The 72,089-nt window shown below is 42.4% G+C and overlaps 1 long non-coding RNA gene across 1 annotated transcript; it reads left to right on the top strand.

Moving 5' to 3' along the window:
• Positions 1 to 48,932: 48,932 nt before the first annotated feature.
• On the top strand, positions 48,933 to 67,753 carry LOC309658279. The gene is made up of 2 exons (XR_014262170.1): positions 48,933 to 60,453; positions 60,760 to 67,753. It is a non-coding gene; the product is annotated as an uncharacterized lncRNA (long non-coding RNA).
• Positions 67,754 to 72,089: the final 4,336 nt, after the last annotated feature.

Genomic DNA, 72,089 nt, shown 5'->3' with positions numbered 1-72,089 from the left:
TGCTATGAAGAAAATCAAATGGGGTAATAAGACATAAAGGGACAGGGAGCTATTTAGATGTGATGGTCGGGGATGGGTTCCCTCGGGAGGTGATATTTGAGCAATGTAGATGAGTGTGAATGTGTAGAACTAGTGATACTACCAAGAGTTTGGCTAGAGGATTGGATATGGGAAAGGAATCCACCCTTTTAAACCACCTACTGTGTGCCAGGGACTGTGCTGTGTTAATAAATTTCCACTTATTTAATCTTCACAAGCAGACACTATACTGACTTTGGTCCCCAGTACCAAGAACAATGCATGGCAGGAGTACTCTAATAAAAATAGAATGAATGCAAACATGGATAAATGAGTTAGAATTTATCAATTCTGTTTTTTGAATAAGGAAAGGGAGGCTCTGAGAATTTAAGTTTCCCAAGGCCACACAGCTATAAGTGGCAGAGCTAGAGTAGTCTTGTCTTTAAAATGTTGTTTGATTTTTTTAATTTTATTTTATAAAATTAGAATTCATTTACAAATATTTTGTTTGAAATTATTTATATTTATGAAAATAAAGTGAGACCAGCAAGCCTATAATTTTCTTATCTCAAACTACTCTTTTCAGATTGACATCAAGGTCATATCAAGCTCATGAAATATATTGATTTGCTTTTCCTATATTGCTACACTCTAGAAGTTGTTGTACAAAATAGGGATTGTCTGTTAGTTGAATATTTGGTACATCTTACCTATAGAACCATTCCAAACAGTTGTTTATTAAAGGAGCAAGGGTAGTTTTAATTATTACTATTGTTAGTGCATGAGTGTGTGGCCCCTCTGGATCAATTCTGTGCTTTGAGTTGGGGACATGCAAATGAAAAATCAAGTTCCTTTCTGGATCCAATTTTGAAACAGTGATCTATTTATTCAATGAATATTTACTAAGCATCTCTTACAAGTCAGGCATTCTTCTAGGCACCATGAGTACAGCAATAAAACAGAAAAAAAGAATCCCTGCCCTGGTGGAATTTATATTCTAATGAAGGGAGACAGATAGTAAACAGAAAAGTAAATAATACAGAATATTACAAGGTGATAATACTCCACAGAAATAAGTCAGAGAAGGGAGATAAGAAATGCAGGGCCTCTCTAAAATGTTTACATGTTAGGCAAAGACTTGAAGGAGGTAAGTATTGCAGAGAAGGAGGAAAAGGCATATGCAAAGCTTAGAGTGGGAAAGGCACATGCAAAGCCTAGCGGTGTGTGTCACATAGGAAGAAGAGCAAGGAGGTCAGCATGGCTGGAAAGAGTCCAACAACAGAGACAGAGAATCAGATAGGGTCAGAAAGGCAATGGGACGCAGCTTGTGTACAGCCTTTGGAAGAACTTGAAAGAAATTTGACTTTTACTCTGACCGAGATGGAAAGTAATAGGAGGTTATTAAACAGAGACATGATGATATCTGATACGTTTTAATAGGATTACTCTGGCTTCCATGTTGAATCAAGAAAGAGAATAACAGTCAAGGGACCAGTGAAGAGGCCACTGCAGCCAACCAGGTAATGACAATGATGGCTTGGACCATGACAACTAAAGTGGAAATAGACAGAAGTGGTCAGATTCTAGATATATTTGAAGATTAAGCAGTAGGGTTTGCTGATACATGTAAAATAGGTTACATACTGGTGACAAAAAGACACCAATGTTTTTAGCTCAAGCAATCTAAAAATCAAATTGTCATTAATTTAGGTAGAAACTCACTTCAATTAATTGACTAAGAGTTCCATTTTGCACATGTTAAGTTTAAGTTTGATAGACAAGTGGAGATGTCGAGTATGAAAATGGATATGGGAGTTTGAAGTTTAGGAAAGAGGCCTAGGCTAGAGATATCAATTTAGGCTTCATCATCTTCAGATGGTATTTAAAGCCATGATATTAAATCATATAGCCAAGGGAATGATAGAGAAGATGGAGGGTCCAAGGACTGAATCTTGGAGCACTCTTCATTAAGAAGCAGGACATATGAAAAGGAATCAGCAGAGAAGACTGAGGAAGAGTGGCCAGTGAGAAAGGAGAAAATCAATGCACTGTGATCCACTGGAAGTAAATGAACAAAGTATATCAAAGCATAGGAAGTGATCAACTGTGTGAAATGCTGCTGATAGATCAAGAAGGTCTGTGGATCTGGACTGGGAGACTGGAAGACGGAGAATTAACCACTGGATTTAGCAATGAAGAGATCATCTGGACAGGACCAAGGGAAGTTTTATTATAATTATGGGAGCAAAAATCTGATTAAAGTAACTTCAAGACATAATGGATGCATTATCCTGCTATGGCTGCTATAACGAAATACCCCACACCAGGTGACTTAAACAGTAGAAGTTTATTTTCTCAGTTTTAGAGGTTAGAAATCCAAGATCAAGGTGCCTGCAGGTTTGCTTTCTCCAGTGGCCTCTCTCCTTGGCTTGTAGATGGCCACCTTCTTGTTGTGTCTTCATATTTCCTTTGCGTGTATACACTACTGGTGTCTCTCCCTCTTCTTATAAGGACACCAGTCTTATCAGATTAAGGGCCCATCTTATAACCTCATTTAACCTTAATTATACCTTTAAATGCCCCATCTCCAAATATAGTCACATTGGAGGTTAGGGTTTCAACATATGAATGGGATGGGGGGGAGAGGAAGGAGACACAATTCAGTCCATTACAATGGAAGAGAAGGAACTTCCTCTTATGGTGGTGTGAAGCGATACATAATTCCTCTCAACAAGAAAACAAGTATAAAATTGGACAAGATAGTCAAAAGCAAGCATTTGGGGGCACTGTAAATTGGCCAAGGGCAGACAACAAATTTAGAACTGTCTATTGTTGAAAAACTGCAAGAGTTTCAGGTAAGAACAGCAGGAGTCTGTCTTCTTACCTGGAACTGCACCTATCCTCCACCTACCAACTCAGAGAGTAAAAGAGTGGTTTTAATCAGCATGGAGTTGGCCTTGAAAATCAACTGCTGTGCTGGCAAAAGGAAGACATCATCTAGGGTAGAGCAAGGACAAAAGCCCTGTGTTCTTGCCAGGTAAACGTGGTAAAATTGGCTGGGAATGAAGAGAGAACACCTTTAACTTCGCTAACGCAGAGCTGTGATCTCAGATGGGGTGAGAGCTGGACCAGCCTGAAATCCTGGAACTGAGGAAGCTATAGAAAGGTTGAGATAGGCTTTACACACATTGCTGGCTGACTGGAAAAACTACACATATGTTCAAGAGAAACCAGAAGAGCATAGAAGAAAGTAAAAGACAAGGCAAACTTGAGAACTGCCTGCAACTTTGAGTGCATTCCCCAACCCACACACATATCAATCAGCATATACTGGGGGCTTGGGTTTCAGGGTGTTTGAGCACAATCTGTACCCAAATCATTGACCACTCAGTTATGTAGACACAGGGGTCCCCCTGGGAAGCAGGGCTAATAAATAAAAACAAGAAGAGAAAATTGAGGAGAGACATCAGTGGATGCCCATTGCAGAAGAGATGGATTCCACAGCTTAGGTCCAAGGAAGTTACTTTTAAAAATAAAAAGAAATCCGATAAAGAGGTAAGACTCAGAGAACTAAGAAATGAAAGAGGTGACATTATAACAGACTTTATAGAAATAAAAAGAATTAGAAAAAATATGAATAATTGTACACCAACATATTTGGCAACCTAGTGAAATGAATAAATTCCTGAAAACATACAACCTACCAAGACTGAATCAAGAAGAAAGAAAAAATCTGAACAGACCTATCACTAGACCACTATCTAACTAGTAGAATCAGTAACCAAAAATCTACCAACAAAGAAAAGCCCAGGACCAGGTGGCTTCACTGGCAAATTCTACCAAACATTTAAAGAATTAACAATCCTCCTCAAACTCTTCCAAAAAATTGAAAGGGAAGGGACACTTCCAAACTCATTCTAAGAGGTTAGCATTACTCTGATCCATAAGCTAGACAAAGACACTGCAAGAAAAGAAAACTGCAAACCAATATCCACTGATGAATATTGATGCAAAAATCCACAACAAAATACTAACAAACAGAATTCAACAGCACATTAAAAGCATTGTACAGCACTACCACGTGGGTTTTATTCATGGAATACAAGGATGGTTCAACATACAGGAATTAATCAATGTAATACACATAAGAGGATGAAGGAAAAAAACGCATGATCATTTCAACTGATGCAGAAAAAAAGTATTTGACACAACCCAATACTCTTTCATGATAAAAATACTTAAAACAAGGATAGAAGGAAACTACCGCAACATAATAAAAGCCATATATGAATGACCCACAGCTAACATCATATGCAATGGTGAAAGACTGAAAGCTTTTCCTCTAAGATTAGGAGCAAGACAAGGATGCCTACTTTTGCCACTTCTTTTTTACATAGTACTGGAAGTCCTAGCCAGATTAATTAGGCAAGAGAAATAAATTAAAAGCTTACACATTTGAAAGGAAGGAGTAAAATAATCTTGTTTCATAGATAACATAATCCTACATGTAAAATACTCTAAATAGTCCATACAATATCAGTTGGAGCTAATAAACTAATTCTGCAAATTTACAGGATATCAACACCCCCAAATTTGTTACATTTCTATACATCAATAATGAACAATCCAAACAGAAAATTAGATAAATAATTCCATTTGCAATAACACCAAAAAGAATAAAATACTTAGGAATAAACTTAGTCGATGAGACTAAAGATTTGTACATTGAAAATTACAAAAGCTTGTGTATGGAAATTAAAGAAGACACAAATAAGTGGAAAGACATCCTGTGTTCATGGATTGGAAGACTTAATATCATTAAGATGTCAATAATATTCAAAGTAATCTACACATTTAATACAATCCGAAAAGATCTCAAAGGCATTTTTTTAAGAATTGGAGAAATCCATACTAAAATTCATGCAATCTCAAGAGACCCCAGATAGTTAAAACAATCTTGAAAAAGAAGAACAAAGCTGGAGATCTCATACTTCCTAACTTCAAAACTTATTGCAAATCTACAATAATCATGACAGTGTGGTACTGACATAAAAAAAGACACAGATACCCAATGGAACAAAATACAGAACCCAGAAAAAACATGTAGGTGTGGTCAAATGGTTTCTGATATTCAATGGGAAAAGGACAATCTCTTCAACAAATGGTGTTGGGAAAACCAGATATCAACATAGAAGAGTGAAGCTGGATTTTTGCCTAACACCATATAAAAAAATTAACTCAAAATGGATCAAACACCTAAATCTAAGACCTGAAACTATAAAACTGCTAGAAGAAGACACAGAAAAAAACTTCATAACATTGGATTTGACGAGGATTTCCTGGATAGGACACCAAAAGCACAGGCAACAAAAGTAAAAGACAAATTGGACTACATCACAATTAAAAACTTCTGTGCACCAAAGAATACAATCAATAGAGTGAAATGACAACCTATGGAATAGAAGAAAATGTTTGCATATCATAGAGTTGATAATGGGTTAATATCCAGAATGTATAAATAACTCCTACAGCTCAACAACAACAAAATCTGATTCAAAAATGGGCAAAGGACTTAAATAGACATTTCTCCAAAGATGATATACAAATGGCCAACATGCATATGAAAAGATGCTCAACATTACTAATCATTAGGGAAATACAAATCAAAGCCACAATAAGATACCACCTCACACCCATTAAGATGGCTACTATGAAAAAAATATAAAATAAAATAACAAGCATTGATGAGGATGTGGAGAAATTGGAACCCTTTTGTACTGTTGGTGGGAATGAAAAATGCAGATGCTGTGGAAAATAACACGTTGGTTTCTCAAAAAGTTAAAAGTGGAATTACTATGTGATGCAGCAATTCCATTTATCAGTATATACACAGAAGAATTGAAAGTAGGATCTTAAGAAATATTTTCATGTTTATGTTCATAGCAACAATTTACAACAGCCAAGAGGTGGAAGCAAATCTGGTCTCTATCAATGAATGAATGAATAAACAATGTGTAGTATATACATACAATGCAATGTTATTCCATTTTAAGAAGAAGAAAATTCTGTTCATGCTACAACATGGATTAAGCTTAAGGACATGATGGTAAGTGAAATAAGCCAGTCACAAAAAGACAAATATGATATGATTTTACTTACATGAAGTATCTAAAGTAATCAAACTCAGAAACAAGAAGTAGAATGCTGGTTATCCCAGGGCTGAGGGAGAGAAACATGGGGAGTTATTTTGAATGGGTACAGACCTTCAGTTTTGCAAGAAGAAAAATTCTGGAGATCTGTTGCACAACCATGTGAATATACTTAACACTACTGAACTGTACACTTAGAAATGGTTAAGATGGTAAAGTTCATGTTATGTGTTTTTTATCACAATAATTTTTTTCAAAAAACTAAATCTAAAGAAGAGGAAGCACTTCCTCACAGCCACTTGCATAATGAATGGCAGAGACAGGGTTCAAATCCAGGTTTGTCTAACCCCTCAGTTAAGGGTTTTCTTCTACTGTACTACAGAGTTTTTGTTTTATAAAAAAAAAAGGAAAAGAAAAACTCTTAGAGTGTTGGAGTGGCTATATTAATAGCAGGCACAATAGACTTTAAGTTCAGGAATACTACTAGAGACAAAAATATTTCACAATGATAAAAGGGTCTATTCATCAGAAAGATGTAACAATGATAAATGTGTATCTATCTACCTAAAACAACGACACAAAATACAAAAGCAAAAACTGACAGAATTAAAAAAAGAAATAGATAATTGAATAATTTTACTTGGAAATTTCATGCTTCTCTCTCAGTGACTGATAGAACAACGAGATAAACTTGACCTAATGACACATCTAGAACACTCCACCCAACAACAAAAGAGTATAGTTCTTTCAGCTTCACAGGGAAGATTCTTCTGCAGCATAGATTATATGCTGGGCTATAAAACAGACTTCGATAAAATTTAAAATTTGAAATCATACAAAGTATATTTTCTGGCCATATGAAATTAAACTAGAAATCAGCAACAGAAAGAATCTAGGAAATTCTGGAATATTTGCAAATTAAACAACACATTTCCAAACAACCCATGAGGCTAAGAAGTTACAAGGAAAATAAATAAAATAAAACACAGAATAAAAATATGTAGGGTACAGTTACAGCCATGATTAGAGGGAAACTTATAGTTTTAAATACAGAAAAAAATATCAAAAATCAAAAATCTAAAGTTCTACCTCAAAAACCTAGAAAAGGAAGAACAAATCAAAAACAGCATAAATAGAAGGTCAATAGTAACTTTAAGAGCATAAATCAATAAACTAGAAAAACAGAAAAATAAAATGGAGGGAATCAATGAAATCAAACATTAGTTCTTTATAAAGATCAACAAAATTAATGTACCTTTGCCGAGAATGACTTTTAGAAAAAAAATAAAGAGCACACAATTACGAAAGTCAACAATAAAGAAAGGGAAATCACTACAAACTTACAGAAAATAAAAAGAATGTAATGGAACATTATAAACAAGTTTATGTCAACAAAACAGACTTAGATGAAATGGTCAAATGCCTAGATAGATACAAATTACCAAAAGTGACTCAAGAAGGAATAGAAAATCTGAATAGACATATACCAAGTAAATAAATTGAATTAGTAATTTAAAATCTTCCCACACAGAAAAGCCCAGGTCCCGATAGCTTCACTGTTGAATTCTATCAAACATTTAAGGAAAAAAATACTACGCAAACTCTTTCTGAAAATAGACAAGAAGGGAAAACTTCTTAATCCATTTAATGAGGCAGGTGTTACCTTGATATGACAGCAAGATAAAGATATCACAAGAAAGGAAAATTACGGATCAATGTCTCTCATAAGCACAGATACAAAAAAAAAAAATCTTAATAAAATATTACGAGATCTGGTGATAGATATGCCTGCTTTCTTGCCCTTTGATTGAGATGACTCTGGGGTATGTTTTACAGTTCCTCGGGGCCACCAGTGGGATTGCACCTCAGTTACAGACACGGTAACCAGCTCATAAATGCACCCTGTATGAGCTTCTTTCCCTTCCCTGTATCACTTCCCCACTCCTGCACTGAGGCTCCCTGGGGTGACCTCCCAAAAACTATGTGTACTCAAATCCTTGTCTCTGGTTCCACTTCCAAGGCACCCTTCCTTGCCAACTCCTTTCTTTCTGCAATGGCACAAGCTAAGAACAGTGCAGGAAAGTCTTCCCCCAATTTTTAATGTAGTTGTTTGGCTTGAAGCCAGAAAGACAGATGGCACCTCAGATTATAACTGATTTTTCCAGAAACAGCTTGAAAAAAAATTAATTTGGGCAGAGAGAGGAAAATTCAGCAACAGAAGGAACCGGGTCGCCCTTGGCATTTGGGTTTTCATATCTCAATAGGCAGAGATGATGTGGTAATTGCGGAACTCCAATCCAATCATCGTCTTCATTATAATAACGGTGCTGACTTCACACAGCAGGCGCAGTGAGATTAGGAGACTTTCCCCCATTACCTTGGCACTTACCTAAGTGAGACAATATTCACTTTACAAGGCAATCTACACCCCTTATCCCCACCCCAAGGCCTGGCTGCCCAATTCTGTACATGATCATCCTATATGCAGGGAGAAATGCAGGATGAGAATTAGGATCCAAGAATGTGAGTCCAATCTATTACCTCTCTTTTAAACAAACTCACATGTCCATGTGAATGAAAGCTGCCAAGGTATGGAAACAAAAGTCCCATCTGGGATTTTCGTGGACCTCCTTTCACCAGATTCACTTTTTGTCATTCACTTCTTCAACAAATATTTATTTTGCATCTACTGTGTCCCATCTCTGTGACAGAGTATGGTGGCTAAGTCTTGAAGTGACCACCCCTACTGAGTCACACCCTTGTATAATCCCTTCCCCTCAAGTACAGAAGAACCTATGACTTGCTTCCAAGCAAAAGGACATGGCAAAGGCAACAGGATGTCACTCTGTAATTATATAAGACCTCACCTTAACAAACAGGAGTGGGAGAGACTCTCCCTTAATGACTTGAAGAAGTAGGCTGCCATGTTGTGAAAGTGATCCAAGTGGCAGACACCAAAGTGCAGCCTCAAGGAACTGTGGTGGCCTCTAGAAGCTGGCCAACGAGAAAACAGGGACCTCAGTCCTTAGCCATAAGGACACTGATTCTGCCAACAACCTGAGGGAGTATGGAAGTAGACTTTTTCCCAGTTAAGCCTGCAGATAAGAATGCATTCCAGCCAACCTCATGATTACAGCCTTGCAAGATCCTGAGCAGAGGACCGAGCTAAGCCATACTTGGATTTCTGATGAATCTAAACTCTAAGATAACAAATGCGTGTTCTTCAAAGCTGTTAAGTTTGTGGTAATCTGTTATGCAACATATAAAACTAATACACAGAGCTAGGGATACTTCTTTGTTCTCTCACACCCTTTGTATTTAAACCTAGTTTCCCCATATTTAACCTCAGTCATCTTCCTTGACACTCTTAATTGGATGCATCACTCAGGCTCCAGTTCTGCAAGATTTGAGTATGTGACAGACAACTGGCAAAGCGAATACTACTCGTGGTCTGGAATGACCAAGCCGACTTGCAGCTGAACTGCACTAAGGGAAAGGGCACTTGCAACTTCTCAGGGGTCAAGATTGCTAATGCTCTCCAGTATCTGAATTCTCATCTTCTTCCGGAGTGCAGATCTCATTTCCCAAACCCCTTGGTAGTCATGACAGTGGGTCTCACCAGAGGAATATCAACTTCCCAACGTGCTTTAGTCACCTCTAGGACAAGAGAGTTAAGAATGAGTGTGCCTTCTGTGTTCTTTATTGCTCTTCTCTCAGCTACCAACTGAAAAAATTCCAGTGGAAAATCTTGAGGCCCTAAGAAATGGCAGAAACATGATAGAAGGCACTTGGATCCCTGAAGGACTGCATGGAGCTAAGCCCCAACCCCCTCCCTGACCATTATTGGACAAGGTCTATTACTTAGGGCTCAAATAGAGAAAGAGAACTCATGTCCGCAGACAACCCTATTGTCAGGAAACAGCAATTCCCTGGGTAACAAGCAGAGTGGACTAGGACACTTACAGGGTCTCCATCTTATACCTGCAGTTTGTGGCCATAATCATAATGCACATAAGGCTTTACCAAGAGAGTAGTTACTAATTAAATATTATTCAAAATGTCTCACTCTTGTGCAGCCTTCTATATGTGAAGTATAGTGTACCAAAAAACAAATCTCACATCAAATGATTTTTACCTGTCTGCTTTAATTTCAGTAAGACCCCTTAAGAGAATGGTAGATGTTGATTGCCTGTCAAAAACAGCAGGCAGGGAGATGCATATTAAGATATGTATTGCAAGAAATTGGCTTACATGACTGTGGGGACTACCTATGCAAGTCCTAAATCCTTAGAGCAGGGTGTCAGGAAAGGCAGGATGGAACTTTCCAGCACAAGCTGAAGCATCAATCCACAGGTGGAATTTCTTCTTCTACATGGAAGTCTTAGAGACTCGTAAGGCTTTTCGATTGATCAAATCAGGCTCACCCAGAATATCCAGGATAATCTCCCTTACTTCAAGTCATTTTAGATGTTAATTACATCTACAAAATACCTTCATAGCAATACATGGATTACTGTCTGATTGAATAACTAAACACAGTAGCTTTGTTAGACTGACACATAAAACTGACTGTCACAACAGTGATAATAATTAGTGAACACAACTGTGATAAGCCACTGATGTTTGGGGTGTGTCTGTTACAACAGTTAGAGTCTGCCTTGACTAATATGAGTGAGTTGTCATTCTTCAAAGCCTCAGTTTTTACATCTGAAGAATGGGGATAAGAATATCTAATTCCTGGGGCTGTCTATACCCCTAATTACTAGAGATTAGGGCCCCTCAAAGACCTCTGGGACCCCTCATCAGAACACAGGTGGGTTTCCTTCTAATCAGCCTTTGATTTCACAACAAATTACTCTGAATCTCTAGTGTGTCAGCATCCCCATGGCTATGACCCTGCCCCAGATCAAGCCACTTCATCCCTCACCTGGGCCACGATACTAGTCATAACTTGCTCCCCCCTTCCTGTTTATCATTTGTACTGCTACAGAATGAGATTTTTATGCCCAAATTTGACCTTGCTGTATCTTTTGTTAGTTATTTCCATCACTCTTTTTTGCTTGTATGTAAAACCCAAAACTTTATCTCAAAAGACACTTGAGATTTTACAGCTTACATGTTTAGCTTCATCTTTTATCACCTGCCTCCCCAGCTCTGGGGTATCATGTCTTACATTAATTCTATCCACACACAAATCTACTGCCTTTTCCTGGTAACACTGTATTATATTTATATGCTTTTATTAAAAGTGATGTTGGTCATTTATTTTGATGTTCCTAATAAAAAATAATATGCATTATTTCTTATAATTTTCACAATACCACTTTGAGGTTGAAATATTATAACTACCAGCTAGAAATTATTAGATCTGGCACTCAAACCCAAACCAGTCTAACTCTAAAGCCTAAATTCTTAACCACCATACTAAACTACTCTCAAGCGTTCATACTTATTGTTGTCTGCTTGGAATTCCCAGTCTCACCTCCCTAGCTCTTACTTCTTCCATCTGGGTAAGAGCTCCTTCTCATCTTTTGGGGCTCAGTTCAAACATCACAGAGTCAACAGAGCTTTTCCTGTTCACTACCAGGCATCTGTATTCCATCCTCCCACAAACAGCTGTATTTCCCATTCTAAGAGCACATATCACACTAGTGTGGCTTCTCCTTTCCTGACTGGACCTTGACTAATATAAATTCCATCATCATAACAATGCAGAAAGCAGTTAGAGCCCTGATATGGGCCCATGAAAAGCTGATAAATAGAGCTGCCAACTAGGCTGTAGATACTGCAAAACCCACCAAGATCTCTGACGTTTGTCACCCAGGTCCTCTTCTTATTCAAAAATAATAGGTCAAATGAATTTTTTAAATTATGTTAAGTCCTACACATAAACCAAAGAGACACAAAAATAAACATTGCAAGGCAGTAAGAGTGAAGATCATCACTGAGAGCATCCTGTTATGTGGTTATAGAAGTTAGGGGGTTTAACAGTGCCTAAGTCCTCCTGGGGAAAAAAAAATGTTGAGAAAGGCTAGTCAAATAGACGATTCTACCACCTCCTTTAAGAGGGATCTCAGTCCTGCTTCCCAAATTCCAAAAGCATATTTCTCCACAGAGACACTGGAGGGAGGGAGACCAAGTCGTAGGCTACAACTCCAGTCCTGAAGAGAGAGAGAAATGTCTTTTCATAGAGCAATGAGAGTATTGAAGATGTGGCTGACCCAGGATAAAAATGTTGCAAGAGCAAGTAATAAAACTTTCTCATGGAAAGTCACTGAGATTTTTAGGTCATCTCTTATACTGCAGAATACTAAGGCTGTTCTGCTAATAAAGAAATTGGTTCCAAGGCTGGTATTTCTTCAACAGAGTCTAAAATATGCAGCTTTTGAAACTGGAAGGATGGCAGTGTAATGCATTGGTGAAACATTTGGTTAAACTTTCACCTGCCATAATTTAGAAAACATGTAATCCCCTTATGAGCTTGTGACTTTAGTCTAAAACAGAATTTTAGCAGTGTGCTTTGATTTCCCTTTATAGCAAGTGACAAAATAATACAAGAAAGAGATCAGAAAGAATTGGTCAATTTTTGTCAAGACCAAAACCTGATAGGGAATCCAGAAACTCAAGACCTTGTATATTTTGAAGAGCTATTCATTCTTAAGCCCAAACAGGAAAAGATAAAACTGAGGTCTTTGAGTGGCTAAGGCTGATTAAAACTTAGCCTCCTAGAAAGGGCCAACTCAAGAATGTAGCCATCAGACATCACGTTAGGCCCTCTGATTTAAGTGGGCATCTGTGTCTTTTTATTAAGTTGGCATGTGTGTATGCACATTTTACTCCCCTTCAGTGTGAGCAGAAACTATGAATATGATGGGCTATCACTCCCATGATTTTCTTAAACCATATGGCAAAAGAGATTTTACAAATGTAATTAAGGTTCCTAATCAGAAGACTTTGAGTTCATCAAAAAGGAGATTTTCCTGAGTGAGCCTGATAATCAGGTTTGAGAGATTTGAAGAAAAAGAGAAATTCTATTTCTGGCTTTGAAGAAGTAAGCTTCCATGTAAGGATCTGAGTACAGACTCTGGGGGTTGAAAGTAATCCCTGGATAACAGCCAGCGAGAAAATGGGAACCTCACTCCTACAACCACATGGAACTAGATTCTTCCAAAAACCACATGAGCTTGGAAGAGGACTCCAAGCTCCAGAAAGGTACACAGCCCTGCTGAAACCTTGATTTCAGCCTTGTGTGACTCTAGGCAGAAAATCCAGTCACACCATGCCCAGACTTCTGACCTATAGAATTATGAGATAATTACGTGTTTTGTTTTAAGCCAATGAGATTCTGGTAATTTGTTAGGCAGCAATAGAAAACTAATACAGCACCTAATAAATCTTTTCAAAGATTTATTAGGACCAAATAGCTCAGGGGAAAGATCCTAAGGGTGTGGCTCTTGCTCAGAAAACTAATAAACTCAAGATACCCACAACTAAATATTAAGAGAAAGTCACGTCTCAAAAAGAATTGTGGGAGCTACTGACACATGTTGACTGAAAGATACCAGCTAAGTTTTTGAGAGAGTTTTAAGTCAAAAGAACCATCATTCTCAGCAAAAAGGATTGTGACAGTGCAAGACTTAAAATGACCTGTGGGTCCTCAAACTTTTATAGGAGAAAGCAGGTGAGAAAGCTATTCAGCCTCCAATTAGGATATATTCTTCAAAGTCCTCTTCAGTTGCATCTAAAAAAAGATAATGGAAAAAGAAAGACACCCCAGGGGGATGAGACAGGCAAACACTGTCTCATCATCAGCTAGAACTCTCATAATGCCTGGCATACAGAATTACAGAATTGCTATGGACCAGTGACTGCTGTGTGCATCCCATTCTTTCCCTTTCCAAATAAGAGTATTTACTGATATTATCCTATCCCTGTTCCAGCACAGAATTTTGGGTAGGAATAAACAAATGACTTGTATTTTTGGTTCACTGATATATGATGTTGTTGGTGTCCCATCCCTGTCCCCTCACCCTTAAATCTTTAGTACACACCTACTGAATTTAAACTTTTTATATAGTCTGAAATTTTTGCCTGAGGGCTTTCTCTGCCCAAGTGGCAATCCAGAAGTGCTGAGGAATCAACCCCCACCCAAGGAGCAGCCCTCAAACAATAACTAATGAGAGTCAATGTATAAGTACCCAAGGTTCCTTGTCCTTCAAGTGGCATAATCCTGAGGTGTGTACCTTCACTGACTCTCACAATTTCTCCAATGGGATTTAGCTCTAGCTGCCCATGCCTTTTACTGGCTACCTTCTGTTCTTTATCTCATTTCCCCTATCCTCTATTAGCTTTTCCTTTGCTTCCTGGAAAAATCATTTGCACTTGAATCCCTGTTTCAGGGTCTCATTCTAAGGAAACCCAACTACGACAATTGCTCTCTAGATCCAGAGGTTACATATCTGGTAGAGACCATGCAGAAATTACTGCACATCCTGCAGAGATCTTGAACTTTGAGTTTGAAGCAGTGACTAGGTCAGGGCTGGGGGCACTCTTGAATTGTCTCCCTTAGGGAAGAGATGAGTGTTTCTGCTTGAGGTAGAGTAAAGGAACTGAATACCCAGTAACTAGAAGAGTGAACTTTCTCGTTCTGTGTTTCCCTTTCCTGTGGGAAGATAATACATCCCCATTCTACTGAACTTAGAAGTAAACCATGTGACATTTTTGGCTCATGATGGTGGGAAGAAAGTAATGAGTCATTTCCTGGGGAAAGTTTTTAGAGTCAGCATATGGTTGGCTATATCTCTTTTCTTTCTGCTATACAACTGGCAATGTTCCAGACAGAGGTTTTTCTGTCAGCTGGATCTCAGAGTAAAACTTAAGAGTAGAACCTGGCTGACTCAGGATAGACAGTAATAAACCTTTGTTCTTATAAGACACTGAGACTTCAGGATTGCTTGTTACTGTGATATAATCTAGATTCTCTTGATGGATACAGCGTTCCCAAACAAGGATTTTAGAAAAACAAACAAGACACAAATATCTAATGAAAGAGCAGACTGAACCTATGCAACAATTCACATTCTCTGAAAATGAGGAGATTTCAAAGAAGAGACTTCAGCTCTTGTGGTTTGGAAAAAAAGACAATCAATACTCCATGGCTATTTAGAGGAGCAGCAATCATAGAAATAAGAGGGCAAAGCAAAATTATGCAAAGGTCATCACTCAAGGAATTCAGGAGAATTTTTTTTCTCCCCACAGATGGAGGTGTAAATAGCCAGAATATATTATCACGGGCAATCAGAAAACTGTTGTCAGTAATTTTAAATGGCACTTTGGCAAATGAAGTGTTGAAAGAAGAAAAATCATTGTGAAAAGCTCCCGGTAATCGCTTGTATGTTTTCTAGGATCCCAGCATCAGGCACCTGTATGGGTCACTGGCTCTAATTTAAGCAAAAAAAAAAAGATTTGTTGTAGGGATATTGAATACCTCTTGCATCCCAAAGATGGCTGAAGATGCTATGGCTGGGTACAGTTGCTATGTAGCCAAGGACAATTTCTCCAAGTCACTGTACATTGTTGACCCAGTAAATACACCAGCTCATAGCTACCACTACTAGGGACAGACTGCAGCTTACACTGGCAATATTATGTGTCATGATGGTAGAACTGGAACTTGGATGAGGCTGGCACCATCGTTACAACCCATCACCACAAAAGATTTGGCATGATCTTGCCTTTTTTTGTCTCTAGCTTGTCATTCAAAGTCTAGAGTGTGGACCACTTGAAAGATAAATCCAGTACTGTGTAGAGCTTAGAAAAAGATCTGGCACTTTCATTTTTTTTATAGTGAAAGATGGATTCTGCCCCAAAAGGAGGGAATCTTCAAACAGAGGAAGGGGGTTTAGAAGTTAGGTGAAAAGGAATAACAAACATCTACTGTATGACCACAGCCTTCAGCAAGGAGGGGCACTGAGATGAAAGTATGTGAAAAGGACATGAACTTGGGTTAAGTCCCTGCTCCTCCTACCCTAGCTGTGTGAAACTTCTCTCTGGGCCTCAGCTTTTCATCCATAAAATAGGTGATCACTATCTGTATGATTCCTATCTCTATCTATCTATCTATCTATCTATCTATCTATCTATCTATTGATCTGTAACAGACCTATCCTGTGGGCATTACTGTATCATGTCTTCAAAAGTCACAAAAAGTTACCATGGGCAGGTGGTAAACCACAAACATGTTTGGATTGGACCACCATGCTTCTTAAATGTTTGAATTAGTTATCAACACTTCAAATATTTATAAAAGACCTGGATTTATTTTTTATAAGTTGAAATCAGATATTCTGATTGCTATTTTTTCTTATGCATATAAATGGTATCAACTTTCACCATACACTCCTCATCCAGCTTCCCTAAAACCATTTCCTTACTTTTCCTATCTGCCAATGTAACTTTCAAATCTATGACACAAAAGGAAGCATCAGGGGGACTCGAGTTTGATTCCCACTTCTGCCACTTTCCAGGTCTGTGAACTTGGGACAATAATTTTTTAAGTTTCACCCCATCTTTCAGAATGACCATGACTACCCTTTGTAACTGAGCATAATACCAAGGAAAGGACACCACAAGCCCTTTGTTTTCAAGCCCTCTGTTGTCCCCCTAAGACTCACATCCTGCCACTACTTTCCTTCTTACAATTTAAGTTTTAGCAACAGTGAATTACATTCTCTCTTACATGGCCATACATTTGCATATACTGTTACTGCCTTCTGGGTTGTCTCTTCTCTTCTTTCCTCAACCTGGTTCAAGTGGCACCTCCTCCATGAAGCTCTCCATGATCTCCCTAAGCTGGGTTGGTTGCTTTCAGTATTATCAGGGCTCTGATTACTTATGCCTTACTACCATTTATCTCACACTTCTATAAGTTACCTTCCTATGTCCCCACTAGCCTGAGCACCTTTGAAGGTGAGGTCTTCATGGGGAAAATAGATGAGTTTATTCTCATTTATCAATGAGCTACTTGGGACAATCTCAAAATCATATTAGTGAATAGATGTCACAGAAGAATACATACAGAACAAATAATATTAAATTTTTAAACATGCAAGAATATTATATATATTTTAGAAATATGTGCATATGTGGTAGGAGTAAAAAGATATGTATGAGAAAAATAAATGCAAAAGATATATAATAAATGTTTCCTGGAGAAGCTAAATGGGACATGCAATGGAAGGAGTGTATGTCTTGTCTATCCAAAAGGCTACATCTTTACTGTGATATTTTGTTTCTTAAAGCTGGATGGTATATTATTACTTATACCTTTGTATGCATGTTAAATATCTTTAAATGAATTCTAAAAGGAAAATAAAGAGCATGGGATTTGGAGTTGAAAAGTTCCTATCTCTGCAACTGTCTGGGAGATCCTAGACACGTTACTTTTTAAGCCTCAGATTCCCCATGCACAAAATGGGAATAAAGAATTATTTCAAGGGTTTTGTAGAAATTATAAGAAATTACATCTATGAGTATACAGCACAGGGTCTGGCACAGATCAAGTGCTCAGGAAATGTGTGTTGAATAAATGAACAAATATTAAGAACTATATAAGATATCTGTAAATGCTTCCAGAGGAGCTCACTTACTTAGCACCTTGGCATCTTTAAAGTAAAACATCCTATCTGTCTCATTTGTAAATACCTGAGTGTGGAGAGTGGAACAAATGTCAAGACCCTGAAATGTTTTCTTCCCCTTCAGAGATCGTCTTGAATGTTTAAATATCCATCATGAAGATAAAACATGAGCCCTTCAGCAGAAGGATCGCAGTGTAAAGAAGAGGAACTTCAAACAGAACGTACTGCCTCCCTGGAGTCCACTCCTGCTGCCAGTCACTTTCCTTCCGCCCTTGATCCAAACTTGGGAAACTCACAGAGCTGCAGGCAGTCAGCATTCACCTTTTTTACATACAGTCCCCACTGCAGCATCTTCCATCCCATCCTCACTAAACTGCCAAATCTCAGGACCAAGGACAGCTCCCTGGCACGATGAACCTGTGCTACCAAAACTGATCTCGGCAGGCTCCCAAAGCTCTCGAGGAATGTTTGGTCATGAAAGCAAGCTGAGGCAGCCAGGACCCACCTCTGCAGTTCTCTGCTAACTTCGGTAACAGGGTCTTCTTAGTGAAACTGCGAGAAGCTGGTGGCCATTTCTTGACAGTTCTTGGGAAAATCTTGGAATCTTGAATTTCAATCATATTGAACAGTTCATTTAAAATAGTTTTCAACCAGATTGTGTGCTAGACGATGTTCTACTGGGGAAGAAAGATTTTAAATGTAAACATCTAAATGTATAAATACATATTTTTCTAGATAAATCAAAGAAACAACCCTGAGATAGAGGTTGACAGAGGAGCAATTTAAAATTGGCTGACCAAAGGTAATCTGAGAAACTAATATTGAATCTGGACTAAAAGGAACTGGCCATACAAAGAACAGAGGGATACACCCACTGAAGATAAACAGTGTGTGCAAAGGTCTGGGGAAGGGAAAGAAATGGTCTCGGGAGGCAAAATATTTCCATAAGATGGAACAGAAAGGGCAACAGCTCTGAAGGCAAAATGAGGCTGCCCTGTTTGTGGAATAGAAAGAAAGCAACGTGGCCTCAGGGCTCTCAGCAAATGAAGAAGTTATGCGATGAGGTCAACCAGGGTACCTGGGACCACAACAACCAAGGCTACCAAGGTCATGGTTAAGAGTTTGAGTTTTATGCTACAAGTGATGAGAAGTGGTTGGAATGACTTAGGCAGGGAAGTGATATAATCAGATTTATGCTTTAAAAGACTGTTGTTTGGAGAATGAACTGAAATGAGGCAAGCAGTAGGAACAAAGAGGTGTGTGAGCTGTCCAAGTGAGAGATGAAGCCAGCCTACATGAGGAAGGTGGTTGAGATGGAGAAAAGTGTATGGATTCAGGAAATGTTTTGGAAGTTGAATAGATGTGAGGGTAAGAAAAAAGGAAGATTACATTTGAAGTTTTTCATCTGAGCAATTGAGTGGAGATGCCTTTAAATTGAGGTGGGGAGAACAGACCAATGAGAGACCAGGAGTTCAACCTTGAGCATGCTAAGTTTGAGACCTGAGAAGCATCCAAGTGAAGGTGTTAAGTAGCTGGTTATATAAACGTGGAGCTCAGTTTGAGTTGGACATTCATTCAGCATCTTTCACATATAGATTGTACTTAGAGCAGGGGTTCTTATACGGGGCAGGGGGATTTTGTCACCAGATGACATTTGCCATTTCTGGAGACATTTTTGTCTGTCACACCTGGGGGGAGGAAGAGTGTTACTAGATCTATTGGGTAGATGCCAGGAACGCTGCTAAACCCTCTGCAAAGCACAGGATAGGCCCCACAAAAGAGAATTATCCCACCCAAAATGACAATAGCGACAAGTTTGGGAAACTCTGGCTTAGCATCTGGATAGAGATTGTACCACCCAAGGAAGAGTATTAATAGACAGGAGAAGACATCTCAGGACTACTCAAGATTCCTCTGTAGTCTACCCATGTCCTTTCACTCTTACTACGTGTGATCTAAGCCTCTGAAAATAATAACATCAACAACCCCTGGGCTTGTGAAAAGGGAAATGAGATGATATTTATTAGATGTCAGCACATTATCTAGCACCAGGAGGTGCTCAGCAGATGACTACTGCTCCTATATGTGGCCTAGCTTTACTTCTGTGCTTTTATGAGGCCTCTGTGCTCGTCCCATCCAAAACAACCACATTTTCTTAGCCTAGACTCCCATCTGTGAGCTCGCCAGCACCCTCTGCACACCTTTTTTGGGCACATTTCACATCAGAAGTCTCTAAGTATGAGCCTGTCCACCCCTGCTTGTCAGGAAGGAGGAAGCAGATTTTACTCACATTTCCTGAACTCCTGTAATTTGGCCAGACTCCAAGTCAGACCCATTCAGTCTCCTTTAACCCTCACACCAACCCTGGGGAAGCACGAGCTAGTATTTCCAGCTTACAGTGGCTGTCAGCAGGGCTCAATGTAGGTAATACACAAATTAACTCCAAACATCTTCCTTCTCCACTAAGCCAAATCAGGGTGCAATATCTGCTGATATAGCCTTTTAAAAATTGTTTGATACCAGCCCTGGGAACCCGAACAAAGGTGCCAACTCCCATCCCCATTTGACCTTGGTTTCCACATCTAGAGTTTCATGGGGCAAAGACAGGTCAACTCTGGTTCTCCCTGCTCAGCCCTCCTACCTGCCCAAACTCAGGCATCCTCCTTGGAAATTCAGCCTCTGTGCCCACAAGTTGTTCATGCCTCAGCTCCTTCCGCTGAGACAGTTTCAGCCAAGCCATGGCCTCTGAGCCCAGCAGGCTTTAGCTATGTTGCTCAGGGCTGAGCACATAATGGCTGAGCCCCTGATCCTGCAACAACCTCTTCCCAGGTCCTGAGGGAGAGAGGGGAGCTTTTCACTGCACTGGCTGCCTAGCAAGAAAGAGAGAGGGCTCGAGTTTATCAGTTGGGCCTCTGGTGAAATATCTAGAAGGAACCATTGAAAGATGCCCAATTTGGAAGAGATCTGGTGGCAGCTTTTGGGAGAGGTAACAAGTGGCCTTTAGTCTCTAGCTTTTCTAAGTCTCGGTTTCCTCCTTAAATGCATGGAAATAATAATCACTTCCTTGCAGGACACCTGTGGGACTTCAACAGCTAACATATATGTACATAGATGAATCACCAAGAGTTCATCTATGTACATAGATTCTATGATCCCATTTCATATTGCACCATATATGAATGCATGGTATAAATGAATGGCTTTTTACTTTCATATTTCATAATACTATCATATTAATAGTATCATGGTCCCATTAAAGGTCTATTAACCTCATATATTTGTCATTAGTCTTTGTCAAACTTTTCCAAAAAATTTTAAGTCCTGCTGTAGAGAGAAATTCTCATGTTATACATACATATTTACATATTATTTCTTCAAAGTATATCATGTGAATTCAGATTTACCTCAATGCCAGGAATAATGTTTAGATAAGGAAAAAGAAAACTGTTATGATCTCAGGTAGAAAATAGTTAGATTGCTTTGAGTTTTAGATTGTTTTAAACTTTTTCAAAACTGGAATTTATTCTGTTTAACTAAAAATGATTAGAAAATCATGCCTTTGGTTTACTTATTGATGACTGCACTATCCTTCTCTTAGCCTTTTGTATTCAACTTCCAGAATCACATTTAATTAGATCCAAACAGTGTTATAAGAATCTGATTGATATTTATCACCTTCATTCAAAAACTACCTTCTGCACACTTCAAAACTATTAATGTGGATTGATTTGACCAATAACCACTGTTTGATCCTTACAATTAAATTTTGTAGCTAAAATAAAAGAGCTAACATATAGAAAAAGCATACTGTATCATGTCCAACACACGCACACACACACACACGCACACACACACACACACACACACACACAGAGCTTGGCAAAGAAGAGCCATTACAGTATATTCTATTTTACTTTATTAAGCAATATGTGTTCATTGAAGAAAAATTAGATAACGTAGAGAAATACAAAAAGAAAAGGCCAACCACAGCCCACCATCCTAAGATAATCATCATGAACATTTTTGAGAGGAACTTTAAAACTTTTTTTTTTTGATGCATGCACCTGTGTATGCATCTAGACTCACAAAAGTGCGATCAGATCATTAGCAGAGGCTGTTATCGTAAAAGCAGAAGTTCCACAGTTCCCAGAGGACCCGCTAGTGTCCATGAACGTGTGTGTGAGCTTCACTTTGCCCTCTGCCCCTGTGTGAGTTGGCATTAGACAAAAACAGGTCAGTATCCTCCAGACGAAGACAAATTCCCTGCAGATGAAGTTGCCTAAAGACCAAGGTTCATACCACATGAGCTGCAGTTAGAATGACTCTTGTATGCTTGTTTGGACTGAGTTCCTTTGAAAGTAGGTAATCTTGCAGCGCAGATGCACGTGAGTTTGGTGACTGTGGAGGAGCTTTGGGCTCCCTGAGAGTGAACTTCGGCATCAGGAATCACTAATAGTCCAAGAGATTCACATTTACGAACACTTACTATGGAGGAGGCACTTGCTTTCCTGCTTTACATAGTATTTGCTCATTTAATCTTTGCAATTTTATAAGGTTTACAGATGGGGAAACTGCGGCATGGAGCATAAAGGGAACCTAAGGCTGGCTTCCTCTATGAACTCCCCACGGGACCTCGGGCAGCTCATTTAACATCTCTGAGCCTCTGTTTGCTTGGCTGGAAAAGGAAGGTGATAAGCCAGTCTAGAAGTGCAACCTAGAAAGACACAATGTACAAATAGTTCTCAGCACAAAAAGGGAGCTCAAAACATGTTAGCGTATTTTCTTTTTCTTTTTCAAAAAGCCCTTGGCAAAATTTTAGCTCTGTGCCCCACCCTAGCCTCCTGGACTAGAAATGTAGTTTAATCAATTTAATCAACTAGTTGTTACCTCTCATCCTGGCCACACATGTGTTTCTGTCTCTTGCAGCCTCATTAGCCGGTCCATGGTGATCCGGCTTTGAACACGCCAAGAGCTGTCAAGTGTAACAGCCCATGGTTCCCACGGCCTTAGAGTGGACCATTTCCTGGTTAATTTTCACCTGTCCACAGAGACTGTCAAGCGCTAGGGAAAGCAGAAAACTCACAGAACTCAATCAGAGAGTCAAAGCAACTGAGAGCTCATCTAGGTCAACCAGCTCACTGTACAAATGGGGAAACTGAGGCCCAGAGAGGGACCTATTCCTTTAACATTGGACATTTGAGGAATTTATTTTTTGAACAAGTATTTTTCCCTTTATAGGCTCCCAGAACTTCTGGATGGGTAAAGGAAGGTGCTAACATAATGAGGCCACGGAGCAATAGAATGTCTATCGCCTTGTAGCTATTCACCCCTCTCAGCTCCAAGCCAGAGGGGACCCCAGAGTTTTCATGGTGGGGATGCTTGCTTCCTGCTATCCCTACACTATCATGGGATGGTGAGAGGGCAGTGGAGAAGGAGAGGTTTGATGGAAACCCTGTCTCCAGCCCATCCTCTATAAATGAAAGGCCCTCATCACTATGTACATTTTCCATGGGATGAGTGCTCTGAGTGTGTGAAGCTTTGATCATGTGGAGAGTCTGCTAGACAGAAAGTATAGCTGTTCTCCACACAGAACCAACTTGTCACCGAAAGGAGAGACCATTTCTCATTTCTGCCATCTGTCACCTAGGGAATAAGAAGGATCTTCCGAATGAAACAGGGAAGGCTGTCCCTGTGATTACACTGCCCGGATTCTCCAGATTGATTTTCCTGGATGTTTGCCAATGTGCCTGGACTATCTCTGCAAGCTCAGTGGATGCTGGGTCGAGGTCTGCACTGGGTGGAGACCACAGCATTAAAGGGGGCCAGTGGGGTCAGAGCCAGAGACAACAATGGTCAGATCCTTTGTGCTGATGGTTCTCCCTGCTGAGTGCTCTTGCGTCCAGAGGAAACCTTGTAGTGTTTGGGGCTTTCTTTTACTGAAAAAATGTCTTCTCCTCCACTCTCCCAGGAACTGAACTTCTGTAACAATAAATGGAATAACCCAAGGCTGAGATAAAAGCCCTGAGGTAGAGGGGCTAATCAATACTGGTTCACTCTCTCCTCCTTCTGGAAATATGTCACCAAACACATCAAGAGCCATAGAGAAGGATCCAGGCACACTAATTACCTTTGATAAAAAGAACTAATAATAGTTAAGAAGTACTGTGAGGCTTCCCTGGTGGCGCAGTGGTTGAGAGTCTGCCTGCCAATGCAGGGGACACGGGTTCGAGCCCTGGTCTGGGAAGATCCCACATGCCGCGGAGCAACTAGGCCCGTGAGCCACAACTGCTGAGCCTGCGCGTCTGGAGCCTGTGCTCCGCAACAAGAGAGGCCGCGATAGCGAGAGGCCCGCGCACCGCGATGAAGAGTGGCCCCCGCTTGCCGCAACTAGAAAAAGCCCTAGCACAGAAACAAAGACCCAACACAGCCAAAAAAAAGTAAATAAAGAAATTAATTAAAAAAAAAAAAAAGAATTACTGCATACTCAGGGATGACCCACATTACAAGCATTGTCTAATTTAACCCTTGCAAGGTGGGAATTACTATTATCCCCATTTTACAGATGAGGAAAACAAAGCAAAGGGGTGAAGTGACCGTCCAAGGTCATCCAAGGCACAGCTGAAATTCAGAGGTCTCACTCACTTCCAATTCCATGCTTTCACCTCCTCTGCGGGACAAGATGAGGGCCCCCAGAGCAGCATCAATCATCTGTTCCCCCCTCACATGGGGCCACGTCAGGGTGTGGAACCCTGGCTGGTTGGTGAGACCATGCAAAAGTCTCTATGGCCGGCTGCCTGTCCTCAGCATCAACCCGAGCCTTTGCGCCTGCCAGCGGCAGAAATATCGCTGCCGCCTGTTGGCTCACTCACACACATCAACTACAACCTGCCAGACGCGTATGGGCGTCGACAAGTTAGGTACAAACTCCAAAAAGTTACGTTGCCTCCGCTCCAAATCCAGCACTGTAACCCCAGGCATTTTGCTTTTCATCTTCATTTTGCAAACTCAACAGAAGCAGCGTTGGCAATGAATCCCTGCCACCTGCACAGGTCCTGGGAGGGGAACAGCCATGGAAAGCAGAACTGTGGGCCAGCTTGGCCCAGCTCACCTGGCTGAGCCCCCAACTGTGCCCTGTCAACCAGCATCTTAGCCCACACAACCTCTAGGGCTTGGCTCAAATGCTCCCAAAGCCTCCTGCCAGGACTGAGCTGGGCATCTTTGCACCCAGCTGGGGACTCAATGTCTTGTTCCACAGAAGTGGGAAAGTGATCAGATTGTGGCCTCTGGGCAGAGAAACCTGCTTGGAATCCCGGCTTGATTTTAATTAGCTGTGTGGTCTTGCAAAACTGCTTAAACCTTTCAAATATTAATTCCTTCATCTGTAAAATGAGGTAGATAATAATTACATCTAATAAAAAGGAAGTGACCTGGGGGAGTATGTGAGATGATATCTGGCACGTAGACCACACTACTTAATTATACTGTGATGACTATTATACTTTATGAATACTAATTAATAATCATTTATTACTAGGTCATGTATTCCTCCTCTTCTTAGCCATAAAATATTTAAAGTTCCTTCCAAATCTGCTACCCAGTAGCCTACTAGGAAGTGATAACTACCACATGGTGTCTCGTGGAGAGTAAATGAGTCCATGAAGGCATGTGAAGCACCTGCACAGCTGGCACATCACAGTCATGCAAGAGGCAGATGTGAGACAACATCACTAGCAGTTACGAGTCTGTGCTCATAAGGATGCGGTCTTACTAAACAGGTGGAGGTGTCTTCACGAGGACAATTAAAGTGCCCACCTCATAAGGTTGCTTAATACATACAATGCAGGCTCCAACATTCATCCCACTCTCACCTCTTCCCATCACTATGGCTGCTGCCACTCTGGCTGCCAGATGCTGGCTCTTCCCACCCCCAGCTACCCCTGCACACTGGGGTGTTCCTGCTGGCCCCTGTTCTTATCCACAGACATAGTCCCTTGAGGGTGCCTTTATAGCCTTCTTTTTTCTTTTTCTCTTTTGCTCTTTTAGATACTGCTGCAATAAACCTCTTAGTGCATACAGCTTTTCCTTTCCACTAAGTTACTTCCTTGGAGAGTAAAATTATTATTGTTTTTTATCTTTTGGCCACACCATGTGGCATGTGGGATCTTAGTTCCCTGACCAGGGGTCGAACCTGTGCCCCCTGCATTGGCAGCGTGGAGTCTTAACCCCTGGACCACCAGGGAAGTCCCCCTGAGAGTAAAATTATTAGATGGAAGGAAGCAACATTGTTTGACTTTGTATACAGCTTGCTACTACTTTTCAAAATGTACTATGTCCATTCACACCATTATCCCTAGGACACAAGTGTGCCAGTTTTACCACTTCCTGACCAGCACTGGGAGTTACAATTTTCCCATTTATTTTACTTATTTCATAGGTATAAAACAGTACCCCCCCACCGCTTGTTTAAATTTGTACTTCTTTGACCACCGTATGAATAATTTACCTTGTGTGTATTATGTCTTTATCTCTGTTGCACCTGGGTCTCATAGTTGAGTATTTTTAAAGGATTGCTTGAATCTGAATAACTTCGATTTTGCTAAAGTTGGTGATGGAGAAAGCCCCACTCTGATCAGCTGTGGTTAACTGGGCTTATATTAGCCCGAACTAGTTCAAGCATGGTGGTCTGTGTCTCTGAGGGCTAGTTCCCTTGCTTAAAGCACTTTCCAGATTCTTCTGGATTCCTATAGTTTCTGCAACAAGAGCTCTTGGGCAAACACATGACATTTTCCTCTTAATCCTTCCAGCTTCCATCTATAAATCTAGAGACATGTGGCTGCATTTACCACAGTCAGCCTGGGAGACCTTCTCCTAGAGGAGAATTTCTGCCACACACTCAGGTGACAGGAATCCAGCCAGGGTTGATGCCACCCCCGCCTCCCCCACGTGAGGATGTAACATGTAGGATTAAGAATCCTGGCTCCAACACCTACTGGCTGGGTGACCTTGAAGCCTCTCTCATCTGTTTCCTCATCTCTGAAGTAGGCACAAACAATGTACTTACAGCAAAGGGATTCCAGGAGGAAAGATGGTGTGGCCAAAACAAAGGGATAACAAGGGCAGAAACTTAGGCGGTAGATGGTCTTGGGTTCAGATCCCAGCTCATCATCTATTCACTGTGAGGCTTTGGGAATGTCTGAACCTCGATTTTTACATCTGTAAAATGGGGGAGTTATCTTCACTCCATCAGATTGTGAGGCAGACTAAATGACACAACATGTATACAGTGTTTTGACGTGAGTAAAAGACACTACTTCCCTTTCTTGCCTCTTCAAATGAGCTAAATTCTGTGAAAGTGATTTTATGAGGCACCAAATACATTTTAAGTCTCAACCACAACAAACAGACCCTGAGGGTCCACTGGGGGCAGACCCTTCCCTCCTGGTAACTCAGTCAGGATGTGTGCAGCTCAGTCACGCCCTCTGCCCAGGACTAGGAAAGATTTAGGAGAAAGATTCAACACAGGTCCTACCCTTGAGAGACTGCCAAACAAGGTACCTAATGTGTCTACTTCCTGTTGACAGAAATGACCCACAATGCCTTTGAGGGCATAAAAAGTAGCCAGAGATCTAGCTTAAAAGAAAAATAAAGCCTACATCCCCAGAGATTCTTTCTCCATAGGGCTGGAGCCCAGGATTCTGAATTTTTAATAAGGTACTTTTAAGTACTCCCACCAAGGTACTGTTCATGCAGGTGGCCTGTGGACAGCTTGAGAAACTGTTTAAGGTAAAAGGTAGCAGCTTTTCTTCCCAGTCATCCAATAAATATGTCTGCATTGTCTGCCTCAGACACACACTGAGCTAAGGACCGGGACCAAGTGGTGACCAGGCAGACCCAGTCCTGCCCTCAAGGATTTTCAGCCTCCACCAGTGATGGGAGGAGGGGAGTTAGCAGATAAAAGTGCTGATTTCTGCATTGGGGAAATTCAAATCAAAACTGCAATGAGATATCACCTCAGACCTGTCAGAATGGCTATCATCAAAAAGAACACAAGTAGCAAGTGTTGGAGAGCATGTGGAGAAAAGGGGACCCTCCAACCTTGTTGGTGGGAATGTAAATTGGTGCAGCCACTGTGGAGATAGTGATTGCTCAAAAAACTAAAAATAGAACTACCATATTACCCAGGAATTCCACTCCTGGGTATATATCTGTAAACAACAACACTAATTCAAAAAGATACATGCACTCCAATGTTCATAGCAGCATTATTTACAAATGTCAGTATATGGAAGCAACCTAAGTGTCCATCAACAGGTAAATGGATAAAGAGGATATGATATTTATATACAATGGAATACTCTTCAACCATAAAAAAGAACAAAATTTTGCCATTTGCAGCAACATGAATGGACTTGGAGGGTATTATGCTAAGTGAAATACGTCAGACAGAGAAAGATAAATACTGTAGGATATCACTTATATGTGGAATCTAAAAAAATACAACATACTAGTGAATAAAACAAAAAAGAAGCAGACTCACAGATATGGAGAACAAACTAGTGGTTACCAGTAGGGAGAGGGGAGGGCTATGAGGCAATATAGGGGCAGGGGATTTTTAAAAAGGGGGTTATTATGGGATTATAAGAAATCATCTGTGTGAAACTTTTGAAAATTGTAAAGCACAGTAGAATTTTAAAACTCTTTCATTCAATATAAACAAACAAATAATAAACTTTTTTTTAATTTAAAAATTTTAAAAATTGCTGATTTCTGGGACACAGCCTAGCACCGCTGAACCAGAATCTCTGCAGGTGGGCTCAGTGTCTGCATGGCTACAAAAGCTCCCCAGGTGGATTTTGTGGACACAAAAGCTTGAGAAGTACTCTCTCAGATAATCCCACACAGCCCTGCCCTCCCAGAGCTTATGATCCCACACTGGCCGCTGACCAGCGAGCAAGTCCCCTACTGGCAGGGATATGTCATGACAGGGCAGCTGTGAGAAGTAACTCTCTGGGTCCTGACCCAGGCCAGAGTTGAGGGGGCCTCCAAGAGGAAGTAATTCTTACGCCAAGCCTTGTCAGGGACAGGCATTCACCAGGCAGGGGAGTTCTGTGATGGACCAGTGGCAAAGGATGTGACACATGTAGGGCAAGAGAAAGAAATCCAAGAGTCCTGGGCATCACCTACAGAGGTCACAAGGTGAGGAAGCTGTGAGTGGAGCAAAGAAGACAACTGTCCAGTTCTTACCTCTGCACAAGCCCAAACTCTACTTTGATGATGAATATTGGGGAAAGTGGGTTCATTGCAACTATCTCAAAGTTTTCAGAAAAGATACGACTATCTCCTCAAGACATTTGTCATGTATTTTACTAACTCGTGCTGAATATCTATACACCAGGACCTTTTACATGGAGTGTCTCACGCAATCCTGAAAGGAATAGCAGTGGTTCCCCATTCTAGGAATGGGCAGATTGAGGCTCAGGTTTTTAACAGCAGTCAGTTTGCGAGCAGAGAACGGTTGCTATGGGCATGGAGCCTAGAGCAGCTGGCTGGGTTCACATCGTGGCTTCACTACTTATCAGGAGGTGGCCATGGACAGGTCACTTACTTCTCAGTGCCTCAGTTTCCTCATCTGTAAAATGGGGCTAATAGTCACACCTAACTCCTAGGTTGTTATGATGACTGAGTGAATGTATATAAATGCCTTTAACAGTGCTGGGCATATGGCAATTCAATGTAATTGTGAGCTACCATGACTATCAATATCAGCAAGCCCTAGAACGCCCCATGAGGTGGCTTCATATTGTTTCCATGCTGCAGATAACGAGGCTGAGGGGTGACATGTCTGCTAAGGTCACATGCCAGGCAAGAGGTAAGGCCAGGTGTGCCTGACCTCAAAGCCTTCATTTCCTCTCCTTAAGCCCCAATACCTGCCTGGTTAGATCAGAAATGGCCATTTGGGAGAGGCTATCAGTGGGGAGATAAGAGCACAGGCTGTGGAGGTGGAGTGTGGGGCTAAGATCTCACCTTGCCATTCACTAGCTGGGCAACCTCAGGCACGCTAACTTCCCTTGCTGCAGGGTTCTCATTTGTCAAAGAGGCATTGTAATATGACTTACCTGGGAGAGTTGCCTGAGGATGAAAAGTTACTACACAGGTCCTCCTCAGAGCAGTACTGGCACAGAGAAAGCACTGTGTTAGCTATTTCTGGTCCACATTTCTCTATCTGAAACCCTGACACCAGATGTGTTCCAGGATGCTTGGATATTAAGAAAGTAATATGTTGTATATGCCATACACCAAGGAATAGTACAGAGGATTCTGGACCACATTCCATAATTAAACACAATAACATGCCTACAGAAAGACATGAATATCACGCTCAGTGGAATAAACAAGTTGCCTCAGGCTTTGCTACTTAAGGAAGGGGTCAGAAAACTCCTCTGTAAAGGAACAGATACGGAATATTCCAGGTTTTGAGGCCATAGCGTCTCTAGCACAACAATTGAAGTTGCTGGCCCATGGCTTATTGTGTTACAAAACTACTCTCTGTTTCCAGAGCTCTGAGAATCTGGGAATTTCCTGGAAAGGACTGTGGCCCAGGACCATCATTATTATCACATCATTCCCTCCAATCAAAAGTTCTGACCAGTTCTTCTCTGTGTTTACGATTAACAGAAACCCAGAAAACAAATATATTTTTCAATACTACCCACAGTTCATTTAGTAAAGCAAAATCTTTCCCAAAAATATGGTTGCAAAGAGAGAAGGAATGACTAAACGTTGCCACAGAGAATGCTATCGTGCCGGCCCAGAGCAGAGAACAATAGGACTGGCAGCCAGATTGCAGGGAAGTGTAAAATTTCTATCATGTCTTCAAAGATATTGAAAATAGCCATGGACTTTTATGGCACTTCCTGATGGTTCTGGGGTTTCAGCTACTTTACCAGTGATTTATATTTTAGGGGAAACTGAATGATATACCAGCTCTGCCCCGCAACCCCCAGAAAAAAAAAATCACTTGATTTGTGAATCTTGGTCATGGATTTTTTGGAGGTAACATGTAATATATTCTGGGATGTGCATGGTGTAATTGTCAATATTTCATGTTCATGTAGCTCTGAATTATCTGAGCATCTTCCTACATTGAACAAAGTACCATTTTATTTCAGGAGGATTATGGGACAGATGCCTGCGAAACTCCGTGAGACTCACAGAGAATGAACACTGCATGCATGCAGAAACCAGCGTTTAAAACAAGGGAGGGGGCAAGACTGAATTGAATCCTTGGAACAAAGGAGCTGCTTTGAAAAAAAAAATAGAGCAGTGTGTATGTGTGTGTGTGTGTGTGTGTGTGTGTGTGTCCTTTTTGGAGTGTGTGCACAACCCGTTAGAGGTGCATGGTACTGTCTTAGTGCCTGTTAGTCAAAGGAAGAGTCCTGAACTTGAACTTAACTCCGCCCCTACAAACTGTGTGACCTTGGGCCTCAGTTTTTACAGTTATACAATAGCGATAATGTGCTCTCATTAGGTTGCTGTGAAGATTAAATGACCAATCACTTGTGGAACTTCTTAGCATGGTCCCTAGCTCATTTTATTTCATTTCATTTCAACAGATATTCATTCGGTACCTGCTATATGCCAGGCACTCAGTCAGACCTGGGGATTCAGGGATGAGTAGGACAGAAATGGCCCCTCTCTTTCATGAAGTTTGCAGTTTAGTGGAGGAGTGAGCATGAAATACACACATAAATCAAAACATCTCAAAATATAAGAAGCACAAAGAAGTTTTTTAAAAATAGGGTAATACGAGAGATAGGGTGGCAGAGGTAGTAGCTGATTTAGACTGGGTGCTCAGGGAAGCTTCTAGAGAAGCAACAGTGCCCCACAGACCTGAGAGTAAACAGAAATCAAACATGGAAGGTGATGACGAAGAGCTTCCCAGCCAAGGGAACAGCAGGTGTTTACGTCATAATGCAGGAAGGTACCAGAACTTTTCAGCATCATCTGAGTGGCCGCAGAGCTTTCTCCAAAAGAGTGAACAACTTGTTCCCACTTCTTAGCCTGTGGTCAGTGCTCAGTGAACATTATTTTTCTTTATTTCTTGTGTAGCACTGAACAAGTCTCAGCTGTAACCTGTGAATAATTGATGCCCATTTCCATTAAAATCAACAGCAACAGCTTCATGAAGCCTCAGGATGAACCCAGAAAGACAGCTTGGCTCTTAGGCATGTAGCTGAGCATGTCCTAAGTCACCTCTGGCATCGGTCTTCTCCTCCCATCACTTCCTGCTTCCCCATCCCCACTCCCAGCCAGCATGGAGCTCAGAGCCAATTTTCCCACCTCTACTCCCACCGTCCTCCTGGCTAGGACTGCCTTCCCTCCTGTTCCTCAACATGTGTACCAACTTATCCTTCAGCACCCAACTCCAAGGTCACCTTCTCTTTCAACCTTCCCTGACCTGTTCCCTATTTCTTCCCTCTTCTATCTGGCAAATTCTCATCCTTCAGGTTTCAGCTCTAATGTCACCTTGAGTGGGCTCCCCTTGACCATCCCAGCTGTTATGAACTGCATGTTTGTGCCCCCCCCAAATTCATGTGTTGAATACATTCACGTGTTGAAGACCTACCCCACCCCCCAAATATGATGGTATTAGGAAGTGGAGCCTTTGGGAGCTGATTAAGTCATGAGGGCGGAACTCTCATGATGAGATTAACCATTATAAGTAGAGACAAGAGAGGGAGTTCTCTTTCTCTCTGCCCCTGCTCCCCAGCCTGGTGAGGATACAGCAAGAAGGTGTCCATCTGCAAACCAGCAAGTGGGCTCCCACCAGAACCCAACCGTGCAGATACCCTGATCTCAAACTTCCAGCCTCCAGGACTGTGAGAAATAAATGTTCGTTGTTTAAGTTCCCACTTGAGGGTATTCTGCTCTAGCAGCCAGAGCTGACTGAGACACCAGCTAAATTAAAGCCCCCTCTTCCTTCTCTCTAAAAGCACTGCATCATTTTCCTCCGTTGCACTTATCACAATCCATGCTTACATAATGACGTGTGGGCTTATTTACTCCTCTGAAGCCTGTCTTCCCAAGACCAGGAGCTCCATGGGCACAGACACCAGGTTACTTAGGCTGAGGACTGCATTCCACACAGGGCTTGACACTTAGAGGACCCCAGTAAATTCTCCTTCAGCAGCTTCATTTTTCTCTAGTGCATCATGTGAATTTTATTTGTTCTCTTGTTTGTTTCCTTCCCACTAGAATGCTATTTCCATGAGACCAGGGACTTGTCTGTCTGGTTCACTGCTCTTTCCCCAGCACCTCAGTGTCTGGCACATAGTAGGTGCTCAGTAAATATTTGTCCAATGAGTGAATGAATGACTGCCTTCTCTGGGTTCCCACGTGAACTGATCACACACACAAGATGCTCACAGAATGCCCTCTCTCTGCTTGCTGAAATTCGGGGAAGGTTTTGATGCAGTTTGAGCTGTAGCATGTGCCCTGTGAAGAGGGAAACTTTTATCAAAATTCTGACCTTGCTCATTCATCAACACACTTGACAATTACAGTTTGATGTATTAGTATGGAAATGTGGGGGGGTGGGGGGACAGAGTGTGGCTTGGGGCGCCCGGCAGATGCAGGAGTGTATCCCAGCTCCGTCACATGCCACCTGTGTGACTGTGACTTCACCACTGCACCTCAGTGTCCTCATCTGTAAAATGGGAATAATAATCATACCGAGCTCACAAGATTCCTGTGAAACTGACCCACGCTACGTACCCTCCTTCTAGCGGTCATACCAGTTCCACATTGGCCAGAGGTGGAGAGAATCCCACTTGAGATGTCCCAAAGGCCAGCTCTTCCCATGGAGAATGGGGTCTTGGTATTCTTATCTTTAAGGAGATGCAAAAACAGGCGGAATGAGGTCACTTTCCTGAGCTGCCCTTCCACAGACTGATGGAAAGGCCACCTCATTCAGAACAGGGACCGGGCTTCACTGCCCATGAAGAGTGGAGCTTGGAGAGTGAGCCAGCTGACAGCTGTGGCCTTAGAGCCACCTGCCCCCACCATAAGAATTCCTGGGAGGACGCTACAGTGGGATTCTGTGGTCTTCACCAGCCCAGCAGCCACCCCATTCTCTTTTTTTTTTTTTTAATAAACTCTTTTTTTTTTTTAACTTTGTGTTTATTTATTTATTTATATATTTATTTATTTATTTATTCATGGCTGTGTTGAGTCTTTGTTTCTGTGTGAGGGCTTTCTCTAGTTGCGGCAAGTGGGGGCCACTCTTCATTGCGGTGCGCGGACCTCTCACTATCGCGGCCTCTCTTGCTGCGGAGCACAGGCTCCAGACGCGCAGGCTCAGTAGTTGTGGCTCACGGGCCTAGTTGCTCCGCGGCATGTGGGATCTTCCCAGACCAGGGCTCGAACCTGTGTCCCCTGCATTGGCAGGCAGATTCTCAACCACTGCGCCATCAGGGAAGCCCAGCCACCCCATTCTTCAGTGGTAAGAGTATCTTGACTTTCCTTTAAGAAACCTCTTCCCGATGTGGCACATATTTACAATGGAATATTACTCAGCCATTAAAAAAAAGAAATGAAATTGAATTATTTGTAGTGAGGTGGATGGACCTAGAGTCTGTCATACAGAGTGAAGTAAGTCAGAAAGAGAAAAACAAATACTGTATGCTAACACATATATATGGAATTTAAAAAAAAAAAAAGTGGTCATGAAGAACCTACGGGCAAGACAGGAATAAAGACACAGATCTACTAGAGAATGGACTTGAGGATATGGGGAGGGGGAAGGGTAAGCTGTGACAAAGTGAGAGAGTGGCATGGACATATATACACTACCAAACATAAAATAGATAGCTAGTGGGAAGCAGCCGCATAGCACAGGGAGATCAGCTCGGTGCTTTGTGACCGCCCAGAGGGGTGGGATAGGGAAGGTGGGAGGGAGGGAGACGCAAAAGGGAAGAGATATGGGAAAGTATGTATATGTATAACTGATTCACTTTGTTATAAAGCAGAAACTAACACACTATTGTAAAGCAGTTATACTCCAATAAAGATGTTATAAAAAAAGAAACCTCTTCCTGACTCTCAAGTTTTGTGGTTTCTGTAGGGTGATTGTCTTAGGAATGGGCACAGGAGCCAGATTGGTTCAGTGGGAACTGCTGGCAGCCGTCATGGGGGGAGAGTCTACCTAAAGGAAAGCCAACACAAAATAAGGCAGAGTCCCAGGAAAAGCAAGAAGCTGAGTCTTGATGACTTTGTCTAAGCTCCTGGATCCAGCCACATCTGAAACTAATACATCCCTGAACTTTTCATCTACATGAACCAGTAAAACCTGGATTTTTTTTTTACTTAAGCTTATTCACATTGGGTTTCTGTACTTGCAAAGGAAAAACTGCAATATGGAATTTTTTGTTTCTTTTTTCCTGCAGACTTTGGGTTTTTCATCTAATTAATGTGGGCACTAAAAATATTAGATGTCCTACACCACCATCTTGAGCTCTGGGCTTGTGTTTCAAGCTGCCTGCTAGATATCCCTCCCCTCATGTGAGGTGTCATGACTAAAGTGAAGGAAGGGGGCTGGCTTTCCAGTACTCCCTGTGTTTCAGGTCTTGTGAAGCAGTGGGGCTATAATCTAGGAGGCTCATGGGTTAATTCATTCTTATAATCATAATGTTCCTTTAACATGCATCATACACTTTATGAGTTTCCTCCTCTCTTTGGAAAAAAATGATATAAAAGACAAATTGTGACTTATAACTCTTGTTCTCAAGTAAGACCCACTGGGATAAGTGTACACTTTTCTCAAATGATATGGCTCCCCTGGATGCAACAGACAGAACATAAAATGCTTATAATTTCCTGTGAGAAATGTTTGTCCCATTTGTGGCTCGATACCCCTGTTGAAGGTCAGAGAGTTACTCACTGTTCCAACTGCAGAAAGGGAGTGGTGAATGGATAGCATCTTCACCAGTCAGGGCTGCCCAGGAAAGGTTGTGAAAATGTCAGAGTACCCTCCCTCATCCTACACAGTCTCCTGATGCAGGCAAACACCTCTGGGCCAACCTGCTGAAAAAGGTGGGTGAGTGGTCCAGACCTGCTCAGACATCCGTAAATATAGTGTGCACAGCAGAAGGCTGGGTCCAAGGTAATCCCATCTGAGAAATGGGTACACTAGGTTAAGTGAAAAATGAAAGGGTGAGAATATAATCCTCTGACTGGTCTTCAGGAACTTTGGGGTTTCTGGACTTCTGCTATTGCTTATTTTGAAAGATGTTAAAAAATTAGGTCTAACCTAGAGAAGAGAGTCAACTGACTCATATATAGAGTGGCCATATATATGATCACACAAACCAGGACTGTCCCTAGCAAGCAAGACATAGTGACTCTATTAAAACAGGGTATGAAGACAAGGAGAGCCAAGAGAGACCAAATAAATGCATACAGTCGGTGGGGGAATGTCACAAATGAATGAATTATTATATTATAATACAAGCCCTTGTTCAACAAACTCTGCCCTAGAAGTAAAGAGTATAGAAAAAAAAAAAGCCAAGGCATAGACAAGGAGCTCACAGTCTTGCGGGGAGAAAGATGTGTAAGTAGACTATTATAAGGTGTCAGAATCACAAGGACGGAGAGAAGCTGGGGACCATAGGAACAGGGGAAGGAGGACCATGGTTAGACCACAGGGTGCCCCAGTATCCATTCTCCCATCTGTCAAGAGTAAGTCAGGCACCTAGCCACCCAGAATAAAGATGATGCGTTATTGTGATTTCTAATAAAAAATATGTATTTAGTCTTCGCCCAGCTTCTGGCACAGAGCTCCTCAAAACCTTGGAATATTTTAAGCTATGAGAGCAATAAAGGTGTCTTTTGTCATATTAATGAGGTGACATTTGAAAATCACCTAAGGGTGAGGGCTGGTCACCAGGGGAATCAACCATGTGATTAGAGAGTTGGAACTTTCAATCCCATCCTCTGGCCTTCTGGGAGGGGAGAGAGGCTAAAGATTGAGTTCAATCACCAATGGCCCATCATGTAAATAATCGTGATGTGTAATGAAGGCTCCATAAAAAACCAGAAGGATGGGGTTTGGAGAGGTTCCACGTTGGTGAACACAGAGATTCAGAGAGAGCATGGAAGCTCCTGGTCTTTTCCCCATACCTTGCCCTATGTATCTCTTCTATCTGGCTGTTCCTGAGTTATAGCCATTTATAATAAAGCAGTAATCTAGTAAGGTAAATGTTTCTCTTGAGTTCTGTGAGCGACTCTAGCAAATTAATCAAACCAAAGGTGGGGGGTCACGGAAATCTCTGATTTATAGCTATTCATTCAGAAACACAGGTACCAACCTGGACTTATGATTGGCATTTAAAATGGGGGGTGAGGGTAGTCTTAAAGGACTGAGCCCTTAACCAATGGGACCAGAATTGAGTTGAACTGTAGGACACCTAACTGGTGTAGGAGAATTGCTTGGTGGTGTGAGGAAAACTCACACATACAATGGAACTGGTGACCAGAAACATTAGATGGAATTTCCAAGCCTCCCTTGCAGCTAGCAGTTGGCCTTGCAACTAATCCTGACCATTGGGATATGCACTTAAAGAATGTATACAACTTCCAGGTTTCTTTAAGAAAAAAAGGATGTTGCCTCCCTTTTCCTTCTCCTCCATCACAGTGGCTATAACATGGAGGTGATGGTGAGCCAACTTGGACATGCCCACAAGGAAAATAAATAACCTAGGAATGACAAAGCTACAACAACAGTAAAGGAGCACAGGCCCCGGGTGAGATGACCAAGCAAAACCACCACACTAGCTCAGACTTTTTTACAGAAGAAAGCAAATTATGGGCTTTCAAATTACAGCACTAGGATTTGGATCTCTAGTTGCCCACAGGAGAACTTGCATCCTAACAAACTAGGGCACTTAGCTTCCTGGAGTGGATCAGGAATTTTCTCAGAGGAGTTGACTCCTGACTCAATTGAAGGATCAAGAGGAAGGGCATTCCAGACAGAGGGAACCGCATGTGCAAAGGCATATAGACATGAGGAAGAGAAATGTGTTGGCTATCTCAACACAGGAAGAAGGACGCTTGCAGGTTGTGAAGCAGCAGGAATGAGGATGGAGAAGTGGACAGGCAAGATGATTCAGGGGTGGGGGGCAGGCAGCATCAGATGGAGACAGGAATGGACTTTTTGCCAGACACCCTGAAATGCAACCAATAAAAAACGAGCCTAGACCATCTGGGGTTTTTTTTCCCATAATTCGTGGAGAATATGGGGAAAAAAATAGTATAGTAAGAAAAAAGGCACACGCATGCAGAAACATGCCTTCTAATGGTGCCTGCAGAAGACGCTGTAAGCTGTAACCAAGGCCAGGGGCAGGGCTGCCCTCTCAGCAAGAGACATCCCTAGGCCTTGTCCAAGCTTGTGTACACCCATGGCAGAAACTGTACTCCCTGCATCTTCCTGGCCGTGTACCCTCTTAGCTGTGAAAACTCTGACATGTCTCTGTTGTCTGACCTGCCTGGAGGCAGGTTGGCCTGGTTGAGTAATTGGTTTGGAATCCAAAGAGCTTAAACTCTGCACAGGGTAGAGTGAAAAGGCCCTTATAGGGAGCAAACACATCCTGGATGTTATGGGCTGAACTGTGTCCCCCAAAATTGAGGCCCTAACCTCCAGGACCACTGAATGTGACTGTTTTTGGAGATGAGGTCTTTAAAGAGATGATAAAGTTCAAATGATGCCATTAGGATGGACCCTAATCCTATCTGACTAGTATCCTTATAAGAGGAGGAAATTTGGACACACAAAGACACACAAGGCACACAAGCGCACAGAGGGCAGACAATGTAAGGACACAGGGAGAAAGTGGCCATCTGCAAGTCAAAGAGAGAGGCTGCAGAAGAAAACAAACTTGTTGACACATTGATACTGGACTTTGAGAAAATAAATTTCTGTTGTTTAAGCCACCTAGGATGTGGTATTTTGTTACAGTAGCCCTGGTCAACTGGTACACTGAGTTTGAACTCAGTCTGCTAGACTTCTAGTATCCATGGGTGAGAAAAAGAGCAGAGGAAAGGACTGGAATCAGGCACGCGTGGGCTTGTGAACTTGAACACATCCTTCAGCTTTCTGAGCCTCAGTTTCCTCATCTCTAAAGCGGGAATAAGAATGTCTATCTTCTGGCATACAGATGGCCAACAAGCACATGAAAAGATGCTCAACATCACTAATTATTAGAGAAATGCAAATCAAGACTATAATGAGGTATCACCTCACACCGGTCAGAATGCTATCTGCGTCTACAAATAATAAATGCTGGAGATGGTGTGGAAAAAAGAGAACCCTCCTACACTGTTGGTGGCAATGTAAATTGGTGCAGACACTATGGAAAACAGTCTGGAACTTTCTTAAAAAACTAAAAATAGAGTTACCATATAATCCAGCAATCCCACTCCTGGGCATGTATCTGGAGAAAACTCTAATTCAAAAGATACATGTACCCCGATGTTCATAGCAACCCTATTTACAATAACAAAGATATGGAAGCAACCTAAGTGCCCATCAACAGATGCAACCTAAGTGTCCATCAGCAGATGAGTGGATAGAGAAGGTGTGGTATATGTATATATATTATATTATATATATATAATATATATGTATATATATTATATTATACATATATTATATGTATACATACACACATAATGGAATACTACTCAGCCATAAAAAAGAATGAAATAATGTCATTTGCAGCAACATAGATGGACCTAGACATTATCATCCTAAGTGAAGTAAGTCAGACAATGACAAATATCACATGATATCGCTTATATATGAAATCTAAAAAACCGATACAAATGAACTTATTTAAAAAATAGAAACAGACTCACAGACATAGAAAACAAACTTATGGTTACCAAAGGAGAAAGGGGGGAGGAATAAATTAGGAGGTTGGGATTAACAGATACACACTACTCTATATAAAATAGATAAACAAGAAGGTTCTACTCTATAGCACAGGGAACTATATTCAATATCTTGTAATAAACTATAATGGAAAAGAATCTGAAAAAATATATATATGTATATATACACACACACACACACATATATATAAAACCAAATCACTTTGCTGTACACTTGAAACTAACATAACACTGTAAATCAACTATACTTCAAAAAAAAAAAAAGAATGTCTATCTTCTGGGACTGTAAAGATTAAATGAGATTAAACGCCCTGGGGGCTGGTGTAGAAATGTTAGCTTGCTCTCCCACCCCCACCCCTGCTTGCTATGTCTATTCCATGGCCGTTATACAAACCTCTGACTCCACAGTCTGTGCCTTTTTCACTCTGCGACACTGCCAGGTACGTGCTTCCTGATCTGTGACTAACTATGGAACCCTGAAACAGGGAACTATTTCATGATGTATGTGAGTTCCCTGGAATAGGAATCCTTAGTGCTACTGCTTCCCGCAGATTATTCACCGTCATGACAAACAATGACCGTCTCAGATGAGAGAGAATCATTTTGTCTGACTCTAATGTCCCATAGGGGAACCATGTAATAAGATGCAGCAGTCCCTCACAGGAGATGTCGGGTGCCTCTGACTGAAGCCATGCTTGAAGAAAATGGCATTCAGGGCCTGGACATATTTGGCTTCCAGTTCTGCCACAGTCACCCTCACTCTGGGCCCTGTTGATACCTTTTCAGCAGACAGAGGCCTTCAGCTGATAAATAAAGGAACTTCCTTGCTGGAGGCAGAGGTCAGGTTCAGGCAATTCCCCAAAAGGTGACCTAGGCAGGGCTAGCATTGAGTAAACTTTACCCCAAATCCCAGGCACCCCGTGCATGTAATGAGGAACACCAGCTCTACGAACCATCCTTTCATCATTATTATTTACTGAGCCACTACTATGTACCACTCTGGGGGGAAGAGTGTGAGGATGAGAGGATATGACCCCCACACTGCCAGAGGTCCCCTTCTAGTGGGGAGACAGATAGTATAAATGTCAGTCCTGATCCAGCAGAACAAGTGCAGTGACAGGCAGACACACAACATGCTGTAGAGTTCTGATGGAAGGAGAGACTCATTAGGCTCATGGCATTGAGGAGACTACCCAAGGGAGATGCTATGGAGCTGAACCTTCTAGGCCATGCATCAGATGGAGAGGAGGAGGAACTCCAGGGACAGAGAACAGCATACTTGGGCCAGATCACAGGATGTAGTCGCTCCAGACAAGGTCAGAAGTCTTAGGAGGCTGCCCTATGGTTGCATGGCCAAAAGTAGGAGAGATGAGTCTGGAAACAGAATTGGGCTACATCAAGATGAGCCCTATGCCTTGTAAGGGTGTTTGGATGTCATCTACAGGCAAAGGAGTCCTGGGTGACTTCTAAGGAGCAGAAGGTTATTCTAGAAAGATTTCCCTGAGACAGGGTTAGAGGATGACAGATACAAAGGAGAGGAATTTGAAGGAAGAAGACCAGTGGGTGACTGCCATGTCATTGGGATGGCTAATTGTATGTGTAAACTTGGTTGGGCCATGGTGCCCAGGTATTTGGTCAAACATTATTCTGCATGTTTCTGTGAGGGTGTTTTTTGGATGAGATTAACATTCATATCAGTGGACTAAAGGAGATTGCCCTGTTGAGGGTGAGCCTTGTCCTATCAGTTGAAGGTCTGAATAGAATAAAGAGAGACCTCCCCCAAGCAAGAGGGAATTCTGCAGCAGATGGCCTTGGACTTGAACTGCAACGTCAGTTCTTCCCTGGGTCTCCAGCCCACCAGCTCACTCAGTGCAGATTCTGGAATTGCCAGCCTCTGTTATTGCATGAACCCATTCCTTAAAATTAACTAATTAATTAATTAAAATAAAGAAATATGTATTTGTATATAGGGTATATCTTCTATCTTATTGGTTCTGTTTCTCTGGAGAAGCCTGACTAATACCATTACATTCTCTCCAAATCTATTTCAAAGCCACTTCTGTGGCTCTGGGAAATGCATGGAAGGCAGTTTCGGCCCCCGGGTGCTTTCTCCCCCACTTCACAGAGGGCACAAGACTGAGCTTCACTCATCTGTCTCTGCCTCCAGCACTTAGCACTGGCCTGGTTCAGTGAAAGCACTTATAAACTTTAGAAAGGTATAAACCAATGACTAAATGATAGTGTTTTCTAAACGATGGTGCATATCTCATTGGTGATGAGATGGTTTAGGGGATTTGCACACATTTTCAACAGTTATAGAGAATAGAATTTCCTCAAACAACATCCACTTTACTGAACTCTCCATTCTCTCCGTCCATTTTGTTGATTGACATTTGCATCCCTACAAATACTCCCTCGTCCACTCACAGTCTTCCGTTGCCACCAGGATCATTGTATGCTCACCAAGATGGCTCTGAGATTGTTCCCAAACCGGGCTATGCCAATTGCATTCCTTATCGGACATACGTGATTCAAATAAATATCATGTAAATCAATGGAATATCAGTAGGAAAAGAATGAAAAGCTCAAGTTATATGAAAATCAAGTTGAATGCTTTAGAGAGAGATGACAAAGGTGAATTGCTAAAGAACAATATGGTAAATTTTGCTGCTGAGTTTGGTGGGCAGAAAGACAGCAACCAGTAGGAAAAAGTAATAGAATCCTAGAAGGTTTCACATCCAGATTTATATCGAAGGTCTGAATTCTCACCCCATTTTAAACAATCTGAATTTGGAAATTGTGGGCCATGCACTTTGGGTGCAGTTTATGTAGATGTCACAAAATCCTAGTTAATATATCTGTTATGGGGAGAATTGTGTCCCCCAAAAAAGATATGTTGAAGTCCTAACCTCCACTGTCTCAGACTGTGACCTTATTTGGAAATAGGGTCATTCCAGATATAATTAGTTAAACTAAGATGAGGTCACACTGTAGTAAGATGAGGCCCAATCCAATATAACTGGTGTCCTTATAAAGGGGGAAATTTGGACACAGACATGAACACAGGGGAAGATGAAAGGAGAGATTGGAATGATGCATGTACAAGCCAAGATTTACCAAAGAGTGTCAGCAGACCACCAGAAACTCAGAGAAGGCATGGAACAGATTCTCACTCACAACCATCAGAAAGAACCAATTCTGCTGATACCTTCATCTTGGATTTCTAGCCTCCAGATTGTGACACTACATTTCTCTTGTTTAAGCTACTCTGCTTGTGGTACTTTGTTATGGCAGCTCTAGGAAACTAATACAATACCACACTCAAAGAGAAGTCCATCGTTTACATCAAACAATGTACATATTTGAAGTTAGGATAAACTACTTATGATATGTATGCACCATTTTTTAATACCTTGCTTTAACCTGAATTTATTCTATTAACCATTCAACTACAAGGCTCAGTGACACTGGATAAAAGACCTCTTATTCTATTTATCTTAATGCAAATTAGAAAAGTTTGTAAACAGCACATCAAATCCATGATCCTACAGATATTATTACATAACACAAGGCTAAGTAAAAATAGAAAAATAGAAGTCTACATAAAGAAAATTATTGAGTGTGAGGTAATACACATGGCTCATGGAAATAACCTTAATTGTGGAGATGTTATGGAAAATCCTCTAGTTTGGGGAAACACTCATGAGGAGGAGCTTCACTTGGACATGTGACATCTTAGAAGCTGGAGCAAGTAACATTACCATCTTTCTGAACATCTGTTATCTCATCTGGAAAGGGATGTTAACAGCTGCTTCATTGGCTGTGAAAATCCTATGACATGGTTTCCGTCACAGCACCTGGAAGGCTGCATAAAGTGGTAAACAAATGGAAAGAAGGCAATGAACATGACATGTGCCTTGTGTCTAGCGGGCAGGACCACCACCGTCATCACTACTAACCCTGCCCTCATAAAACATGCCCAAATTAGGAAACCGGGACAGGCAGAGGATCACCCAGTGCTTACTCTCTGCAAAGCATTGTAAAAGGCTTGGTCTTCCCATTTTATTTGTAAGTTCTGCTTCCCATTGCTCCACATAAATCAACCTTGGTTGGTCGATAGGTCAGAGGGAGATGTGGGAATGACAAGAGGGAGGAGGGGTTCCTTAAAGAGTATTTCCTAGAGGGAACTTATAAAGTCAAGCTTTCTTCACAGCCCAGCGGCCCCTGTGCAGACCTGATGAGCTTAGAGCCAAAAGGACTTCCCCATAGACTCTAAAGAGACAGAGTCTAATTCCCAGTGCTCTGGGGAGAAATATCCGACATGCATTTATTTAGCACCAGCTGAATTGGATGGATCTCCCCCACCCCACGGCATATGAGGTAGACCCCCAGAGAGGGCAGAGGGGCAAAGGAGTGTGTGTAAGCAAAGCACTAGAGCTGAAGGTGAAAAAAAAGATTCCCTCTCCAGCAGAGGTCACAACTTCCCTGAGCCACATCTAGCTTATCAGTGGGCTTCCATGGGCCAGCAGTGTGTTTCTGCTTTAATAGAACTAACATTTTTTATATTGGGAGACTTTCATTAAAATCTGGATTTCTGATTCCTCTTGAAAAATTAGAACATATAGAAAATTGAACCCACTTCCCACAGGGCAAAAAATTTCTCTGAGAAACGAAATTTAGTTATTTGTAGTGAGATGGATGGACGTAGAGTCTGTCATACAGAGTGAAGTAAGTCAGAAAGAGAAAAACAAATACCGTATGCTAACACATATATATGGAATCTAAGGGGAAAAAAAAATGGTTCTGAAGAACCTAGGGGAAGGACAGGTATAAAGACGCAGACGTAGAGAATGGACTTGAGGACACGGGGAGGGGGAAGGGTAAGCTGGGACGAAGTGAGAGAGTGGCATGGACATATATACACTACCAAATGTAAAATAGATAGCTAGTGGGAAGCAGCCACATAGCACAGGGAGATCAGCTAGGTGCCTTGTGAACACCTAGAGTGGTGGGTTAGGGAGGGAGACACAAGAGGGAGGGGATATGGGGATATATGTATATGTATAGCTGATTCACTTTATTATAAAGCAGAAACTAACACACCATCATAAAGCAATTATACTCCAATAAAGATGCTAAAAAAAAAATTTTATTTGAGCAGTTGCCACCCCACCCCCACCCCCATCCCCAATCTTAGATGACCCTGTACAACCCAGGCCTTGTTGTTCATACCCTGTATGCACAGACTCCCTGCCCTACAGCCAGCTGTGTTGCTTACCCAGCACTGAAGGACTGAACTTGGAATTCTGGCTCATCATATAAAAGGCCTAAGTCCTTAGTATGGCATTCAAGACACTTCATGGTTTGGCCCCTAACTGTTTTTATACACTGTAAGACAGGAGTTCCAAATGTGGGGTCTCCTAAAAGTTCTATGGATCTCTCTGAAATTGTATAAAATTGTGTGTGTGTGTGTGTGTGTGTGTGTGTGTGTGTGTGTGTCAGAGACAGTGGAATTCATCAAACGATGCACCTGCTCTAGTGTCATTGCTGTTAGTTGGGGCCACATGGTTAGGTCTGGCTGATGGGAAAATAGACTTCTGCAGTGCTAAGGCTATAAGAATTTGGAGGTATTTGTTACATCAGAAGATCCTACCTTATCCTGACTTATGTAAGTGGGAGATTGACCACAGATTTCATTAGATTTCCAAAGGGCCCACGACTAAGATAAGGTTCAGAATCACTGCTCTTAGGGAAAAGTATAAATTTACATTCTTGGTGAACATAAAGTGTTTACCATGGTCCCCCTAATGTGAATCATCTATTTAATCATTCATTTATTCATATTCATTTATTCATTTAATCATTCATTCATTGAAACACTTGCTAGACACAAGGAACTGTGCCAGCCTCTGGGATGCATAGGTAAGTGATATGACTTTTGCATCGCCCTGCCTCTGGAGTGGGTGTTCCATTTATGTTGTTGCAGGGATTGTTGAATACAGGAATATGCAAATGTTTGGATGAAAATGAATGAATGTACAATGCATACAAGGTAGCTGTGTATCCTATGTGCACACTGCATGAGGGTCCCCAGCGGACAGAGCAAGTGAGGACAGGAATACAGGCTCCATGCCACTGACCAAGCCAAGCTATGGGAGTCCCCAGATGTGCTTTTTCCTAATTTTGCAAAGACACTGTATGGGATAGCAGAGCCTCTGAAGAGATTCATGCTTGAAGGAAAAGGAGAGAGGGGAAAAAGTAGGCCTGGGCCATGCTCGGGAAGAATATCCAGACTAAGAGAGGAGAATGGCAAACTCATAAATAATTTCTCTATCTCTACATCTCTAAATGCAACAACATTCACAGGAGTAGCCACTCTGCCCTGGGTGTGGAAGGTCAGCGAAGGCCTGAGAAAGATGGAGAATGACGGCTGCGTAGTTCTGATGGATGGACAAAAGGGCGAGGGTATTCCAGGAAGAAGGAATGGCATGGACAAGCAAGCTGGAGGGTTTGGGGTTTGAAACGATCAGGAATCCCCAAGACCACTCTCACTTCTGACACCAACTACAAGTTACGGGATCCCCAAGACCATCCTCCTGTTTGATAATTTACTAGAAACACTCACAGAACTCACTGAAAGCTATTATACTCACAGTTGTGTTTGTCACTGTGAAAGGATACAGATTAAAATCAACCAAGGGAAGAGGCATGTAGGGCAGGCTCCAGGAGAGTTCCAAGGGCTAGATGCCAGTTTCCTCTCCCAGCAGAGTCACGTGGACAGTGCTTACTTCTCCCAGAAATGATGTGTGACAACACACACAAAGGACTTCCAACCAGGGAAGCTTAATGGAGCCTTGGTGTCCAGAATTTAACTGGGGCTCAGTCATGTAGACATGATTGACCATCCACTTGACTGACCTTAATCTCCAGCCCAAAGAGAGGGAGAGTTGATAACACGAGACCCAAAGCCTTCACAGAAATCACATTATTAGCATAGACCATCCAATGTGCTCCAAGCCCCCAGGTAAACAGAAACACTCTTGTCAGGCAGGACATTCCAAAGACTTCAAGATCACCTCGAGGAGCCAAAGACAAAGGCCAGACCTCTCTTTGGGCAAAGTTCCTTTTCTGCATAGCGCATAGTCTTGCATGGTTGGAATGTAAGGCAGGAGGGTGGGAGGAGGGCTATAAGGGAGAAAGCAAGAAAGACAAGTTGGAGCAAGATTGCAAAGGACCTGGTTAAAAATGTGGGCTTCAGTAGCTGGGGAAGGAAGGAAAGGGACCTCTCCTCTGTGGAGAATCACTTTTCCTGCATTATTTCATCTGATCCTCGAACAGGCTGATCACTTTCCTGAGGCTCAGAGACATGAAATGATTGAAGTCAAGACTGGACAAGCCAGGATTTGAACTCAGTTCTGGGTGTTACACCAGTTATATCCAATCAACATATATTTGCTGAGTACCTACTATGTGCCAGGCTCTGAGCCTTACGCTGGATAAACAATGGTAGTTAAAGAGACATGGCCAATGCTCCCCTAGGGCATCAAGCACATAAGTGAGATTAAGCCCATAACCTACAAATAGACTCTCCTTTTTAACTGTGATAAATACAATGAGAGAGACTAGCAGAGGCACCTGATGTAGACTGGGGTGGTCAGAGAAGGCCTCTCTAGTGAGTGGGGTCCAAGCCAATACCTGAAGGAGGACTTGGAGCTGAGCAGGTGAAGAGCACCTGACGGAAGGCATTCGAACTTTCCTGTTCCATCCTGGTTCTATCCTTGGAAGTAGAGTTATCCTCGCTTAAAATAATCCGTTCCAGGGTAATGGAATTAGAAAAAACTCGTCCTACAACTTCTGATGAAATAATTGCTTCAGGCAAGTTTCATCATTAAACACTAAAACTATAAGGTGAGAAGTTTTGAGGGGACAGGGCAATACTTCAATAAAAAAAAATATCTTTGCAATGAAGATAAGCATTGCCCTAACCAAATGAACAACCTAACAGATGGGACAAATGACACGATAGCATCACCTATGAAATATTCTTGCCAAAAATGTTTAGCCTGAATATAATTATTAAGCCATGGTACTTAACCTCAAAATTACAAGAAAAACAAGAAATAGACTGGGATGGGGAAAGCTTCAGATAATCTTTTTTAAAAATCTGTGTCATTTTTTAAAAGTGGGGGTCGGTTGCCCACTCTCACCACTATTATTCAACATAGTTTTGGAAGTGTTAGCCACAGCAATCAGAGAAGAAAAAGAAATAAAAGGAATCCAAATCGGAAAAGAAGAAGTAAAGCTGTCACTGTTTGCAGATGACATGATACTATACATAGAGAATCCTAAAGATGCTACCAGAAAACTACTAGAGCTAATCAATGAATTTGGTAAAGTAGCAGGATACAAAATTAATGTACAGAAATCTCTTGCATTCTTATACACTAATGATGAAAAATCTGAAAGTGAAATTAAGAAAACACTCCCATTTACCATTGCAACAAAAAGAATAAAATATCTAGGAATAAACCTACCTAAGGAGACAAAAGACCTGTATGCAGAAAATTATAAGACACTGATGAGAGAAATTAAAGATGATACAAATAGATGGAGAGATATACCGTGTTCTTGGATTGGAAGAATCAACATTGTGAAAATGACTCTACTACCCAAAGCAATCTACAGATTCAATGCAATCCCTATCAAACTACCACAGGCATTTTTCACAGAACTAGAACAAAAAATTTCACAATTTGTATGGAGACACAAAAGACCCCGAATAGCCAAAGCAATCTTGAGAATGAAAAATGGATCTGGAGGAATCAGGCTCCCTGACTTCAGATTATACTACAAAGCTACAGTAATCAAGACAGTTTGGTACTGGCACAAAAGCAGAAACATAGATCAATGGAACAGGATAGAAAGCCCAGAGATAAACCCATGCACATATGGTCACCTTATCTTTGATAAAGGGAGCAAGCATATACAGTGGAGAAAAGACAGCCTCTTCAATAAGTGGTGCTGGGAAAACTGGACAGCTACATGTAAAAGAATGAAATTAGAACACTCCCTAACACCATACACAAAAATAAACTCAAAATGGATTAAAGACCTAAATGTAAGGCCAGACACTATCAAACTCTTAGAGGAAAACAGAGGCAGGCAGAACACTCTATGACATAAATCACAGCAAGATCCTTTTTGACCCAGCTCCTAGAGAAATGGAAATAAAAACACAAATAAACAAATGGGACCTAATGAAACTTAAAAGCTTTTGCACAACAAAGGAAACCATAAACAAGACCAAAAGACAGCCCTCAGAATGGGAGAAAATATTTGCAAATGAAGCAACTGACAAAGGATTAATCTCCACGATTTACAAGCAGCTCATGCAGCTCAATAACAAAAAAGTAAACAAGCCAATCCAAAAATGGGCAGAAGACCTAAATAGACATTTCTCCAAAGAAGATATACAGATTGCCAACAAACACATGAAAGAATGCTCAACATCATTAATCATTAGAGAAATGCAAATCAAAACTACAATGAGATATCATCTCACACCGGTCAGAATGACCATCATCAAAAAATCTAGAAACAATAAATGCTGGAGAGGGTGTGGAGAAAAGGGAACACTCTTGCACTGTTGGTGGGAATGTAAATTGATACAGCCACTATGCAGAACAGTATGGAGGTTCCTTAAAAAACTAAAAATAGAACTACCATATGACCCAGCAATCCCACTACTGGGCATATACCCTGAGAAAACCATAATTCAAAAAGAGTCATGTACCAAAATGTTCATTGCAGCTCTATTTACAATAGTCAGGACATGGAAGCAACCTAAGTGTCCATCATTGGATGAATGGATAAAGAAGATGTGGCACATATATACAATGGAATATTATTCAGCCATAAAAAGAAATGAAATGGCATTATTTGTAGTGAGGTGGATGGAGTTAGAGTCTGTCATACAGAGTGAAGTTAAGTCAGAAAGAGAAAAACAAATACAGTATGCTAACACATATATATGGAATCTAAGGAAAAAAAAAAAAAAGTCATGAAGAACCTAGTGGTAAGACGGGAATAAAGACACAGACCTACTAGAGAATGGACTTGAGGATACGGGGAGGGAGAAGGGTAAGATGTCACAAAGAGAGAGAGTGGCATGGACTTATATTCACTACCAAACATAAAATACATAGCTAGTGGGAAGCAACCGCATAGCACAGGGAGATCAGCTCTGTGCTTTGTGACTACCTAGAGGGATAAGGAGGGTGGGAGGGAGGGAGATGCAAGAGGGAAGAGATATGGGGATATACATATATGTATAACTGATTCATTTTGTTATAAAGCAGAAACTAACACACCATTGTAAAGCAATTATACTCCAATAAAGATGTTAAAAAAAAAAAAAAGAAAGAAAAAAGAAAAAAAAAAAAGTGGGGGTCATGTTCTAAAACAAAAGAGACTGGAGAATAAAGGCATGAAACTTGACTGGATCTTGGTTCAAAGAAAACACAGCCAAAAAGACTTTGAGGGACAACTGAGACTGGGTATCAGATGATATTAGAAAATGAGTGTTAATTTTCCTGGGTGTGATGAAGTCATGATTATGAAGGCTAACGTCCTTATTTTTAGGACATGCATAAAAGAAGCAGTTATGGGAAAAGTGTCCTGGTGTCTACAGCTGACTTTAAAGGGGTTCATATACATAAAGGAAATAAGGAAAAAAATGTTAATTTTTAAATTTGTGTTAAATATTCAGCTGATCATTACAATATTTGACATTTTTCACAGTTGGGGGGAAGAAACATAAAGGGTTCAGTTATACATCACAGCTTATCTGCCAACACCAGGAGACCCCAAAACATTCACCAGAGTCCTTTTCAAGAAACCAAGCCTCTGGTTAGGCTGCTGGCTCAGGCTGGGGCTCCCATTCAGAACTTTGTCTTTGTTTCCACGCCCCATTGACAAGAACTGTAGGCCCACTCATGGGTAGCCTGCCCATAAGAAAAACGTATCTGTCCCTTCTACCTACCTCTGCCTTCCAGCCATGAAAAATATTGTAAGCTGCTAGGTGATTCACGCCTCCTCCCCTTTGATCATCTGATATGGATAAGATTGACGTAAACCAAGCTTCCCGAGTAGACCCTGCAGGGCAGGTTACCAGTTTGATCCAATGAGCCAATGGGATAAAGCTTTCTCTTCATCCAAGGGAACCAAAGAGAAGCCCTCTCTTTTTCCTGCTGGACAGTTATGAAGAGAGATGTGGCCCCAGGAGCTCCTGGTCACCATCATGGGACTGGGACTGGGAAGAAGGATGCCTGAGACGAGATGCTCTCCAAGGAGCTGAGAGATGGAGCGTCTCAATCACCTGCCGGGCCCCGGACCTCGCCACCTTGTGAAACTACTTGTCCCTGGACTGGTCAATAAAATGATGCAATACATCTTCTAAGCCAGTTTAGTTCGGATTTTCTGCTCTTGGCCACACGATCAGTTCAAACCAGGACAGCAGGGAGTGAGTCAATTGATGCTGTTACAGAAAACAGCTGTGACCACCATGTTCATATTCGAGAAATGGCTGAGCAGTCGCTAAATGACTCAGTCTCAAGTTCCTCTCCTAACCCGCCCCATCCGGCAGCCTTCTCTGCCAGAGTGCACTTTTAAAGAGACTCCCTGCCAACTTCCAAAGCACACTTTTTTTTTTTTTTTCAAAGGTGCTATACTCTAATTTGGAAGTTACATCAGAGACTTTGGAAGTATCCATGAATTATTCAAGACCATCAGGAAAATGAGCCAGTTTCTCAATGGTCTGTTCAAGTCCCGTCTATTTTCTCCTGTAGATCTCCATCTTGTCTTCCCTTTTCCTCTCCTGCTCTCCTATGGAGCGGCTGCTTTGAACTTGGAGTTAGCTGGATCTCTCAACCTCGAGCACATTACTTTACTTCTAAGCTTCCGTTTCTTAATCAGTAAGATAGGAATAAGAATAGTCACTCCGTAGTGTGGAAGTGAGGATTATCCAAGATTAAATAAGAGAAGACTAGCGCCAGGGCAGTATGTTCAGCTTTTCTTCTTTGTCCTTCTCTCACATAGCATTCTGCTTTGCTCTGAGAGCTCCACATCCTCCCAGCCTTCTGGGGTCACCCTTTCCATAACATAACTGCCAGGCAAAGTAACCCATGTTCCCATCCTCTTGGACCACAGGAAAGCCAGCCTCCTTCTAAACATTTCCGAAGGTTCCCTGGCCACGACTGTCACTCATTCTCACCCATTAGTGTACCCTCTATATCTCCCCTCTGCCCCAGACGTAGGGTGGCCCCTTCTCCCAGGTGTGGAGAAGCCAGACCCTCCCATCACGTGCTGGAGGCAGCACCAAGAGAGGGCCACTGGTTCCTTTGGTGTTTACTCCAGGCTTGAGGCTATTAGAGGCAAATTCCAATGCAAAACAAGATAACTGATATTTGAAACTACTTTATTAGCACACTTACACAAAATGGTATATCGTTAAAGTGATGCTTGCTCACACTCCAATTTCCGACCCCAAAAGGAACCACTGCTTTTAGTTCCTTATGTATCTTTCCAGATAGTCTGTGGATTTACAAGGATACTTTTTTTCCAGAAAATAAACATTGACACTTAATATTATAAACCAAGGCTCTGAAGTCTAGAAGGTCAAATGCACAGCCATGTCTCTCTGTGGTCCAGATTGCTGTCACTTCCCAGCATGCCCTCCCACTCAGAGCCAAGCCCTCTCTCTCCTGCTCTCCCCTTATCATAAGCCACTAGCCTCTCAACTGCTCCCAAAGCCAGTTAACATCCACAACTGCTGCTTCATCTCCAGAGAAGCCTATTCTCGCCTGCACACGGCAAAAGCCCATGAAGACATCGTCCCAGCCGAAGGTCAGCTCTCCTAGGAGCCAATTACGCCCCACCTCTCAAGCCGCGGATACAAATGCAGCAGCTGGCGGAAGAGTAACATTTTGTTGGATTTGTCCCCACTTCATGGTAGTTTTCTGTCGGCCAAGCTAGTTTCAGCAAATGCTGCATGACAGTTTCTCCCATCCACCAATTTTCTGTCCAGAGGCGTTGGCTGAGTATGAGGGATGCCCATCGCCTCCAGGGAGCCCTGTGAGTGGACATCACCAGCCCCACTTTACAGGTGAGCAGGTGGGGCTCTGAGAGGCTGCATGACCTACCTGACCCCAGAACAGGCATCCAGTGTCGACTCCCACCCTGTGATTGACCCAACAACAGCTCTGCCTCTCCCGCTGCCACCCACAGGGACTAACTTCACCAGATAATCAAACTGCTCCCCTAACTGCCAGCTAGGAAGCTTGCAGGTTGAGCTTAGAGTGGAGACAAGAAAAGGAGCAGAGCTAAATGTTGGAGGAAGAGGCATCGGATGCTGAGCTTGCAGCAGCAAAAAGAAGGGATCCAAGGACAGTCAAAGGTTAAACAGTACATCGAAGCAGACAAGAGGCAGAGTAGAGCAGGTTGAAACGGGTGCATGTTGTCCCAGTGCCTTCACAACCGGCTCCCAACCCACCTCGCAGTTCTCATCTCCTGCAGCCATATCCCTCTCTGCTTATTCCCAGCCGGTACAGCTCTCTACTGGAGGACCCCCAATACACCATTCTGCAAGCTTGAGCCATTCCACAAGCCTCCCTGCTCTGCCCACGCTGATTCTTCTGTCCGAAACTCCTTCCCATCTCCCCTGATGTCATCCCTCTTGAACACCAAACTTCCGAAACCCAGATGAAGACTCCTGGTCTATGACTCTAGCCATTCCTCCGCCCTGTGCCGACCCACCCAGCTGGCTCAGAAGGTCGGGGTCTAGGGAGGAGGGAATCTCCTATTGCTAAACCTGCAAGGAAGGCTGACACAATGGAAGAAAGTTTTATTTCAAGTCTAATATATGCAAATTGTAATCTAATCTCATCATCTCATAGTTGGTAGAGCATGACAACAGGGAGAGAACAATTATAATCATAATTAATTATGAGGGAAATCGAAGATGTTTTTGAATATGTTTTGAAGCTCAACTGTTATTCCGAGGGAAGCTCTTCTGAGATTCATCACGTTTAAATGCAAGAGGACACGCTAGATATCGTGTAGGGTAAATCTTCTCCTAGTTTATTATTATTTTTATTATTATTGCCAACTATACCTTATGCTTGCAAGTACCCAAACTTGTCACACAAATGTCCTTTACCTCTTCTCACCCATGAGTGTAATTGTAGTCAGTGAGAACAATAATGACTCCAACTGCCCTGGCTCATTGCCACCACGGCTGGCACGTGACAAGCAGCCTCCAGCAAAGTCCCCACCCCAAGTAGTTCCAGAAGGTCCCTGACAATCCTCCTGTGTGTTCACGTTCCAGCTCCGTTCCTGCCAACTCTGCAGTCTCTCCGCTCTTCCACCAGGCTCCCCGGTTCACACTGCAGAAATATCCTCTTAAGTCTTAAGTTCACGTCTCCACTGGCACCACCACCAGTCTCTACGCCACTCTACTGAACACAGAAATCCCCCACCCCCTGCCCTGTGGTCTTCCCTGGTTTGCCAGCACGTACCAGCCATAAAGATTGATCGTTGGACCCAGAGGTTTCCACTGGGGCTGCTACATCTCTCGGCTTGCCCTCTAGGTACCATTTTCCTGCCTCCGGCTGCCTCTTTGGGAAAGCAGCTCCCCAGAGTGACTGCAGCAGGAGCGGTGGATGCTGTGCTAGACACAGGCTGCTGGCTCTGGCACTGCAGCTCTGCTCTGGGGGGCAGGGCCTTTCCTCACTGACCAGAGCAGTCTGCTGCCCACTAGAGATGCCTCAAACTCACTCTGGGTCAAGGGTCATGGGAGTGCATGGCAAAGTGGGCCAGAAGAATGGCTCTCTCTCTTTGGCTAAGAAAGGGACCCCACCCAGAACTGCTTGGACCCCAAGATGTTACACGGACAACTGTGAAAGCGCTCCTTCCTTTTTTCACTACAGTGCATACAGTCTCTTGCTAGAGTCCAGTCGTACACCCAGGCAGCTGGTCCAGGGGCATATGGAGTAGTAGGTATGTCGCTGCACAGTCTACGTACGAGCCTCACTTCCCTCTAATGACTAAGACTTGGTTACTTAGCAACCACCTCAGCCACCCCTAGTACCTTCCTCCCTTGGGGTCAGTTCTCTGCAAAGAGACTCCGCCATCCCCTGACACATATGTATTGCAATCAGGCAGGTCCCACCATCTCACCTGAGCAGCCATGGGGAGAACTGGGCTCCCACTGAGTCCCCATCAGGATAATCCTATCAAACATGACCTTCAATCATTTTTCACTAACTGAGCACCTGCTCTGTGCCAAACAACTCTCTGGGCCCTGGGGAGACAAAGTTCCACACACACTTCACAGAATCACGCTCAAGAGGTTACAGGTGACTTAACTGGAACCTCACAGGCAGTGAAGGCAGAGCTGGGCCACCCAGAACCAGCTTTCCTGTCCAGGCTCTGTGACCCCAGGAAGAGATTTTCTCCAAAGGTCCCCAAACCATGCTCTTTGCAGAAGCCTTCAGCTATACCAGGAAATAATTTTGCTTTTCCTGTCCATGTTTTGGCTTCTGCCCAATTTCCTGAATATGAGGGAATTCTGGGAGAATAAGGACCACTTTTAGAAACTAGATGAATCAAGGAGCATTTGAAAGTAAAATGTGAATTTGGGCTCAAACACAAGTGTTAGTCTCTAATCTTCAAGGCATAAAATTTGCAAAGAGCCTGCAGGAGTGGTGGGGAAATGGAGTTAGCATTGCAAATATGGGCTCCTGGTGGGATCTGAGGCCAAGCTGTGGCACTTAGCATGGTGCTAGACACCCGTACACATGCACATTGTGATTGGAATATTAATTTCCATTATTCAAACAGAGATGGCAACCCTCCACCGGGGCTTTGCATTCCACAATCCAGAACGTTTTCTGAGCCAGGCCCTGTGCTGAGCATTTATGTTATAGATACGAACCGGGCACGATTCCGCTCTTAAGGATCACGTGATCACACACACAGAGGCAATCAATGACAGAAGTGACAGCAGCTGCCATGAGTTGAGAGCTTCTGTATTCCAGGTGCCATGCCGGTACTTTGCATGCATGATCTCACTTAATCTTTACAACCTTGAAAGGAGGTTCTATTATGCCCCAATTCATAGAGAGGGAACTAACTCTGAGAGAGGTGCAATAATAAACTATCCAAAGCCACACAGCCAACAGACGGAAATCTGGGTCCACCTGGGGAATCCTAACCCGGGTCCATCTGACTTTAAAATCTATGCTGTTAACAACTGTTCTGTCATAATCACAAAACAGCAAGCCGAGTGCTGCACCAGAAGGGTGGACAGGGTAAAGTGGGGTGCAGAGGACAGGAGGAAGTAATTCAGTGGAAGAGGTGAAATGGAGAAGCAGAGGGAAGGAGTTGGAGGAAAAGCTTCCTAGAGGTCGTTGCGTTTGAGCTCAATTTAATAGAATCCTGGTGAGTTTTCTGGGCGGATCAGGAGTCAGGCAAGCATTCCAGGCACCAGGAACGACATGAACAAAGACAGAGCTTCAGAGTGTGTGACATAAATAAGAGAAAGCAAGTGGTTTTCAATGGATAGGATGCAGGTGAGTGGGGAGGGGCATTTGCTACCAGTGAGACTGGCAAAAATGTCTGGCACAGAAGAGCCTTGAATGCCGTGCTGACAGGGCTGGACTTCATCCTCGAAGAACTGGAAGCCATTGAATGATGTAAAACACAAGATCCATCTGATGAGGGGTTTTGTTTCCTAGAAAATTCACTCTGGGGTATGTAGAGAATGGATTGATAAAGGGAATGGATGATAAGCTATGAGGACATTAAGGGTGGGGAGATGTGACACAACTTCTCAGGTCTCCTAACGGTTGAACAGACATATTCTTCTGAAGTTCATGTGCATCACTTTCTGGGTTGAAATATGACCTGGTCAGAAAGACCTAAATAACCCGCCAGAGAAATAACTTAAATGGTCTGAGAAAATGATTCCTAAAAAAGACCAGCTTCATTTTTCTAAGTCCTATACTTGAGGCTCAGAAGTGATCGTGGCCCAGGCAGAAATGAAGACACTGTGGAAATTCCCCAGCAAAGCTGGGCTTAGCCTGCTGCAGACATGGGGAAGGCATGACCTTTTAGGCTCTGGAGAGTCATGATAACAACACACATTGTCCTGGGGATACAGGAAAGATACTCTCATCAGAGATCCAAAGGTCTGAATAGCATTTTTCCTGGCTTACTTTTCGAAAAACCTGAGATTATGGCTCTGGGCTCCAAAGGCTGCCAGGACAGTGTCTGCCATATTTTGTTTTAAAATGCTAGGGATTTTGCACTTTGCTGATATGCCAAGAAAACACTGGCTTTTCAGAGACATCGTTTTTTAAATTGCATTTCTTATCCTAGGACTAAAACATCTATCACCACAAAGGACAGAGTGGGAATCAAAAGGAAATAAAATATAGGCTGTATAACCTGTCCAGCCTAAAAGGATCATTTTACACATGTAATTTCCTTCCACACTGTGCCATGTGCAGACATATTGCTTATAAAGTTGTCATTTCAGAAGATGCAACATCTTTGGGGGGCAAAAAAAGTTGCATTGAAAAAAGAAAGTTGCATTGCCCATCTTTCATTGCATAGCATTTCCTTAGGAAACATTTCAGGAGGATAAGAGTAAACAAACAAAAATTAACAAAACATGAGATTTGGAGTCAGAAAGCCCAATTCTGCCTCTCACCAGCTGCATGAGCCTAGGTAGGTGACCTCCCATTCAGGGTTTCCTCCTCTGCAGGAAGAGTGTAAGGAGAACCCCTACTTCATTGGATACCGTGAGAAAGAAATGGGATGATGCCTGTGAGATTCCCAGCAGGGTGCCTGGCACAGGGCGAGCAGCCGCCAAATGTCAGCTGGTGTGACCCAGCCATTATTATTATTATTATTATTGAAATATTAACTTTTAATCTTACTATAAAAGTAATCACTTCACATTAAATTTTTTTTAAATATAGACATGCTAAAAGAAAAATTTTAAGCCATGCATAGCCTTGCTGATCCAAATAATACTGTGCCTATTTCTATGTTATACCTTCTTGTCTTTTTTCTATCCAAATATACTTGGGTATATACAGAAAAAAAGTTTCAAAAATAGGACCATACTATACATACTTTTTGTCAGTGAGCTCTGTGGCAGGAGACCTCATGAAGGCAACAAACTAGTGAGAAGCACCACGTCCATACTCTGCACTGAGTGGAAAGAGTATAAGCATGTACCCAACGTAAGCAAGTGACCCAGGATTCAAAATTCCTGATTTCTTTCTTGACCAGCAGCCAGCCATCTGTGCAAGCTTTCTAAGAAAGAGGTCATGCTTGGATTCCCATCTATCATAAATAGTAACTACTAATCCTCCGCAACCGAGGTCTGATATTAATTTCCATTTTCTTCTTACTAAGCAGTTGGTGAAATCGTATAGGAAGATGAGGCGAAGAGACTCTGTGTGCTCAGATCTGTTGAGGTCCAGTGTGTGTCTTGTATTCTTCTGGGATTTCCGGGTTTGCTGCAAATCTCTGTCTGCATATAAATAACCCATCTATTCTGAGGCGCTGCTTTGTCCTGTTGTGTCCCTCAGTTTCCCCTGTTATCGTCCATGCTCAGAAGTCCTCTAAGTACAACCACATGGAGTCCCTTCCTAGAGACCTCTGCTTCCTCCAAGGCTCTCTGAAAAATGCCCTTTGCTAGTTAGTGATGGTCTAGAAATGGCAACTCTACTTGCCTGGACATATAGTTCACTGTGCCATTTAGAAAACTGCTGGGAGTCTGACAAGGATGGTTGTAATCCACCCCATCTATGGAGAAGAGTAACTTCCCAGCTGAGGTCCCTGGTGAAATCAGATCCCCCAGGGAATCCAGTGCAATCCAAGTAAAAATGGGTTGCCCTAAAGGCAGCCTCGACTTTGGGTCGCATCCAAAAGAAATACAAGTACAGTTATGAAAGCCTTGAAAAGCGAGGCAGGTCTGTATTCCAAGATCTCTTCGAGAGCATGCAAAGGGGAAATTGCATGTCACAAAACCAAGCAAGATTTCCTTTAAAATCCCTTTACCCACCACTGTCTCCAGAATCCATCACTCCTAGCAACTGCATCTTTCTCCCTTCTTTCTTTCTCATCCCTCCCTCCCAACAGGCTCCCTCCTCCTCACTGGCCTGCCTCTTCACCCACAGTAGGTATTTTGTTTTCCAAGTATCTGGATGCCCTTGCTGATGAAGATCTCCATGTTCTTTGCTACCATTAATATCCTCAGAAACACATGGAAAGATATGGAAATTGGATACTATAAAAAGAAACAGAGAACAAAAAAAAATCTTGGAAAGAGTACAAATTAAAAACTCAATAGCAGGGCTTCCCTGGTGGCGCAGTGGTTGAGAATCCGCCTGCCAATGCAGAGGACACGGGTTCGAGCCCTGGTCTGGGAAGATCCCACATGCCACAGAGTAACTGGGCCCGTGAGCCACAACTACTGAGCCTGTGCGTCTGGAGCCTGTGCCCCGCAACAAGAGAGGCCACGATAGTGAGAGGCCTGCGCACCGTGATGAAGAGTGGCCCCCACTTGCCACAACTAGAGAAAGCCCTCGCACAGAAACGAAGACCCAACACAGCTAAAAATAAATATAAATAAATAAATTAATTTAAAAAAAAAAAAAAAAAAAACTCAATAGCAGGTTTGGAAGATAAGACTTGAGGAAATCTGCCTCCCACCCCCCCAAAATAAGCATTAGAACAAAGAAGTAGAAGATTTTTTAAGAGGATCAGGAAACCCAAACAATTCTTATTCAATAAGAACAATTCAAACAATAAGAAGTTCAGGAAGAAGAAAAAAAAAAAAAAAAAACGAGGGAGGGAGAATAGAGGGGAGAAAATCTTCATCAGGATAATTCAAGAAAATTTCTCAGGCAGATAGGAGAGTCCAGGTGGAGAGAACCCACCACCCAGGGCCCTACACAGTGGAATAAAATAGACCAATGCCAAAGCACCTAATCGTGAAATTTCAGAACTTTGGGGGGAAAAATATCTCTCAAGCTTCCAGCAAGGAAATTGTGACATCCAAAAGATCAGGCATAACTATTGCTGTGGATTGTTCAACTGCAAACTGGTAAACAACAGTGAATACCTTCAAAGTTCCAAAGAAAAATAAATTCGGGCAGAGAATTCTAGAGCCGGCCAAATTGCTAATTGAGTGTGAATAGAGATTAAGAATATTTTCAGAAATGCAAGGTCTCAGCACACTCATGCACCTGTCCTCAGGAAGCAGCTTGAGAGTGTGCTGTTTCAAAAAAGGAGGTGGCAAGCCCAGACAGGGGAAGACAGGGTGCAGGAAACAGGAGGACGAGGAGGAAATCCTCAGGGAGGGGAGAAGGGAGATGGCAGGAGGCAAGCTGTGCGCCAGGCACAGGGGGCACCCATCCAGCATGGAAGGGGCCAGAAGTTCCCAGAGATGGATTCAGGGAGATGAAACCTACAGACAACCCAACCCAAGCAAACATCTTGTGAGGACATTTAGCTCAGGCTTGAAGCGGTAAGAACCATATAGAAAAACTAATCAGCACAATAACAACACTTCAAGGGGAAAACTTTTTATTTTGCTGAAATGTGTTACATGACTCAGTCAGAAAAAAAAAGTTTGCATGGGGCTTCCCTGGTGGCGCAGTGGTTGAGAATCTGCCTGTCAGTCAGGGGACACGGGTTCGAGCCCTGGTCTGGGAAGATCCCACATGGGGCGGAGCGGCTGGGCCCGTGAGCCACAACTGCTGAGCCTGCGCGTCTGGAGCCTGTGCTCCGCAACAAGAGAGGCCGCGAAAGTGAGAGGCCTGCGCACTGCGATGAAGAGTGGCCCCCACTTGCCACAATTGGAGAAAGCCCTCGCACAGAAACGAAGACCCAACACAGCCATAAATAAATAAATAAATATTTAAAAAAAAAAAAAGTTTGCAAAGTCAAACCATTACAATATATAGATCTTATTTACATTTGATTCAAAAAGGAAAAAGAAATCTTCAGAATTTCAATAGTCAGAAGATACAATGTGGTTGCCAAGGGCTGGGGGGAGGGGAATGGGGAGTTGCTTGTTTAATGGGGACAGAGTTGCAATTTTACAAGATGAAGAGTTATGGGGATGGATGATGGTGAAGGTGATACATTGTGCATGTATTTCAGGCCACTGAGCTGGCCACTTAAAAATGATTAAGATGGTTAATTTTATGTCGGTGTCTTTTACCAGAATTCATAATAAAAAAAAATTGGAAAAAATATGGAGGTTATCATTTCTAACTGATACCAATTCCAGATATTATAGTAGACAACAAAGCCTTCAGTTATTACATTCTTAGTTAATTTTGGATTGTTCTTCTTTTTTTTTTGCTTTCTATGGATTTCTTAGTTTGCAAGGCCAGTTCTCAGATTGGGAGTTCAATGTTGTTGCTTTTCTCAACCGTTCAATTATTTTGCTTTGTCTTAGTGGAAAATAAAATTTCAGATTCAAAACCTAATCAAGACATTTCTCGGCCATACAATTTTATTTGTGTCTCTTTAATCAACAAACCAAAAGTGAGGGAAAAATACACTGATACAAAGAAATGGAATAATCCAGAAAAAGATAAGCAGAGAAAAAGGAGGGTAGATCAAATGGAAAGCATAATGTGCTAGAAATAGATTCAAATGTAGGTCATTTAGACTACAGAGATGCTCAATTGTGTAAGGAAAAAGAACCAGCTATATTCTGTTTTATGAGATGTTATGATGGCATAGCAAGTTTGAAAATAAGGTGAAATGATAGTCTAAAGCTGGAGACAGAAAATGTTCTCTGTGAAGGGCTTGATAGTACATATTTCAGGCTTTGCAAGCCATAAGGTCTCTGTGACAGCTACTTACGTCCCATTGCAGTGTGAACGCTGCCACAGACAAGAGTAAATGAACAGGGGTGGCTGTGTGTCAATAAAACTTTATTTAAAAACTCAGCCATCAGGCTGGATTTGCCCACAGGCTATAGTTTGCTGATTGATCTCTGATCTAGTCCCCGGTCATGCTCTGGTCTCTCCCTCTTCCTCCTCCCCCCTGCTCTACCTGCTCAACCCCTGGTTCTCACCCACATCAGCCTTTCTGTTCTTCAAACCTATGAAGTCTTCTCCCATCTCAAGATTTTGCTTTTGCTGTACCCCCTGTCTGGAACATTCTAGCACCAGACTCACATCCTCATTTCATGCAAGAATCTACTCAAATGTCACCTCCTTAAAGAAGTCTCCCCTGATCCCCCATCTAGGATACCAGCCTTCCCCAGCCACAACATACTTTATCTACTCACCTTTGATTTCTGCTTTTTAGTGTGTTTATCACCACCTGACACATTGCACACCTGACACATCTTTAATTCTTTTCTTGTTGCTGATCTGTCTTCCCAGCCTAGAATGTAAGCTCCATGAGCAAAAGCTCTGTCTACTTTGCTCATTGTTGCCTCCCCAGTGCCTGGTCCACAATATCAGAGCTAAATAAATATTTTTTGACTCTGTGGATGAATGAATGAATGAATGAATGGATATCTGCAGCATTATGGGTATTAGGAAACTTCTCTCAGTGAAGGACACATACATTCTCTTTTCATCTAGAAGAGCAAATTCTCATTTTTCTTCATCAATGAGGTAGCGAAACATGAAAAAAACTCCCATCTCCCACTTTTACAAATAAATGGCACAAAAATCTTCCCCTGTAGACAGGATGTTTCTTAAACATGTCTAAGCACTGGTGATGTATGAAAAATAAAGCCAGCTACTTCTAATTTTTTAAATAATTTTTTTTAAAGATTTTTCTTTATAAAAGATTTGTGTCATCAGAGGTGAAAGGCCCTCATCCATCCCTCTCTTCCCAGAGGGGACCATGAGCCTAGAGAGGGGAGAGGAACTCTCAAGTTCACAGAGCAGGAGGGCAAAAGCTCTGACCAGCATCCTTACAGCGAGTCAAGTCTATATAACTTTGCACTCTAAGATAACACATTTTCAGAAGCATGTCTTTTTTAATTTTGAAAGTAGCATTTATAAGAAAATGGATTCAGCTATTAAGTGTGGAGCTTTAACATCTAATGGATTCTTCCCTGTCTCTCAGTTATAAATAATCAGAAAATGAATATACTCCCCACACCTTTAAAAAAAAAAAAGCCCCAGTTGCATGTGAAATTATTTTTATCTTTCAAACAAAAATTCTGGCTTTGGAGTTTAATTAGCTAATCCTTGGTATCTCACATCAAAATTAGTTGTCTTTCCAACGTAGGTGCATAATCATTGAAGTGTTTACCAGGGAGCGTCTTTCATCCATTTTCAAACCATCTTTCTCTTATTTTGAGTATTTGAAGTAGAAAGAGGTTCTTAGTCCTTCCACTACTTCTTTTCCCAAACCTGCTGAGGCTGGAGAAGGAAATCAAATTTACTGAGAACCAACAATCTACTCTGTTGTGAGCATTTTATAGACATGATCTCACTTAATCTTCATCCCCGCCATTTGAGGGGTTTACTTTTGTTTTACAGATAAAGGAACAGGCTGGGAGAGGTAAAGTTAGTTTTTTCAAGGTCAGGGAAGGAAAGGGAACAGAGGATTTAGAATCAGACAGACTTTCATCAAATTTCAGCCCCAGACCTATCTACTCTGTGACTCTGGACAAATCACTCAACTTCTCTGAGCCTCCAGACCAGTGCTGTCCAGTAGAACTTTCTATGAAAATGGAAAGAACCTGTATCTGTGATGTCCAGTGTGGTAGCTATGAGCCACATGGGGCTCTTGAAATGTGTCTAAAGCAACTGAGGAATTGAATTTAAATGTAATTTAATTTTAATGAATTTAAATGTACATAGTCACATGTGACCCATGGCTACCATATTGGTTAGTGTAATTCCAAGTAGTATTCTCTTAGACACAGGCAAGAGGGCCCCTGTTCTGGACCGTGAACTTTCCAGGCCCTATACTGCTCTCCTCTGGCCACAGCCCTCCCCACGGGGTGAGAAGTCCACAGTCCCCCCGGCCCATACCTACTCCCCACCTCCAAACCATGCTCTGAGTGTCTGAAACCATGATCTGGAATTCCTGCCCAAACAGCCCAAGTCCAGGGCTGCCAAGACTTCTTCCTTAGTGTCAAGCTTCCAAGAGCAATCTGTACCTGTGTCATTCACACCTCTGACCCCAGGAGTATCTAAAAATGGCCATTTGGGGGAAGTGTAAACACATGTTAGACACAAGACTGATGGGTCCACATGGGATTGCACAAGGCCCCCTGTGATGCTGCATAAAGCCAGGTGTGAAAAGAGTGCAGATGGCAGCCCATTCTCCCTGCAACCCAGTTGCCAATGTGGAACTCACCAAGAGCTTTCCCACACATCCCCTTGAGCCTAAGCCTTGGGGTCTAATGTACTAATCCTTGGTATCTCACAACAAAATTTGTTATCTTTCCAATGTAGCTATATAATTGTTGCTACTGTTTGCAGCCAAAGAACATTATTCCACCATCTTATCTCCCAGCAGCAGCTCCCAGCCCAGAAGATTCCTGCTGCAAGAAATTATCACGGCTCCTGCTTCCTACATTTTAGAAATCCTTGGGTTCTGCCTGTTTCCAAGCCTCCCTCTCCAGCCTCCCATCAATATGCTCTGGAGAATGGGTTCTTCAATCCAGCAACTGGCCCATCACCCCCACCACACCCCATCATACAAGCCTGGAGGTCATCCTGGGCCCCTCCTTTTCCATTAGTCCTCACATCTGCTCACCTACCAAGTTCTGACCAGACAGTCCCATTCCTCAGGCTCATCCTTGGTCTCTGAGGAAGATGTGGGTTCACATTTTTTGGCTCTGCCATTGCGGTTGAGGCTGCTGCTGCTATCTTATAGAAGAACAGGTGGTGCAGGCCATTGCTGCACACCTCAAAGGCTGCACAGCTGCAAAAGCCAACTCCAAGGCCAGTGACTGTTTCTTTTTAGGACAAAGAATGTCTTCAAGTTAAGACAAAGACTAAGGAGGAGTTAACTTGGAAAACCTGTGAATTATACTTTCCTCAAATATTCCTTTCTGAAAGTTCATCAAATGTTGGTTTAAGTAAAGCCTTCTTCCTAAATTGCAATTGTTTGGCCACTGACCCCTCAGAAGGGAAGTAAAAGAGATTTTCATTTTAAATCATCTATCTCAGTAGAGTAGTTTTTCCCCCACAAAGTCTAAGGGCAGAGATGATTTTGAATGAAAGAGAGTTCAGAAAGAAATCAGACAGGGACAAGTTGCCTGTTGCTTCTTTAGGTATGCTGTTGCCTGACCTGTGCCCTCTTCCTGGCACGCCCTTTCCCCCTTGTCTACTGATGAACTCCTATTCATCCTTCAAAACCCCCCTTGAATACATCCCGTGTGAACCCTTCCCCCACACACACATCTATGGAGGCAAGTGTTCCTTCTGTTATCTCCTACAGCTTCTTATACAACCCTCTCTTAGGACATGCCTCATGCTGCATTGGAATTTATTCATTTACCTACACCAGACAGTGAGCCCTGGATATGGAGGGTAGGAGACTTGGGAAGAAGGGAGGGGAGGACATGCTTCTTACAACTAGTTAAATCACACCTGAGAAATGAATTCCTCTGTCAGTCTTTCTGGATCCCTGAGGGCCTGAAGCATGCGGAAGAGGAAGAAGAGGAGGAGGAGGAGGGGAGAAGGTGATGGAGAGCAAGACCATCAAGGAAGGAATTCGTGACCATAACCTGATAGGCAGCATCCGAAGCCAGGAGAAGCTGAAGCAGTCAGGACTCCCGGGACCGGCATGTGGCAACTGCAGTCCCACATGAGCTGGGAGTCAGGGGCATGAGAAGCAGGATCCAGCGCCCAGGACAGGAGCTGAAGGGGATTAGGCCCAGCGCCGAGATTTTGTTTCTAAATGTCCTGGACTTGAAGAAACAGGATCAATCCCATGGTCCTCTCAAGGCTTGGAGTGATTCCCCCCAAACAGATCTGGGACAGACACGTAAAGGCAGCAATGGGTATGGTCAGTGTTGTGACAGAGGTGTAGACAAGATGTTTCGGGAGCCCGGAGGCAGAACTCACCCTGTCCACAAGGGTGGAGATCGGAGCTCCAAACCCACGGGGCAGCTGAGACAGGTCCTAACTCCTACAAACCTAACCCCCTCCCCGCCAGAGCCCCAGGCTGCATCCTTATGAATCTAAAAGCTGGACAGACTGTCACTCCAGTGGTCCATCCCAAAGGGCTGAGCAGAGGGGGAGAATGGTAGTGACAATGTTCACAGGCTGGAGACACAGGAAGCAAATCAGAGCAAGGAGCCCCCAAAGGAAGGGAGTCCTCCAGAGCAAGTCAGAAACACAACACCAGCAGGAGCTGGCATCTCCCCTGCAGTCTGGTGTAAGTAAATGAATAAACTGTGTTTCCCAAGACCTGTGTGGGTGAGTGCCGGTTGGTCTTGGCTGCACATTGGAATCAACCAGGGAGATTTTAAAATACTGTTGCCTGAGCCCTTCCCCAGAGAGTCTGAGTTCATGGGTCCGGGACCTGGCCTGGGCATCAGGATTTTATCAAGCTTCCCAGGTGATTCCAATGCACAGTCAAGATTGAAAACCACTGATTTAAAGGGAGATGACACCAGATCTTTCTCAGACAGAAGGGGAGGGAGGGAAGTGCTTAGAGGCAAAGATGGAAGGAAGCAATGTGACCACATGGAGGTGTGGAGAGCTTCTTCCAAGACTGCAGAGGCACTGACAGGGCAGGGGCTGGGCTTCTGTCCACAGTGAGGGCGGGTGTCCCTGCCACACCAACTCTCACCCCCTTCTCACCAACTGCATCTGTTCCTTCACAAGGCGTATTCCAGTAGCTCCAACTCATGCCTGTGCAGTTGGTAAAAGAGGGGAATGACATCAGGACAAAGCGAAAGGTTCATAATTTCATACCTGATTTTTCCCAGCATGTTCATGACTGATGAATCATAGTAGCATAAGAGAAAACTAAAAGTAAACCAACACAGCTGATCGCAGCCCTGCTATATTTTTTAATTTTATTTTTAAATTATCATACTATAAAATCGACCTTTTTCCTTTCGTGTCCATTTCTATGAACGTTAACACATGCATACATTTGTGTAACCACCACCACGATCAGAATACAGAACAGTTCATCCATCACCCAGAAAAATCCCCCCCACTGCCCTCATTCATTGTCACACCTTCTCCCCATTCCTGTTCCCCAGCAACCACTGATCTGCTCTCCATCACTGTAGTTTTGTCTTTTTGAGAATGTCACCTAAATGAAATCAGACCGAGCGTGACCTTCTGAGGATGAATTCCTCCCTGCTGCATGATGCCTTTGAGAAACATCCAAGGTCGTTCATATATCAGTAACCTGTTCCTTTTTATTGCTGACTAGTACTGCCTTGTATGGATGTGCCTCAGTTTATCCATTCACTCACTGAAAGACATTTGTGTTGTTTCCAGCGTTTGGCAGTATGAACACAGCTGCTGTACACATCTGTGTACGGCTTTTTGTGTAAGCATAAGTTTTCATTTCTCTAGGATAAATAACCAGAAGTGAGATTGCTGATGAATGCAGTCTTGTCATGTTTGGGGGCCCAGTTTTTAAGAGTACAAGGATTTTTAAAAATAAATAAAATAGGGCTTCCCTGGTGGCGCAGTGGTTGAGAGTCTGCCTGCCAATGCAGGGGACATGGGTTCGAGCCCTGGTCTGGGAAGATCCCACATGCCATGGAGCAACTGGGCCCGTGAGCCACAACTACTGAGCCTGTGCGAATGGAGCCTGTGCTCCGCAACAGGAGAGGCCGCGACAGTGAGAGGCCCGCGCACCACGATGAAGAGTGGTCCCTGCTTGCCGCAACTAGAGAAAGCCCACGCACAGAAACGAAGACCCAACACAACCAAAAATAAATAAATAAATAAATAAAATTTTTTTAAAAAAGAATAAATAAAATAGTATTAGAGAAGGAACACTGTACAGTTCATGGCATGGAATAATCTGTCTTTTTTTAAAGCCTATTTACTAACTGTATTCGAACATAATTCTTTTAATTTCAAGGAACAGAGTCCTTAGCTTAAGCAAAAAGAAGTGTATTAACAGGAAACAAATGTGTCGCATGGAGCCTCAGGAAAGAGATGCAGCGGAACCTCAGAAAGATCTAGAACAGGGTAGAAAAAGCCATCAGGATGTTCCCTGCATCCTTGTGCTTGCTTCTCTCTGTGCATTTGCTTCATTTTTCACTTCTGGAAAAAATTTACACTCTCTGCAACTTGGCCCTTGGGGTATTTAGAAGATGCCACCTAGAATCCCAGAGTTCACATATTATAAGCCTAGCCACGCAACAAGACTGACTCCCCACCAATGTGAATTGCATATTTGTAGGACAAGAACTCTGGCCGGTGCATCCAAGTCAGTATGGCCAGAATGACAGGCCCATATGGAACCAACATGGTTAGTCAGTGACGCCCCATGACCTTTTATGGATGGGGAGGCACGACCCAGAGAGGAGAAACTTGTGTAGAGGAAGGCTGGTCTTTATCACCCTCTCATCATGCCAGGGAGGTCTCTGCCCTACCCTTCATAGCTCCCTGGCAGGGAGGAAGATCAGCCAACTCCTGGTCAGAGTGTGAGACGAGGTCTGGCCTCATTCTACCCTTGGGTAGGGTTACCATACCTTAAATGTTTTCTCTTCCCTCTCTTGCATCTCCTAACATGCCTAGTTCTTCAGGGCAAGTCAGTCTGCCTCTTCTCTCTTCCACTCAGAGAAGTGGACCTCCCATGGGCCTGAGTACCTCTTTTTCCTAGCAAGCACACATGGACATTCTGGTCCCTCAGTTTGATTTGAAGAAGAGGAGATGGCTTGGAGAAACTTTTCGCAGAAAGCTGCTAATATACTTACCCAGATATTAACAAAGTGGAACTTTAATTCTAGTTTTTCTCTTACGCTCGGTGTAAAGCTGCCTTAGGCACCTTCCCAGTGCGTGGAGAGTGATTGGCAGAGCAGGATATGAGCACCCCTGGGTCCTTGCCCATCATAGCCTCCCCTCATGTCTAACCACCCCAAAAGGTAACTAAGACTACATCCCAGCTGACCCCAGGGGTTCTTTAATTGTATACGTCCCTGAACCTCTTTAGAGACATACCAAAGAGACAATAAGAAGATACAACGGAGCTCTAAATCCCAGCCTAGCTTGGAAGAGCATTTGCCTAAACATACAGCCGTTCACCTCGCCCTACACCTCCTCCCCTCAGTCTCCAGAGGTTATCATGGTTCATGGTCAAGGTCAATAGCCTTTATCCTGACCTCTCAAGCAGCCACATAACACATAGATTTGCCCCTGAAAAAATGATAGCACCCTTCTTTGCAGAAGACTCTAGCCTATCTCCCTGAATAAAATGAATTCTCTCTAAAATTGGAGGCAAGGGTCTGGCAGAAGGAGCATGAGCTTTGAGGACCAGAAGACTGGGGTTTGCATCCCAGCTTTGTTCCATGTGATTGAGGGGAGCACCCAAGCTCCCCGAGCCTCATTTTCCTCCCCAGTGGTGTGGCCCAGGGTTGTTGGGAGGATTAAATGAAATGCCTTCTGTTAAGTGCTGGCCCAAGATAAATGCTCCATATTCATTGATTCTCCTTTCCTTTCTTTTATCAACACAACTTCAGTGAAATCTGTTTTAAAGTTCCTTAGGTTTTAAAGCTCTGTTTGGCATGTTGGACATCGTTTGCTTAAAAGTAAGCACAAATCCTTCCTTGTTGACAATTTTCTAAGGAAAAGAATGAAGCAAAGGTGTTCTGTTTTTGACTCAGAAATGCGTTTATAGCTTTTATATACATCCAAGACAATTTCATCCTGTCCATCCTCCTTCTGGGCATCCCAAACCCCTGTTCATCCACCTTTGCTGGCCTTGATCACATAGCTAATATTTGTCTGCATGCGTTGGTCCGCCCCACTAGCCTGTGAGCTCCTGCCGACCTCCTATGTGTCTAAGTCATTGGGGAGGAAGAAAACTTTCCTCGACCCTCATAGGGTCTTCTGGCTGATCTAACAATTAACTTGACATGAGACAGATTAACAGGAGAAAATTGAATTTCATTTCATAGGTACAAGAACCCCACATAGGTACAAGAACTCCCACCATGTGAGAGGTTCAGAGACAGAAAAGTAAAATGAGGTAAAAATGCCATCCTGAGATAAGGAATGAGTTAGAGGCCTGGGGCTTCCAAGGACAGGAGGGTCAGTGACAGGTCAACAAGAAGAAGGGCAGATGTTTGATAATTAAATGTTTGCCCTGCTGTACAGATGTGACTTAGATGAAAGTTATCTCTGAAAATAACGCTTTATCTGGGAAAAATCTCCAGTTTAAATTCTTCTAGGTAGTTAAGGGAGGGTCAGTAGTTTCTCTTGAGCCCAAAGGGTCTCAATTGCCTTTAGTTCAAAATAATCCACATGTCAAGGTGGCGCATGTTGGGGAGGCCTGTTCTGAACCACCACATCCTCAGTTTCTGGCACAAGGCCTAGAGCAGAACAGAAATCGTGCAAGTTTGCTGAGGGAATGAGGGAATGCCTGGAATGTAGCTACCGCTACATGACCTAGAAAGATTTTGTTTCACATCTCTGTCTGGCTGACAGTTGGCCACCTTGAATTTTACACTACATTCAAACACTTCTTTTACCTGGGTTTTCCAGGAAGAAATAACATCATTTGCAAGAAATGAATATATCCAATTCATCTGCAAGTTCCTTGGAGAAAAACACTCATCCATGATCAATTCTGTTGATTTGATCAGATCAGACCTTCCTATTTAGAGGGCAAAGGCATATAGTAAATCTACCCCCCACCCCGGCCCCATTGCTTGCCACATTGGTCTTCCAGAAGGTTTGACCCATTATGAAATCTTCCTAGGTGACTCTATGCTAAGGTACCCTGTAATCCTAATAAAAAACAAGTTTTCTTCCAAGATGGAACCCAGGAATAAAGATAAGTCCTCTAATCACTGAAGTTTCCACTCTGCAAGATTAAAGTTCATTGCACACCAAGGTAGAGCGCCAAGTTTAACTATAGCAGGAGATGATATGGTATATCGGACATCCAAGTTGGAAAGATATGGCTAAAAACTCAAGGAAACGTTTGAGCAAAGGGATTGCAGGCTGGAAAGGGATGTTATTTAACATGATCACTAAACAAAGCCCAGTGCTTTTTTGCCCCATTTGGACAGCTCCTCATTCTTCAAGGCCCACTTCAAGGTCTACATGTCATGGCTCTTTGCACCTTTCTTCCTCCCAACAGAAGCAGGCTCAGTCCTTCCCTCTCCTGTGATCCTGCAGCCTCCTGCCTATGCAGTGGCTTTAGTAGAGCAGTTCTTCCCTGTGCTGGGAGTATTTGCATCTGCTTCCCCCACTAGGAGAGGAAATGGGATCTTATTCCTCCTGGATCCTCCCACATTACTTAGCATATTTTAGGAAAAATGGTAACAGCAGTTTGCATTTACTGAATCCTACAGGGCTCCAAGCACCCCTGCTAGGTACCTTACAAACACCATATCCTTTAATCCTGAAAACAAACCTGCAAGGTTGTTTTGTTTGATTTGCTTTTCACCCCAATATATTATGAAAAATTCCAAACGTGCAGAACAGTTGAAAGAATTTTATCGTGAACACCCATAGACTCACCACCCAGAGGCTACAATTAACATTTTATGATACTTGCTTTATCACACACTCTCCATCTGTCCATCCCTCTATATATCTATCAATCCACCTTATTTTTTGATGCATTTTAAAGTAAGGACAAATGTATTTTTAATCTCTATTTTACAAATTCACAAAGTTTTAGTGAGGCTGAACATTTTGCAAAAGGCAACACAGCAAAGTGGTAGAAATAGGATTTAACTTCCCATCTGCTTACTGCAGAATCCATGTTCTTCCTACTCTACCATCCTGCATCTCATCAGTATTTGTTGAATGAATGAGTGATGTCATTTGTGAAGAGCATCGGTAAAGAGATGCTAGTTTATTAGCAAACGAAAAGCTGCCTTGAAGTACGCTGTGTCAATATTTTGAAGAAGGTTTCCTTTGGTAATCAAATAAATATTAGTTACTGGGCTATGAGTTTATATTAGAATTTACATTAGTGTGGGGGAGATAGACAATTTTAAAAAAATTTTCTAATTGGAAAAATTCAGATAGTGATTATGCTATGAAAGAAATCAAACAGGATAAGGCTCTAGGGAGGGTGTACATGCTGCAGCTGACACTGGTTGGGCAGGAAG

This window comes from Balaenoptera physalus (assembly GCF_965194825.1).
Source record: "Balaenoptera physalus genome assembly, chromosome: 3".
NCBI lineage: Eukaryota > Metazoa > Chordata > Mammalia > Artiodactyla > Balaenopteridae > Balaenoptera > Balaenoptera physalus.
Note: the sequence above shows the minus strand (reverse complement) of the source record. Positions and strands in the feature narration are given on the sequence as shown.